The sequence below is a fragment of the Actinia tenebrosa genome, unplaced genomic scaffold (assembly GCF_029948245.1).
Source record: "Actinia tenebrosa isolate PJP-AT-01 unplaced genomic scaffold, QUT_ActTen_1.0 PGA_scaffold7__59_contigs__length_16204524, whole genome shotgun sequence".
In the NCBI taxonomy this organism is placed as follows: domain Eukaryota; kingdom Metazoa; phylum Cnidaria; class Anthozoa; order Actiniaria; family Actiniidae; genus Actinia; species Actinia tenebrosa.
The window spans coordinates 5,765,887-5,837,769 of record NW_028292584.1 but is presented as its reverse complement, the minus strand read 5'-3'; the positions used below and the strand labels follow the sequence as shown (position 1 = coordinate 5,837,769).

Here is a 71,883-nt window from a genome sequence, read left to right as displayed (position 1 = left end):
TTTCGAGTAGGGTATGTGAAGGTGATGTTTTCGAATTCTACTTGTCCTTTGACATCAGACATGGGAAGTATTTTGCCTCCGGTGACTGGGATGGTCGGTTTAATGGCCATGTACTCAAAGACTCTGGCACCAGCACTCATTCCACGAATAATCTGACCAAATAGAACAGAGATACTACCAAGGGACCTATGTATGAAATAGCAAAACTGGAAATTCATGCCCCTATTTTAATAAGGTGCCACTCGGTTAGCTCAGTGAAAAAAAATTAAACCTTATTTAACGTGGAAAGTACAGCTAGTTTACAGTGTAGTATACAAATTAATAAACTGAAATAAAGAAATAATCAAAGAAACATAAAGTGGTTTAAGAATCCCAACTGGCAAGGAGGCAAACCAGTTGGCTATTTACAAGCATGGTCGAGAAACTGAATTTGAACTACTCAGAAATCAGGAGAAGAGAGACTGATGCTATGACCACTCGACCATGCTGCCTCAATGTAAGTAAGAGTGTTGATCTGTTGTTTGGGAGGTAGTGATTCAATCCTTGGCCAGACCTGCACACAGGGTCTTAAATAACTGAGAAGGTGCTTCCTTTGTTATTACATCTGCAAAATGGTAAGACCTTCACGTGGCTCCTATGACTGTGTTAATAGCAGTCCCATCCCTAATTAACTAAAGACGTTAAAGGTATTGCCAAATGGCAATAAAAATGATATCAAGCTCTTGATGTGTGATAATCTCAATATATTCTGTAGATACCTACCTTTGTATTGTCTGTGTAGCTACTAAAAAGCTCATGAGATCCCCAGGCCTGAGTTCCCTAACAGCCAGCATTGATCCACCGGCATATAACACAACCAGTGCGAGACCATTGATAGCTAAGTTAGCACCTCCTTGAAAAGCACCAATACCAAAACCTAGCAGCTCATTTAACATCTTTGATTTGCCCACCTCTTTTGAGTATAAACTAAAATACAACATGGGACATGTCAATTAACCTCCTATATGCAGACAAGTCTATTCTCTACTTTCACATCCCCGTAATGCAATAATTATCAGTTTATTTCAAGTTATTTTTGTGTGTACAGATCATCAAGAGTTTTGGGTTACAGAAAATGTATTGACTTACGAAAAAGTTTTTAAAATTTACCTTAAACGTCTTCAAGCTTCTATCCTTTTCTGCTTTTTTTATTTTTTCATTTTATTTTTGGATACCAAAGGTATTGTCAACATTGTCTGATCAGCCTTCTCAGCAAAATAAGTGGGTCTTTACCCTCTGGTCACCCCCCAAAGAGGCAAAGTTTTATGAAGATGTGAAAGTAGAGAATTTGGGATTCTGTTGGTTATAATTGGGATTCCTGTGGTGAGATAGGCTCATTTGATCCACAGGGCCCCAAATGTTTTAACCCCCTTCCCCCCCCCCTCCCCCCTCCAAATATATAGTACTTTGTCGTAAAGGTTTTTGTAGGTTGGATTCATATTATGAAACTTAAATTGACTCATCAACCTTTAAAAATAATTTTACATTTTCCTTAGCTTTCAACCGACACGGTCATCCTCAGAGGAACTAAAATATAAAATTATTTTTAATGGTTGATGAGTCAATTTAAGTTTCATCGTATAGTACTTTGTTCATGTAGTAGAGGCTCTAGAGGCACAAAGAAACAAATAAATAACTTACTCTGTTTCTTTCTCTTCCATTGCAAATGCTCTCACAGTTCTCACGTTACCAAGTGCCTCGTCAGCCACAGCTGTTGCCTTGGCAACCTGTTCTTGTGCCCTCCTTGACAAACGCCGCAGCAAGGAGCCAAATAATGTCCCAAATATTATGACGGTAGGGAGGACTATTGCTATAACACCAGTTAACTTGGGTGAGATGTAATACATTGTAGCCATGCAGCCAATCACTTGGGTCGTACTCTTAAGACCCTGGGATATGCACTGCTTGAATGAACTCTTGAAATCTTGAACGTCAGCTGTCAACCTGGCAATGAACAACAACCAGATTATAATTGATATATTAATTTTTACACTTTTTTATTAAATGATAAACAATAAACACTGATTTTATCAAACTCTGAAACAATATGAAAACACAGCTAACTAACAGATCAACGTGTTGTGAACATGTTGTGTAGAGAGAGTCTTACACGAAACAAACCGTTGAAGGTCTCCAGTAACCTTAAGTAAACACATGTTTGTCTGTAGTCATAATACTGATAAAAACCTCAAGATTACCTGTTGATTAATTCCCCAGTTTTGTGCACATCAAAAAAAGAAATATCCTGTCGTATAAGTGATGCAAACAATGCTGTCCTCATTCTCTCAGCCAGTCGTTCTCCCAAACATGACAACATTGAAATATACACAAAAGTTAAGCCTGCCTGTGCCATATAAAGTCCAAACAATTGTGCAACAGGCATTTTTAGCACTTCGAAATAATCCCTTGCATGGTCCTCTGATGCTAAATTTGACACAACGTTCACAAGGTTGCCTAGCAATAGAGGAAGGTGTATGTTCGTCATGGCAACAGCAAAGGCACTCAGGCTTGCTAATATTAAAAGCCAAATATCAGGAAGAATGATTTTGAAGAACAGTTTGAAATCAAAGCTAGGTGGAGTTTTAGCTTCCTCAGTTATCTCAGTATCTTTTGCTTTTGAAAGAGCCACATTTTTATGGCTTAATTTCAAGCCACAATGAGCAACTGGAAAAAGTCCTTTAGTCTTTATCGCAGCTGCAACACCAATAGCACTGAATAAAATCTGCTGGTGACTCTTATTTTCAAGCTTTGCAAATGATTTGAGTTTGTTGAGGCTGAGTGTTTTTCTGATAAAATTGGTGAAGGTAGATGTCAAAGGCTTGTAGGAACTGCAAAAGAAAAGACCAAAAAAAGAAATTAACATATGAACAGAGATCAAAATAATGCAGAAACAATGAATGTTTATGCAAGATACCACAAAATGCATTTGTCCCAGGACCCACTTCACTCGTTACAAGGGCGTCCTAAATATTCATTGGCAACCCACAACACAATGCTTGAGACCCAAAAATGTCCCAGGACTTACTTCACTATATCTAATACTAAGTGTCTACAAGGGCTTAATCCTAAAATTAGGAGTGGTCTGGACAAGCAGCATTTTGCATCTATTATTGGTATTGATTTGTCCAAGGCATTTGACAGCTTGCCACATGACTTACTTCTAGCTAAACTTGCTGCTTATGGTTTATCCTTTAATAGTTGTTCACTTATAGGGAATTATCTTACAGATCGTTTTCAGAGAGTTAAATTGGGTGACCAGTTTTCTGATTGGAGCCCACTTATCAGAGGAATTCCTCAAGGGTCTGTATTAGGCCCTCTCCTCTTCAATATTTTCCTCAATGATTTGTTATTATCTGAGCTTCAGTCTAAGGTTAGTTCATATGCTGATGATACCCAGATCTTTGATGTTAGTAATGATGTTTCTCTACTACATAGGCATCTGCAGTCTGATCTTCTCACTGCTCATTCGTGGTTCTGCTCCAACGGCCTCATGATGAATCCTGATAAATGTACTACCATGTGGCTAGGCAAGAGCAAGGGCATAAACACACCTTGTTTTTCCATTGGTAGTGAGGTGGTCAGTCTTGCAGATGATGTCAAGTTACTAGGTGTAACTATCGATAGAGATTTAAAATTCAGCAAACACATTACAGAGATAGCACGGAAGGTTGGCAAGCAAATTCAAGTCTTACAAAGACATAAGAAACTAATTAATACTGATGCCAAAGTCAAATTATATAATGCCTATTTTTTACCTCATTTAGATTATTGTTCTATTGTATGGCATCATTGCGGGAGAGGTAATTCAACCAAATTAGAAAAACTTAATGAACGCGCTTTGCGTTTTATTTATAATGATCATAAAAGCACATATGAGGAATTATTGTTGCGTATTAATCATCCTACTTTGTATAATAGGAGAATGCACAATATTTTAATATTAGTATTTAAGGCTCTGCACGGACTGGTTCCTGAATATATTTCTAAGTTATTTACACTACGTAATTGTAGCATTAATTTACGGGGTGATAACATTCTTATAGTACCTAGAGTAAACACCACTAGTTATGGTCTTCATTCCTTGGCTTATCAGGGTAGTAAGTTATGGAATTCTCTTCCAAACAACATGAGATTGTTGCACGAATTAAGTAAATTTAAATCGGAAATTTCCAAAGTCAAATTTGATATTGACTGTTGTACCTTTTGTAGAGGATAATTCTATTTTAATTTTATTTTACATATATACATATATTTATTTCATTGTTTACATCCATATTTTTATATTAGCATCATGTAATTTTAATTTTTAGTTTAGGTTATTTATAACTTGGAGATATTAGCATGTACTTGCTATCTTGTAATTCAAGTATAAATAAAGTTATTGTATTGTATTGTATTGTATGGTCACCCACGCACAGCACAATGTTTGTGGCCAAATCGCCAAATGCGTCCAAGAGTCACGTACAAAACTTTTGCCTGGGATCTCAATTCTTTGAGAATAAGTTTAACAACCAAAACAAAACGTTCCGATACAACGTAAGCTTATTTATATCATCCTCTGGTGTGTAATTAAATCGTTATGTGCTTACTTACCGTGTAGAAAACGAAGCTGCATTTAAATAACAACCACGGATACTTGCTCTCGCTGTATTTCTACACAACGAAGAAGCAATAAATAATGCCATTACTAGCTTAAAGTCATCTAAAGCTACGAAAAATGAGATGATTGAAGGTGTTTTGAACTAAGTTTTCATGAAGCAATTAATCCGCCATCTTGAAACTAAGTAACCAAGCCTGGTTACAGGACTTGGGGGCATGGTAATGAACATAGCTTTCAACTTCGTTATTTGCAATATTCGCATTTCTTTATTCCATTCAACATATCATTTCCCTTTGTTTAACGTTTGCGTATGAGAAACATGAATATAGATACAACTTAACAATAAATTGTCGTCTAAAATGGGTAATTATTTGATTTAGGTATATTTTTATTTATTTTCTTTTTTTTATGAGAAAATAACATTATTTTTGTTGGGTTGGCCATAATAGCAAAGAGGACTCAATATATCTGCGAACAGTGGACTGTAAACGAGTATTTAGTGAAGTCAGAAACAGTGAAAAGACAACCAAACAAACAACAAGACAAAAAAGTAATGATAAAAAGGTCCTCTTTTACTCCGACGGACTAGCATCCGAAACGTCAGAAAGTTTTTTCATCTTTTCACGGTGTATAATTTACCTTTTTATCATTACTGTTTCATTAGAAACACCGACGCAGCTCACACTAGTTTTTAGCTAGTTATATCTTCAACAAGACAAAACAGGTGTTTCAAATTCTTTTTTTATTATCATTATTAATTTTTGATCGAAGTCATCTTCAGTTACAGTTCGAAAATATAAGCTAATATTAACATTATAAATATTGTTATTTATATTTCAACTTGTAAAACCAAATTACTGAGATATATAATTTTTTAAATCCAAAGCTCATTGAAGTGCGCGAGTAGAAATAACTGTGAACGATGTTTTGACCCAAACAAATGAGGTTTGAAAAACTGCTTGAGGTTGGTTTTAAACGCTAAGATTCCTTGTCGCAACTTGTCTCGCGCAAAACAAAAACTTGAAAGTTTAACGAAGGTATAAGGTATGGTTTAACAAAAGAAAATAGATGATAAAAATTGCACTGAATAACTTACATGCACAAAAGGCTGCGCAATCTTTTCGAGAGACAAGTTGTACTGGAAATGTTCACGTGTCAAAACGCTGAACTCGCGCGTTTTGATTTTATAAATAGACAAAGTTCCGCATAAATAAGTATAGCAAAAATCTAACATCAAAACCAGAATTAAAGTAATTAAGGAAGCCCACGTAGATAAAAATAATATTGTGAAATAAAAGCGACGCAAGATGTCGTTTGCTAACTGAACCATTTTTCGATTGGTTGAAATTTATTAGTTTTTTCTAAAGTGGGCTTCCTGTGGTTTACTTATACTCGAAAACTTCGTTCTAGTTTTCCCGATAAAACATATTGTCGTAACCATGGTGACGTAATTGTATGTCTTCATATAGAGAGCAGCTGTTTGTCGGCACCCAGTTTGTACCATAGAGGTTTCCACAGACGTCTTGTTGGTCAGAAAACCAGGTTTGAGGAACGTTAGTACAGGTCTGATGTTCCTGTTTGAGGCACTGGGGTTGAGGTGCCTCGAAGTGGAAACTAGTGTTGATCGGTGGAAGACAAGTTCGCTGTGACGTCATGGAGGCCTGAGGTGGCTCCCAGAGGATAGGATCGTTCATTAGAGGAATAAATCTGAAAGAAAATCAAATAAAACGGAAATGAGAAAAAGGAAGCTTAGCTGATAAGCATTTCTGTGTTACCCAATCAAATTAGAGGCTTTTACAATCACCCAAACAATATTGCTAGGACATGTCCACTAATATATAAATATAGTGTATGCAAAAACGTATCCGAAAAATCGAGTTAACTTTGACGTTTGAGAAGCCACGTGACAGGGCCCCACAAATACCGTCGACATACAACGAATTATCTTTCAGACAAGTAAAATATGGAACACATAAAATATATATTTTATAAAAATTACAAATTTCTCGCGCGCTGATTGTTTTTTTTTGTTATCATCAAAAGGACAGGCAGATAAAGCTGACGTCAACAAGCGCGCGCTCTTTCCCTTAATCGTTTTGATGAGTAAAAATATGAGAAACTTTTATCGTTTTTGATATAGTACGTCTCGTGGATCCACACTACTTTGATAATGTGATAACACAACTTATCGTCAATAAGAGGACAGACACATAAAAAACTAATGTCCATATGTTAATTCGTATATTTACCTCGATTGTTGGTTAACCATCGTTTCTCTTGAAGGATATGACTGACAGTACAAATTCATAGGTGGGAGAGGGGGTGGTGGGGGTGTTGGGATTGACGGAACAGTTTCCGGGAAATGACCAAGAGGTGGTGGGTGAAGTCTGGTCACGGGTGGCGGTGATGAGATCTGTAAGCGCGGACGCTTTGTCGACTTGGTAGAGTTACACGACCTATTCTGCTTTTCCGTGTCCTCATCTTGGTTCATTGACCTTCAAAAATAATATTGGTTGTGTTAGCGTAACTTATATAACGAGCTGTGAAAAACCTTCAGTGTAATCAGAGTTACTAGAAACGTTTATACTTGAATGTAAAGACGTCTGTGGCTTTCCGAGTTCGATAAACAGCAGGATGCATTGTGGTCTAGCTTCAGTACAAACAACAGCATATAAGGCATGATGGACAAAAGATGTTTGTACCCAATCTAGACCACAATGCACCATAATCGCTATCTCAGAAAAGGTCTATGGCTGTTGCGTGAGTAAGGCTCAAACCTCGAACTAAAAATGAGTCAAACCTCTTTGGTGTAAATAAACCAAACGTCTACAAATTGATGTTTTTACCCAAGCTAGACCACAATGCACCGTGTTCGCTATCTTAAAAGAGTCCTTGTGCAGCTTATTATTAGCAAGGTTTTAGTTTAGTTTCTCTTGATTTACCTTTTTCCTTGTCTGAATGCTTTGGCAAATGGATTATGTTCGATCTTTAGTCTTGTGATGGTAGGGTTCTGGTAGCACGTGACTGCGATGAAGGCCGTTTCAGGGAAATCGAAGATCCACCTCTCGCAGTGAGGAAGGTCTAGTCTAGTGACTATCAACTGGGCTTTGTACTTCTGTAACGATGATAATATAATCTGGGAAAGAAAAAAAGAAAATTACCTCTTGATTATCATAAATATTTTATAATGCAATGCAGGAAAAGAACGCTAATAAAGGTAACTCATCAATCCATTTCTTCTGTCCGCAAAACCTAGCATCCTAAATTCCAAAGCGATCTGTGAGCGAGTCGTTTCCTGATTTAGATCAGCCAAGAGGTTGCTTCAGAGTAAGTCGATAAAATCGATAAAATCGGTTTTGTGGCATTTCATATTGCATTAAATACAGCTTTTACGAAAGAAAGAAAAAAGGAAAAAAAAAAGACTGAAGGGGCACAAAGCGGACAGCGAATGGTCGGATAGGTGATTGGAGATCACACGACCGAAAATAATTGTGGGCACACATCTAAACACGAATAATCGAGTGTTTTGAATGGTTTGTTCGACTACAAACAACACTAAATATCGCAACAATACCCTATGTGTTACTGATCGACGAGAATAATAATAAGAAACATTAATTATCAGTGAGTTGGTGTATTATGTGCCAAGAAACGAAAATTAACACGAAAAGTTAGGTTGCTAGATCACTCTTCACCATGAGCGAGCAAAAAAACGCCATAAAAAAGCGTTCCTAAAAACAAGCCCAATGTTGCAACGCGTTCTACAACTCCAGAAGCTATATTAATACCTGGCAATACTCACATAGTCACAGTATGGTTTGACATTGTTCGACAGCTTTAACTTGTCGAATTTCGCTCCCTCTTTCATCCATACTCTTCCAAGTGTTGATCCATGGGGGTGTAGGCAACGAGAGTGTTGGACGTCAAGCTTCACCGCTGACCCAGTCACGACCCACTTGTCATTGGTCAAGTCATAACGGTAATGATGATTGTCTATGCTAACGATCTGCACCATGCAGCTGTAGTACTGGTTTGCTTCCATTCCTGATAGACGAAAATCAAGGATGGGGAACATACGTCTGGAAAAAATGGAAAACAAAGTGTTTGTTAGTAAAAGATATCTTAGTGTTAAAGAAGAAAAGTGAAGTTCAAGATAATGTACGGAGAAAAATAAATGAATGCAATAAAAATTTTATCAACAAAAAAAAAAAAAAAAAAAAAAAAAAAAAAAAAAAAAAAAAAAAAAAAAAGAAAGAAAGAAAAATAAAAGAATAAAACATAAATAAATAAACAAACAAACAAATAAACAAACAAAAAAAACAAAGAAATAAATGATTTTAAAAATTAGTCAAAAAATTAAAATAACTGTAAGGAAAGAATAGAATGTATAGAAAAAAATTAATGGATAAAGGTATGAATGTATATGGAAAAATAAAGAAAGGATGAAAAATACAGTAAAGAAGTAAGTATAAATAAGTACAGGAAAAATGAAACGAACGAAAGCGAAAAAACAAATGGATAAAAAAAATGAAATGAGAATGAAAAATGAGAATGAAAAAGAAAACAGAGGTAAATGAAAAGTTAGACTAAATAAAAGTTTCATAAAAATCAAAATGAAATTAAAACAAACGAACGAATAAAAATGGGAAAATAAAAGAGACGAATGCAAAGCAAGTTTATGTAAAACACGTAGAATACAATCAATGTGCTTGGAAATCATCTATATTGAACTTTCGTTTATAATGATTATTTGCAACCTATCTACAGTTATACTTATTAAATATAAAGTTGATCTAGTGATAATGATATTTAGTTGACTAATAGACAAGTAGGTAGGTGAATTACAGTTGATCCGCCCGAACTTAAAGTCGATGCGCCCGAGTATAAAAAGAATTAAAACAATCAAGTCTAAATCGCCGCTTTACTCTATTATTGCTTTCTGTCTCTTTTCGTTTTTACAGTATCATAATTTCAAGTGATTTGATATTGAGTCAGGATCGAACCGAACCGATCGAACGATTCAAGAGCCGAAATTGTTCGCTAAACTGGGGAGAAGGTAGGTATCTCAAAATTGCAAAAAAATAACTACGCGAAATGATTTGTTTATAAAAAGCGGATACGTTCTGCATGCACGAGTCAACAGCTCAATTTTCCAACTAATGAGCTACAAATAATAACCAAAAATAATGAAAAAAATTAATTATTAACAATTATAAATGTTTTTTTCTCGCACGGCTACAAAACAACAAGAAGCCATTTCAGATTGCTATGGATTTCCTGGGAATTATTCCATGTTTTAAAGAAAAATAAATCGAGAAAACTATTTGAATCAACTGCGCAAACATGATTGTCTTATAGAACGAAATTCGTTTCAAAGCAGTTCGTGCACATACCATGCGAGGTACGAGGTAATTACAAGCGCAGAAGATTTGCAATACAATGAGACAAATGAAAAATTTCAACTATAGATTAATCTTCGTGAATCATGCTTCATAAAACCTGCGTTATTTATTGTATTTTCATTGATGACTAAGCGCTTTTTACATTTTTTCCGGCTCTTCTTGAATTTATATTTGCATTTCTTAGTAACGTAAGAAAATGTGCGCAGAAGAGAAAAACTTTCACGAAAAAAAATATTAGCGCTTAGTCTACTTCTTAGCTTGAGTGTTTATCTACGAAGCAGTGTTCTTATTATGTGCACTAGTAATGGATAACGACAAAACAGAGTAATTTATTTGACGTTGTTGGAAGTCGTACTCGCTACGCACCGAATTGAATTCTGAAGGTACAGGCAAGACTATCAAAGGCGAACGTTATCTTTAAAGAACTCATGAGTGCGCAAATAAAATTTTGGAATAATCATATAACAGTCTAAAATCTTTGGCCCTCAGGAACAGTAGAGTAGGTTCAATTTTTACTACAGAGTTGTAATTCGCGTGATGCAAGAAGCTAACTCCACTGACATACGTACCTTCCGGCTCGAGTAATAATCATCTCCGTTTCATTCTCTCTGAAGACGTTCCACAACTCATCGTTCTTCAGCTCGGCTTTTATCTTGTTTTTGGGTCCAGCCATTACGGATAAAGTCATTTCTTCACACGTACTTGTTGCTGTTGAAGTAGTTTTCCCTAACGAGTAGCCGAGTGAAGATTGGATACCATTTTGGGGATATAAACACGGTCCACGTGATTCACACTCGCTCCAGTTCGTCGCGTTCGTCTTCTGGGAAAGAGGTGCAGGATAGTAGCACTCGGAGAAGTTACTTCCATAGTTATCCATAGTTCTTGCTAGATATTGCACGTTAGATGAGACTGCTCGCGAGACGGTTCACAGAGAAAATGAATAAGCTTACGCGAAGACCTGTTTATGTATCAGCACTAAACAATGAAATATAACAATGAGGATACAGCTATGGAGCGTGTGTATCCTTCTATTGCTTGTTCTATTGTTTGCGTTTCGCACCTTGCCATGGATCATTGATTTTAATACAGAGCAGACTATTATAATTCAAGCTTTTAAAAACTATCGGTTTTTTTCCTTGTTTTCTTTTTTTTTTAAGATGGTAATTTGAATACCACACTAATCAAATGAATGAAATGCTAGTAACTGACTTCAGGGCGTTGGTTAATCTTATTTGAACTGAGAGGAAAGGCATCACTTGATTGTTTGTTCCTATTGATGCAACTGCAGTTATTGATTCGTAACAAGATTAAACAGACAAAGATTCTAATTATAATAGCTTTCGCATTGTCAAAACAATTTTGAGAACTTCTAGGCAAAATCATAGTCTCCCTCGCATCCGTTTTTAGTGTTGGTTGACTGTAGGTGAAATACTGTTCCTTCGAACTAATTCATATCTTTCTTGTTCTCTCAGGTAACTTTTTTGAGATAATAACTTTTTTGAGAGAACTGAAAATTTTTATAAGCCAGAATAATAATCTTAAAAAACCCAGCAATTTCATAGCTAGCGCTTGGCAAACGACTTAATATGATCAGAGCATGAAAACCCTTGCGCAATGGAACGTCTCTGATTCCAAGCCAAGGCGCACAGGAACTAAAGGTTTGAAACAAGAGGAACAGTCAGGATTTCATTTTTGTTGCTCCGTTTGAACTTTAAAAAAAAAAAAAAAAAAAAAAAAAAAAAAAAAAAACGAACAAAAACAAAACAATGAGCAAAGATGCGTGCAGTAAGTGAAATGTTGGACGACACTCGAAAGAAAAACAGCAAATTCAGATGCTTGGACATCGTGTAAAGAATTTTACTCGATATTTTTTAATTGGAGCTGAAACTACCATATGAGTTAGGCTCACAAGTACCTCCTTACGATGGGGACTTTACAAACCGAAAACGAATGTTTATTTTAGTATAAGAAACATAAGGATAGTTCGTTCCGAATGAACAAAAATAAACGCTCTAATCGATCGCACTACTTGTTCTTACTTTATAAACGCCAAACTGTTCTAACTTGCAACGCCGTTTATATAAACGCCCAACTTTAACACCTGGGTTCAAACCATTTACTCTTTTAAAACGTTGGATGACGCGACTAATCTGCTCCTCCCAAAAAAAGTTAAAAACCCAACGATAATAAAGAACAATAGACAAACAAAAGGCAGAAACGGTTGATCGAAGGTGTGAAAACCTTTTATAACTCGATGCTGGATGACGCGATGAGAGGACGCGCTTGCGCAGACAACGGGAAAAAAGCGGGAATAACTAAAAAACTTTTAAAAAAAACTTTTACCACTCTTTTCATTGCTACGCGATGATCGAGACAACAGTCGCGACCGAAAAATTGGGAAGTACACTTCAAGCTTTTAACTCGTAAAGAGATGTAATCATTTTGTAGTCGTTATCGTGTACGTAGATTGAAACTTTAGATTGTAAAAAATCGACTACGATTCAGACTTGCACAGGAACAATCTTAAAACTCGAACTCGTACTCGTCGGATCTAAAGATCGCTATTCTCTGATTGGCGGCAGAGTATTGCCCTATTTTCCTGTTACGGCTGTTGTCTCGATTAGCGCGTGAATGAAAAGAGTGGTAATGGGTCTAGATCTCTTCAAAGTTATTCTTAATATTTTAGGTAACATAGGAAACTTCATATTCTATCTGGCTTTCCAAGTGATAAACTCATATCGATAATATTAGCGGTTAGTTTTAACCAATGATTAATTTTGTGTCACCTTGAGGAAACAGTTTAAACTCCAGAATTGGTCACCATCCTTGATTCAGCGTCTAAAACGTGATTTGTTAATTTGAATCAAAAGTTGTTTGGGACTGCGTGGGCGGTGTTGACTCTGATACAACAAGTGAATAAGAAGAAAACTGATGCACATTGTTAAGAATAAAGACGTTGAGTTAGTCGTCCTTCGTTGGAGAACAAAAAGGTCGAGCCATGAAAAAAGCAGTTTAAGACAAAAATAATCCGAGGAGACAAAAAGTCAATCATCTAAAGAATCTTGTTAATTTTTCTAAAATTCTTACAGATTTTCCCGATCGATAGCAAGGCCTTTTTGTGTTTTCACTGGCAGTGTTTTCCCCGAGTGAGAGAAAGGAGGAAAAGGTAAAAGGAGATCGATTCTGCTCGAAGATTATTATTCTACCCGTTAATATATGCAAATGTAACAAATTTTCTCGATTGCGCAAGTAATCAAATTCATTATAAATCGATTGCACACTTAATTAAAAACTAGTTATATCGTAGTTAGTGGTTATCATAGGGCTTCGGCTCCATTATGCCAGGATGCGCATTACACAATTAATCTAACCTCAGTTCCGGTTAGTCATCATTACAGATTAAATTAAATCTAAATGTGGCACTTTTATGATACAGGAAATGAGGGTGTCGCGCCCCCTTAACTAAGATAATCCTGAGCACGATCAGTCGATGCATTTCACGCTTGAAGTCAAGTCTCGTGTATTTTTTAGGGACGCACCATTAGATTTAAGGGGGGTGGGGGTGGGCAAAACCAAAAAAAATTGCGCACAGCTTTAACGAGTGAAAAAAAAAAAAAAAAGATCGTGCACAAGAAAGTGCCAGAAAAAAAATCCAAATTGTGTCCAAAAAAAATCCTTCACAGCCAAGAGGGGTAAAAAAAATTCCTGCACAAAATAAATTGCCTAACCCCTCCCCCTCAAAAATCTAATGGTCCGTCCCTTAGGCTCAATAATATGGTGACCAGGAACGAACAGGCGAGGTTTCCATGGAAACTGACATTTCCAAACCAATCGCGGAATTTTCGAGAGAGCGAGTAGGGTAGATAGTAAATATTTAATCGGGGTTCCTTTTTACTAAAACTGAAGTATTTCCGGTTCCAGAATGTTCACTAGTCACGATCAAATCGGTCTTGGATGGATTGATTTCCGGCACTGATACCTAAAGGTCAGTCCTTAATGGTAAAACGTTCCCCATATGTTTCTCATTAAATTTCTGATGTCCTTGAAAGATTCTTAGGGGAGGGGTGGCAGGGGGGCAGGGGCGAAATTTAAATTAGGTCGTCATTAAAAGATGGGGAGAGGGCAAAAAATTTAAAGTCGCACCGCACTTTTAAGATAAGCAGAATGAAAATAAGGTAGGGACTATTCTTTATGCAATAATGGAGACGGGGGGAGGGGGGTCAGATTTCAGGTGTGAGTCAGCAAGCAAATCCCACTAACACACCCCCCTTCCTATATAACCTGAACAGTCCCTTGCTTGGTACCACTGCAAAAAACGTAAGTGCGCATCATCATAAAGGTAGTTCAGGTTTAGTAGGTGGCCACTAAGAGAATTGGTTTGGAATTTTTAGCACTCCCCTCCTTACCTAGAGCACTGGCATCAAAATCGTTCTCAGTTATTCACCTCTCTCCTTTCGGGATTGTTATTTCCAATCGAACCTTAGCAGTGGCCCCACTCCCCTGGATTGTTCGCCTAACCCATCCTCTCCAAGATTGAATCACTTTGGGATAGCCTTTTTCTCTCCAGGATATTTATTTCAACCATTATTGTCTAAACAATCGTTTCATCACCCTGTAAGACTCATTATTATTAATTTCTACCTGACCCCTGGTATTTTTCTCCAGTTATTCTATTACGTAACGTAGCACCTCCATTTCTATCACATGATTATTGAGGGGGCATAAATCCTCAAAAAATATCGAGCAAGCACTTAGCGTACGAAAGAAAATTATCGCGCAACCTCTTTTCAAAAAAGAAATATGGAATGATGTAACAAAATTGCGTGACTAAGGAATGTTACATGAAAATAATTAGCGCGCACACTTCGAAAGCATAAAAATATATAATGCAAACGTGTAACATAGCAACCTCCCCATCAATTATTTAATGCTCCATCCCTTATCTCTATACCCACCCCCACCCCCACCCCCCAAGCATCATATTTCGATGCCTTCCGAATCAGAATCAGGAAGTGAACGTAGGTCCGTTGTTCTTTTGTAATGCACCGAAAAAAACGAGATTCATCCTGACTTTGCTCATCCTCGGGAACCCAGGGGTAAAATTCTGTTCGTTCGTATCTCGCTTAACATCTCAGGATTACACTAAAGACTATTCTGCCAAATTTCATGACAATCTTCGAGTTCAATTTAAATCTGAAAATCACCTTTTATCCTGGGATTACTAAATACATTCTGGCAACTTGTTTGCCAATCTTTAAGTTTTAAATATATAAAAATCACTATTATCCCGGGATTACCAAGGCATTCTGGCAAATTTCTTGACAGTCTTTGAGTTTTAGATTTGAAAATATTTTTTATCCAAGGATTATCAAGGAATGTTGTGACTTTAATCAGATTCAGACATGAAATCGTCTTATTTAATAAACTGAAAATTCTAATGCCACTTTATTAATGAATGCACATACGACATGCCCTCATGAAATGACATATCGACTGGAGCGATCGATACCCTTAATCTTTTTGCACTTGAAGTTCTAGGTTTCATTGTAAATGTTTTAAATAAAATGTATTTTTAGATATATATGAATAAGTTTTCTTAACACGTGATCCTTATTTCGCGCTTGGGAGGGAATTGAACGCTACCTTGACACTTTCAAGTGGCTTTGATATTCAAGCTATTATCAAGATATTAACTAGCTTTGATTGACTGGTATAACTGTAATGACAGAGTGGGACAATCACGAACGGAACCGTCAGATCCATGCTAGGTGAAAGCCCAAGATCGAATTGGAATTTAGAAGTTGATTTTTGCGGAGGGAGGAAAGCCGGAGAACCCGGAGAAAAACCTTCGAAGCACAAGAGGGAACCAACAAACTATTCTACTCACATACGACACCGAGCACGGCTGGAACTCGGGTCGCATTGGTGAGAGACGACGCATAAGAAGCGCACGCCACCCGTGCTTCCCGAAAAATATTATGCGGGTGAGGTGCATTTATCTGTGCGCGCTTTTTCCAATGTAGATTCGACGATAATGGAACGTCACAGCACACGGCATGGTTAGCATACGAATTAAAGACATTTTTGAACCAATCATAGTACGCGAGATTACTAGCGCTCATCCAATTAGAGAGATGGCACTTGAAATGGCATTTTCGCGGTCACGGCACGGCACGTTCCTACTTGATGACTTTTTCATAGTCCTTTTATAAACAATGGTTTATGCAAACGTGCAAAGGGGCTCAATTAAATGCGTCACCTTATACACTATCGGTTATCATGTTCGAATTCTTGCAGGGCAAAATAATTTAAAGCGAAATGAACGGGTCGCATTGCGCGTCATAGGCTTTTTGCAGACGTTTGAGTTTACGTTCAAACTGATATGCTGTGATATCCTCCTTTGTTAAGCAAAAAGTAAATAAAATAAAATAAAATAAAATAAAATAAAATAAACGTGCTTTCCGCTTTTCCTCAGAAAGCGTTATCTATTCATCTCGTCCGGTCTAACTGTACTAACGTTACACACAGACAGAACAATTTTCCAGACGCTTGAATTCACGTAAAGATATAAATATTCTGTGATTTCCTCTTCATCTTGAATCAACAAAATAGGTCAAACAGCAAAGCGTACGGACTCTTCCTTGAAGAGCGTTATCTATTCTACGTAAAAAGGCATAGTTTTCCAGAAAGCCAAACGGACACACACAAAAAAAAACTTGACCTGCCTTATAAACTATATCCAAAACCGGTTCTTTCTGTTTTTATTCTATTTATTCTATTTTTGCTTTAACTGGTATTCCCTCAAGAGAACAGTAGAATTAGTGCTAATGAACTAAACGAAAGAAAGAGCGCAAGGTATTTTGGTAGCTGCATTAAATGAAGCTATAGAAAAATGGCCTATTGATTTTTTTAGATGGCCTATTTTTGTTTGTTTATCAATGTGATACGTACCACAAGAGATTTATTACCCGAATATATATTTCAGCCTCAGTAATGTGCGGATTAGGAAACGACAATAACTGATTCCACTTGACCTTATCCACGTCAAACTGACTGATATCATTAATATACGTAATGTTTTCTTCATTTCTAAACATTGCTATCTTTAATTGAAATATTTTCAAGTTTCTTGATAAAGAAATGGTATTAAGAATCAACAGACGCTAACTTCCTGATAAAATGCACCAATTTCTTCCAGCACAGGACAACAACGGATCTATTTCTATGATTTCAAAAGGCTAATCGTCATTGAGAGGCCAGTGATCGAGCAACGAGGTCATTAAGCACAGATTGTTTGTCTGGTTTGACAATCCAAGCGTAGACACTGAAGCCAGTTGATCATAGAGGATGTGCGGTCACTGCCTGGCCGGTCTAGTATAAAACGCACGACTTCTCCAGAAGGACACAACTTGGAATCAGGACTCAAAGAGCAACGATGGGGTTGGTGTTTTTATTAGTCGCGTTTACGCTGTGTTTTGGCTGTGCGCACTGTAGCTACAGCGTCCCTAACACTTGTCAGCCTATCAGGGTGTCGATATGCAAGTCTCTTCCATACAACATGACGCGATTGCCAAACCTACTCTATCACTACACTCAGGAAAGTGTCGCTGCATCTGTCGACAACGTGGAGATTAGAACCCTCATAAACACTAGTTGTTCCGATGCACTGGTTTTTCTACTGTGCGTCTACCATCTTCCAATATGTACAAGTGGGTTTGATATTCCTATACCTCCGTGTCGATCAGTCTGCAACAAAGTCAAACGCGAATGTACGCCATCCCTTCAGCTGTTCGGGCGCAAATGGCCCAGCGACGTCAACTGCGAAAACATGCCTACATACGAAAAAGGAGTCTGCGTCAAACCGGAATCTTTCGTGAGCCATCCTCCAAGACCTGGTAAGTAATACGCAGATGATGTGCGCTTGTGATTATGATTCAGTAGGTTTAGATAATTCATCGGTGGAAGCTAGAGACCAAACGCATGTGAGAGATTGGGATTCGATCACTTTATCTCAGTTCGCCGGACTGATGACTGACTCCTTAATGATGGGAAATATCGGTCTTCAGATCCACTTAAAGGGAGAAGAGTAGAGTTAATGTAAGCAATCAATCAGTCATTAGTCATTCTTCAAATACGAAGCAGGCAGGGAATCTCGATGTATCCAGTTTTTGCCACATTATGGAGCATCAAACTCCGCACTTGATGATTTGAGATGCAAATATCTGTCGATGTTTTGAAGCAGGGTAGAGAATGATACTGCAAGTCAGAAAACATCGAGTTACAAGATAAAGGTTAAGAAATGGCGAAGACATGCTAAAAAAACCCAGAACAGACAATAAATCTTGCCATACTACTACACGTATATTTTGACATTATTTGGCCGAGCTTATAGAACTTGCAAGAGCCAAATATTTGTTTTTGGTCAAATTCACAAAAATAGGTAAGAAATGATCTATGAGTAACGATGCCATACTAATATCAGTAATGAAGGCACTGATTATATTTTGAGAAAATCATTAAAAAAGAAAACTACTAATTAGCAAAATAATAAAAAGAAAAAGAGAAAACTTATTAAGAAACAAAAAGAAATGAAGAACCGAAACACCAAAAAGAGGAAAAAGGATTTGAAGCAAACTAAGGGAAAAAATTGAAGACATTTTTTACATCCCTAATGATAAAACTCATAGATTTCCATTTGTTTTCCCAATGCGGAAGGGAGCTAGCTTCCCTAGTAATAAAGCATTGTGTTTCTAGATCTTATTTCTTTTTCCTTTGTTAGTCTTACTCGTCTTATTCAACTAGTACACTAAAATCTCTAACACTGAGGATCATTTTTCGTTGGATGTAGGCGGCTTTTTTTTTGTTGTTGTTGTTGTTGTTTTTGTTTTCGTTTTTGTTCAAGAAAATAGTGTTTGTTGTATCCAAGAAATATCGTACAGCAGCAGGAAGAATAGAACATGCCTTGAATAATTTAGCCGCGCTTCCAGACGCTTGATGAGCAATTTTATCAACAAGAGGACCGACCCCATGTGGGAGACCCCAGTGAAGGTCGTCCTTTGATCGTCACTCTATTTATATAAAAGGAAATGATCTGTCTTAAAACTGCCGCAAAGGTCAGCCCTATAGTCTACATCAGTGACAAAATGCACCTAGTCACTTATCACCAAGTAGAATTCTATCTATGATTAAGGCCTGGATTTCATTTTGTGCCAAAAAAAATTTTGTAGGATTTGTTGGCTTTTTACTTTCTTCATTTTGGGTTGTTTGATTTAAGTCGTTAGTTAGATCACTTGGGGTATATTTAAGAGCAACGTTTATCGCAGTCATTTGGTTAATTAATTGGATAAGAAGTAATTACTAACGGCAGATCAGGCACTGAATTAAAAATCTCCCCTGAAGCACCAATTTTGTCATTCTTATTTGATTTTAAAATCTTTTGGATTTAAGACATTTTAATTTTACAGACTCGGTTATAAAGTGGGATTTCCTGTGACCAAAGAAAAAATGTTTTATAATATCACTAAACAAAGGTTAATTTTATTAACGCGAATGGAATTTATCAAGGCAACTTTATTGAATTGAATTTTGCGTCGCCCCTAAGAGTATAGTTATTTTCACGTGCGGTTATTCTTCGTGGTCAGTAAGCGAGTTTCGCGTGAAAATATGGCGGGAAGTGTGACGTCATTTCTGTTTAAAGTCGCTTCCGGGTTTGTCAAAAGCAACGCTGCTGTGATAAGAAATATGGCACAACGACGGTACAGAAGCGCACACGCATTTACGCTGACCCAGGATCGGTACTGCATCAGGGTGTACAGCATTTTCTAGCAGTTAGTATTTTACAGTTATACGAAATCCGACCTAGAAGCGATTACTTGCGTCATCAAATTAACTGAACATATTTACGAACCTTAAAGCTTTATCGCTACTCTGTCTCTGGACTGATCTAAGTCAGGGCACAGCTATAACTCATTTGATTTTAGCTTTTTGCGGAGGGATGAAAAATGGAGAACTTAGAGACGGCTCGAATCGAGAGAGAGATCTAACGAAGCCATGCAAGTTTCCGATTCTTTCATGTTTTTGGAAAACTTTTCTTAAAAAAAGAAAAACGCGACATCTTTACAGCTGACTCCGACACTAGACAACTAACATGTAGTGTATTCGTCAGTCGATTCCACTGTCGACTCTAGTTAATCGTAGTTCATGCAATCATCCCATTAAATAAACAAGGGCTATATTTGCGTGTATTTGTTTAACTATTCTTAGAACATGTCTTAGTTCCCACACTCAGCCATACCGCACGCGAGGGTGAGCTGAAACCTATCGCGTGGGAAACAAAAACGATCATTGTAATTTCATTTCAAGTCCATACCTACAACCGGATCATTCATCTGAGGCAATCAATCGAAGAATTAATTTTTGCCCTTGGGGTGAGCGCTTCATTTGAATTTACCGTGAGAGGACAACCTGGAAAAACTATCTGAACTAATCCGATTACGTTGGCGAGTAAATGAGATCTCTTTAGTAATAACTGTCGTTTTGGAAAAGGCGCATTTCCTGCGAAAGTTTATCGTACTGATTTTAGAGGACTCTAAGTACAGGAGGGGTCAATGGGTGGTCGTGACGTCTGTTTTGGTAAAAAGTGGTCCTTATCATATTAATTAAATATGACAAACGACGGAACCATTGATCAGCTCGAGTCGATGACGATTACATGGCAATAGGATATGTCACAATAGAAGGGACAAATTATCTGTGTGAAGAGGAGTGGAGAACGCCAGTACTATCAAGTGATGCACTTGGATTTGATTGCGCTGCAGTCTAAAGCCTACTTGTCCTACTTTTTTTATGGAACGGTTTGATGCGCGCGTAATACATATATAAACTGTGCCTGAGATTGTATAACACTTTGACTTTGACATTGGCTTGCACACTATTTGACAAAATCAGTTGACACGCAGTTGCGGCGCCTTTTGATATTCATTTGATCGATTAATAACCATCTAACCCTAAATGATCCTGATTGCATTGTTCTTGGTTTAAATATAGTTTGCAAGTGCAACAAGGACACGTCTATTAACCAGAGGAAGTTCACGGCCAAGGGATTTAAGTTCGGTGAGTATAGATGGGTTACTTCATGGAAAAACCTCCTCCTCCTCCTCCTCCTCCTCCTCCTGCTGCCTCTCCTGCTACTGCTACTGCTACTGCTACTGCTACTGCTACATATATATACTGCTACATAAATACCCCGGGGGGGGGGGGGGGTACTCCCCTATATTCGCTATACGGGGTACGTGCCGCCAAACAGGGTATATGGTTTTCAGCGATTCTACTCTGGAACAGTGTATATAAAATCGCGCTTGCTCTGGAACAGGATATATGAAATCACGCTCTCTCCTCTCTGGAACAGGGTTTTCAGCAATCTTGCTCTGGAACAGGGTCCAGCGATTTTTACTCTGGAACAGGCTCAGCGGCACATCCCTACCCTAAACGGGCAAGAGTAAATCCCCCCATCCCCGGGAAAAATATACTGCTACTGCTGCTGCTCTTACTGCTGCTGTTGCTGCTGCTGCTGTAGCTGCTGCTGCTGTAGCTGCTGCTGCTGCCAGTCAATACTAGTGCTAGTGTATGAAATGAGGGGATGCATGTGGGAGTCGAAATTTAGGGGGGATCTGGTCGAAAACGATTATTTGCGTCTAATGGGTGCACCTCTATTTTTTTTCATTGAATGAGCCTTGGGGGGGAGGGGGGGCACCTATAATTTTATATAGTATTGAGACGCTCTGGCATAAATGATAATTATTGCAGCCTAACAGAGATTTTTGTGTCCAATGCTATTAGTGGTAATCGCAGAAGTCAATAGCATCACCGAGACACCCAGCGAAAGAAAGATCCTCTTCGCGCACAAGAAAACAATTCATAAGAGTCTGGTAAAGCTTGGCAAACGAAAACTAACGATGTATACTAACTCGTCGTGTCCGTGTCCTGTACTACAGACCAATCAAACATACCTGCTGATGGGACATGAAGACACGACGAATGGGAAACTGATACTGGGGCCAGAGAGCTTTGTTTATCCATGGCCTACAAACGGGAAAAAAGAAAGGAAATATAGACAGATAAAGGTAAGATTCTCCTCTGTAAATATAAACTGCCACACCCTCCCCCCTCCCCCTAATAATTTTGGCAGAGCAGGGAGAAATATACCTCTTTACCTTGGGCGTAATGTTTTCCTATTTCAGACCACATGTCATTCCCTAGAGTATCATTTCTTTGTTTAACAGTTGCAAATCAGAAGACAGAGTAATAGACCTCTTTACCTTGGGCGTAATGTTTTCCTATTTCAGACTACGTGTCATTCTCTTGAGAGAAGATTCTTTTTGCTAACGACTGAGCAGCGTCAATTTCTCGTGCAACTCCACCCTCTCCTCCCTGCCAAAAAAATCGTTGGGCATACGATGTACGAGACTATGCTGCATTCGTTGTAACTTGTCTTGCGCAATGGTTACTTTTTAAATGAATTTCAATAATAGGAATTATTTTCTTTCCCTGTGAGAAGAAGAAATAGAAAACAAAAACGGAATAACATTAAAGTCGTACTACTTCATACTCGCGCGCGTAAGCTGCAAACCGCATTTCCCATTACTTAACATATAGACATCAGTTTTTTATGTGTCTGCCCTCTTATTGACGATAAATTGCGCCATCACATTGTCAAAGTAGCGTGAATCCACATACTACTTTGACAATGTGACGACGCAATTTATCGTCAATAAGAGGGCAGACACATAAAAAACTGATGTCTATTTGTTAATTTAACAATAACAAAAACGATAAAAACGTCTCATTTTTAGCGATCAAAAGGACTAACGGAAAGAGCGCGCGCTCGTAAATAACCAATCAGCCCGCGAGAAATTTGTAAGTTATTGTAAAAAAACCCACATCTTGTCAAGTCATCGTATCACTTTTTTTCCAGAAAACCCTCCGAGCCCCTTTGCGCAATCTTCTGCAAAAGCTGGAACAAGAACTCAAGAAAAAAAGGGCAAAGAATAACTTGACAAAGCTGAACAAAAGAAAAGCCAACAGCACTTGAAAAAATACCTTCCTTTGGTACTGCTTTGCCAGTCTCATTGTTCGACCACTTTAATCCATAAAAACTACTTTCGAACCTTTTTAGAGTGCACGCACTAAACCCGTGAAGCTAATACTAATTTTTAGCACTAAATAGTGATAACAAAACAATATAAAACAAAGGATTCTGTATAAAATAGTACTAATTAGAGCTAATTATTGTGCACGGGTTTAGACTAGTGCTTGCACTCTAATGTGTTTTGAAGATAATTTTTGTGGCTTGGTAAAAAAAAGAAGACGCTAGCTTGGAATATATTAGGATAGTCTGCCTTTTTAGTGTGCTTTCCCTAGTTAACTGATGCCAAAATATCGAGAAGCTGTGAGAAATTATCTGGTTAAAGTGCACATGAACCATTGACAATACTTTCACTACCGATAATACTTAAGAGGGCATGTCAGTAAAAATCGAACAAGAAGCGGCCACGGTTGAAAAATCGATTTTTGCTCAAATTTTGTCCAGATGTGCTTTATTATATCACAAAATGCACTGCATAGTTTTTTAAGGAAAAAATATTTTTATTTTTGAGAAAATGCCGTTTTAAAAAGTCCTCCCGAAATCGCCATTTTAGCGGCCAAAATTTGCGTTGAGTTTACCGAGCGAGTTCAGTACAAAAATCGATTCTAATCAACTTAAAACCCCTAAAACCGTGTTCTATGCTATCTAAATTTCCGGTTACGTGACTTACAGGAAATTTGAGTTACTTTTTGCGACATAAATAATCTTAGCTTTAAGAGTCGTGATTCTAGGTGATTGACGATATCCCCCAAACAAAATCGATTGTCACCATGCGATAAAGCTCCAAATCCAACAAGCTTCCGAGGGTTAGTTCTTTAAGAAACAAGCTTTCAATTGATGTAAACATTTCTTTGGGCAAACAAATATTTGTTACGCGACGGGTCATTCAAATCTTCAATTTTTGACCTTTCGAAGTCATACGCCATAACTTCCCATCACTCACAAAATCAAAGAATCACGCCTGGCTAATCTCTTATTCTTACTATTTTACCTTTACAGGCCAAAAAATACACTTGTTATAGCATTTCTTACCTTCTTAAGGTGAAAATGTGGTCTATTAACCTCGGTATTCGTTATAATGGTATCACAAGTCTTGACCATTATCTGTCAGTTGATAACTTCCGTTTACTATCCAATATGTCAACGGTCCAGCGCTTACTAAACGGCGTTTAAAACCCTTGTCAAACAGTCAAGATTGTTTTCTTTTTTTATCTGAAGTTCTACGATATCATAATATATCAATATGATTTCAAAATTTATGGTACAGCTGAATTTCCGTATCGAATTCAGAGTACGTAAATAACTTTTAGTAAAGCGCTGGGATGTCAGAGAAAGGCAAATGGGATTTACCGTCCCTACCCTAGAAAGTCGTAGTCTACCTGATTAGCATATAATCGCAGGCCATTTGTTTACGTACTCTGAATTCGATACGGAAATTCAGCTGTACCATAAATTTTGAAATCATATTGATATATTATGATATCGTAGAACTTCAGATAAAAAAAGAAAACAATCTTGACTGTTTGACAAGGGTTTTAAACGCCGTTTAGTAAGCGCTGGACCGTTGACATATTGGATAGTAAACGGAAGTTATCAACTGACAGATAATGGTCAAGACTTGTGATACCATTATAACGAATACCGAGGTTAATAGACCACATTTTCACCTTAAGAAGGTAAGAAATGCTATAACAAGTGTATTTTTTGGCCTGTAAAGGTAAAATAGTAAGAATAAGAGATTAGCCAGGCGTGATTCTTTGATTTTGTGAGTGATGGGAAGTTATGGCGTATGACTTCGAAAGGTCAAAAATTGAAGATTTGAATGACCCGTCGCGTAACAAATATTTGTTTGCCCAAAGAAATGTTTACATCAATTGAAAGCTTGTTTCTTAAAGAACTAACCCTCGGAAGCTTGTTGGATTTGGAGCTTTATCGCATGGTGACAATCGATTTTGTTTGGGGGATATCGTCAATCACCTAGAATCACGACTCTTAAAGCTAAGATTATTTATGTCGCAAAAAGTAACTCAAATTTCCTGTAAGTCACGTAACCGGAAATTTAGATAGCATAGAACACGGTTTTAGGGGTTTTAAGTTGATTAGAATCTATTTTTGTACTGAACTCGCTCTGTAAACTCAACGCAAATTTTGGCCGCTAAAATGGCGATTTCGGGAGGACTTTTTAAAACGGCATTTTCTCAAAAATAAAAATATTTTTTCCTTAAAAAACTATGCAGTGCATTTTGTGATATAATAAAGCACATCTGGACAAAATTTGAGCAAAAATCGATTTTTCAACCGTGGCCGCTTCTTGTTCGATTTTTACTGACATGCCCTCTTAAGTATTATCGGTAGTGAAAGTATTGTCAATGGTTCATGTGCACTTTAACCAGATAATTTCTCACAGCTTCTCGATATTTTGGCATCAGTTAACTAGGGAAAGCACACTAAAAAGGCAGACTATCCTAATATATTCCAAGCTAGCGTCTTCTTTTTTTTACCAAGCCACAAAAATTATCTTCAAAACACATTAGAGTGCAAGCACTAGTCTAAACCCGTGCACAATAATTAGCTCTAATTAGTACTATTTTATACAGAATCCTTTGTTTTATATTGTTTTGTTATCACTATTTAGTGCTAAAAATTAGTATTAGCTTCACGGGTTTAGTGCGTGCACTCTAAAAAGGTTCGAAAGTAGTTTTTATGGATTAAAGTGGTCGAACAATGAGACTGGCAAAGCAGTACCAAAGGAAGGTATTTTTTCAAGTGCTGTTGGCTTTTCTTTTGTTCAGCTTTGTCAAGTTATTCTTTGCCCTTTTTTTCTTGAGTTCTTGTTCCAGCTTTTGCAGAAGATTGCGCAAAGGGGCTCGGAGGGTTTTCTGGAAAAAAAGTGATACGATGACTTGACAAGATGTGGGTTTTTTTACAATAACTTACAAATTTCTCGCGGGCTGATTGGTTATTTACGAGCGCGCGCTCTTTCCGTTAGTCCTTTTGATCGCTAAAAATGAGACGTTTTTATCGTTTTTGTTATTGTTAAATTAACAAATAGACATCAGTTTTTTATGTGTCTGCCCTCTTATTGACGATAAATTGCGCCATCACATTGTCAAAGTAGCGTGAATCCACATACTACTTTGACAATGTGACGACGCAATTTATCGTCAATAAGAGGGCAGACACATAAAAAACTGATGTCTATTTGTTAATTTAACAATAACAAAAACGATAAAAACGTCTCATTTTTAGCGATCAAAAGGACTAACGGAAAGAGCGCGCGCTCGTAAATAACCAATCAGCCCGCGAGAAATTTGTAAGTTATTGTAAAAAAACCCACATCTTGTCAAGTCATCGTATCACTTTTTTTCCAGAAAACCCTCCGAGCCCCTTTGCGCAATCTTCTGCAAAAGCTGGAACAAGAACTCAAGAAAAAAAGGGCAAAGAATAACTTGACAAAGCTGAACAAAAGAAAAGCCAACAGCACTTGAAAAAATACCTTCCTTTGGTACTGCTTTGCCAGTCTCATTGTTCGACCACTTTGATCCATAAAAACTACTTTCGAACCTTTTTAGAGTGCACGCACTAAACCCGTGAAGCTAATACTAATTTTTAGCACTAAATAGTGATAACAAAACAATATAAAACAAAGGATTCTGTATAAAATAGTACTAATTAGAGCTAATTATTGTGCACGGGTTTAGACTAGTGCTTGCACTCTAATGTGTTTTGAAGATAATTTTTGTGGCTTGGTAAAAAAAAGAAGACGCTAGCTTGGAATATATTAGGATAGTCTGCCTTTTTAGTGTGCTTTCCCTAGTTAACTGATGCCAAAATATCGAGAAGCTGTGAGAAATTATCTGGTTAAAGTGCACATGAACCATTGACAATACTTTCACTACCGATAATACTTAAGAGGGCATGTCAGTAAAAATCGAACAAGAAGCGGCCACGGTTGAAAAATCGATTTTTGCTCAAATTTTGTCCAGATGTGCTTTATTATATCACAAAATGCACTGCATAGTTTTTTAAGGAAAAAATATTTTTATTTTTGAGAAAATGCCGTTTTAAAAAGTCCTCCCGAAATCGCCATTTTAGCGGCCAAAATTTGCGTTGAGTTTACCGAGCGAGTTCAGTACAAAAATCGATTCTAATCAACTTAAAACCCCTAAAACCGTGTTCTATGCTATCTAAATTTCCGGTTACGTGACTTACAGGAAATTTGAGTTACTTTTTGCGACATAAATAATCTTAGCTTTAAGAGTCGTGATTCTAGGTGATTGACGATATCCCCCAAACAAAATCGATTGTCACCATGCGATAAAGCTCCAAATCCAACAAGCTTCCGAGGGTTAGTTCTTTAAGAAACAAGCTTTCAATTGATGTAAACATTTCTTTGGGCAAACAAATATTTGTTACGCGACGGGTCATTCAAATCTTCAATTTTTGACCTTTCGAAGTCATACGCCATAACTTCCCATCACTCACAAAATCAAAGAATCACGCCTGGCTAATCTCTTATTCTTACTATTTTACCTTTACAGGCCAAAAAATACACTTGTTATAGCATTTCTTACCTTCTTAAGGTGAAAATGTGGTCTATTAACCTCGGTATTCGTTATAATGGTATCACAAGTCTTGACCATTATCTGTCAGTTGATAACTTCCGTTTACTATCCAATATGTCAACGGTCCAGCGCTTACTAAACGGCGTTTAAAACCCTTGTCAAACAGTCAAGATTGTTTTCTTTTTTTATCTGAAGTTCTACGATATCATAATATATCAATATGATTTCAAAATTTATGGTACAGCTGAATTTCCGTATCGAATTCAGAGTACGTAAACAAATGGCCTGCGATTATATGCTAATCAGGTAGACTACGACTTTCTAGGGTAGGGACGGTAAATCCCATTTGCCTTTCTCTGACATCCCAGCGCTTTACTAAAAGTTATTTACGTACTCTGAATTCGATACGGAAATTCAGCTGTACCATAAATTTTGAAATCATATTGATATATTATGATATCGTAGAACTTCAGATAAAAAAAGAAAACAATCTTGACTGTTTGACAAGGGTTTTAAACGCCGTTTAGTAAGCGCTGGACCGTTGACATATTGGATAGTAAACGGAAGTTATCAACTGACAGATAATGGTCAAGACTTGTGATACCATTATAACGAATACCGAGGTTAATAGACCACATTTTCACCTTAAGAAGGTAAGAAATGCTATAACAAGTGTATTTTTTGGCCTGTAAAGGTAAAATAGTAAGAATAAGAGATTAGCCAGGCGTGATTCTTTGATTTTGTGAGTGATGGGAAGTTATGGCGTATGACTTCGAAAGGTCAAAAATTGAAGATTTGAATGACCCGTCGCGTAACAAATATTTGTTTGCCCAAAGAAATGTTTACATCAATTGAAAGCTTGTTTCTTAAAGAACTAACCCTCGGAAGCTTGTTGGATTTGGAGCTTTATCGCATGGTGACAATCGATTTTGTTTGGGGGATATCGTCAATCACCTAGAATCACGACTCTTAAAGCTAAGATTATTTATGTCGCAAAAAGTAACTCAAATTTCCTGTAAGTCACGTAACCGGAAATTTAGATAGCATAGAACACGGTTTTAGGGGTTTTAAGTTGATTAGAATCGATTTTTGTACTGAACTCGCTCGGTAAACTCAACGCAAATTTTGGCCGCTAAAATGGCGATTTCGGGAGGACTTTTTAAAACGGCATTTTCTCAAAAATAAAAATATTTTTTCCTTAAAAAACTATGCAGTGCATTTTGTGATATAATAAAGCACATCTGGACAAAATTTGAGCAAAATCGATTTTTCAACCGTGGCCGCGAAATATCGAATTTGTTTGATTTTTGCTGACATGAACTCTTAAAGTAAATACTTAGATGTTAAATTATTTTAAGATATTTTATTTTTAATAATATTTTTAGAACTGTTATTAATACTTAGGGATTTAGGGATCTTTAAACTTAGTCCCCCCCCCCCCCCTACCCCTCCCTTCCTTAAAGTTTTGGCCTTGCTATGGGCCTCGCATCCCAATAAGCTGTCAACAAGAAAAAGTGATTAGCAGCTTGAAAAAAGAGCAATAGTTATAGCCTAATGGATATCAATAGCTATTATGTACAGAGTGGTTTTACTTAATTGACCTGGTAAATTATTACTAGTCTAATTATACAGCTTCTCATTAATCCCCTATAGGTAACTGTCCAATTGTTTTCTTAATTGGACAGGTCTTGTTGATATGGGATTAATTAGGCAGCTACATAATAAATAGGTAATGGGATTTCATGCTCTTCAATCAAGAAATAATTAGAGTCGAAAAATTCCTCTGACTGCCAAATTGGACTCGGCCTATGGTTTCATCCAATTTTGGAAGTCCTCGAAATTTTCCTCGTCCAATTATTTCTTAATTGTACAGCATGGAGTCCTATTACATATACTAATAGGGCTAGTAAATCTTAAATCTCCTTTTGTGTCTATTGGACTATCACTAGCCCTCCTCACATCCAGACTGGTTCACAGGCTAAGTGAAACTACTCTAACAAACTGCTCGTTTCTTGTTACTAAAAAAATAAAACCACTAGTACTATAATGATATCCAGATTGTAGGATTGAGTTTGGCTATTGTATAATGCTTAATTAGATCAGTGTTGTAAATAGATTGCTTCTTAGAAACATGAGAAATTCAAAATATATTCCTTTAACTGTTCTTGTTGCATAATTTATCATTTATTATGTAATTCTAAAATTCACAGGGCAGGAGAATAATTACAATAGCTGGAATGTGCAAGTTTAAATTAGTAAGAATTAAGTTTGAAGGAAGTAAGTTCAAAACTCACAAAGATATGAATTTTTTATATGTATATAATTTTCTTTGGGACCCCATAGTGGAGCTACTCTGTGGGGTTTCCCTGCCACTAATTAGTTTATAAAATAAAATAAAATGAAATAGAATAAAATGAAATAGAATAAAATGAAATAGAATAAAATGAAATGAAATAGAATTAAATGAAATAGAATAAAATGAAATGAAATGAAATGAAATGGAATGAAATGAAATAGAATAAAATGAAATAGAATAAAATGAAATAGAATGGAATGAAATGGAATGAAATAGAATGAAATGAAATAGAATAAAATGAAATGAAATGAAATAAGTTAAAATAAAATAAGATAAAATCTAACTTTCACATTAACACATTTGTTAAAAACTTCAGCAAGAGTTTTCTTACAAGATTCTCACATTTACAAAAATCATTTCTTTGTTAAAAAGTTTAAAAATTATTTCCTTCAAACTTCACAGTTAATATTATTATTAAAACTATTAATATTAAATGCTTATTATATTAAAATGCTCTTTCCAGTTATGGGCTAACTATTTTTCTGTTTTACTTTAATTTTGAATTGATACCGTGTCTTTCTTGTTGTAACAAGCTTTATCTTATTTCTGTTACGTGGTTATTTTGTTTTGAAGGGTTTAATTTGTTTGTCGTCAAGCTCCAAATTCATTATCCTTGGTTGTTGTTTCATTGCCTTCATGCCTCAGGTGCCTTGCAATGCCAAAACAGAGCCTAAATATCCATAACAAGCCCATTATTACTCAAACAACATTGTTCTAGGAGAAGGTGGTTCATCTTCATCAGATTCAAACTCTGCATTTTCATCTTTTTCCCATTTCCCATCCGTCCCAAGAATCCACCCTATTTGTCTTAGTTTAGATAAATACTGTGCTTTTGAATTTGCATCAAGATGGTTGAGAGTAGAGTGTTGACCATGAGAAAAAAAAGTTGATGGATTTGCTTTGTTAGAGATTGTCAGATCATTGGTTTGACTCGTACTAAATGTAGTTGTGTTACTTAAATGATTTAACTCAGTATCTTCCATATTTCTACCATTATTGCAAACTGGATTAAACTCAATTCCTTGTGGATTATTTTGCTTTGTCAATGGGTTCACACTGAGAAACCTCTCTCTTTTTGGGTTTGCTTTCTTTGATACATCAGGAGCGTTGTACTTCAAACCAGATGCTTTCCTGTTCACACAACTACTTGTTGAACTGCTTGAAGATTTTTCCAAACCAAAGCTTGTTGATTTACCAAAAAATGGCTTACTAGTATTTGTATCTTGATTGCACATTAAATCTCTCCCTACTCCACTAGCACTCTCATTTAATGAGGGATTTTTCAATGAAGATTCATTCAGTGCTTGCTCTTTTTTCATCTGTGTGAGTCCAAGGAGAGGGTTTTCGGCAAGATCTTGCCTTGTTTTTAAGAAACTTTCCTGTTCTCTTTTTTGTCTGATTTCAGCATCTTCTCTTGCTCTTTCTAACTTGATAAGGGAATCTAAATAGTAAAGTGGTTGTAGTATTCAATTAATAGATATTTTCAAACAGCAGCAGAAGAGCAAGAACAATAACAATGACAGCAGCAACTATGACAAACAGAGATTTTTAAATCTTGCTGTCTGGGTAAATGACTAAGTTTATAACTTTCACTGGTGAACCCAAAAAAATATTCAAGGGAAATGGATATTGTGCATGGCCTGAAATTGGAAAATACGATTTCTTTCTTTCTTTCTCTTTCTTTTCCTTTCTCTCTTTATTTTTCTTTGTTTTTTGGTATTCTTGTCCAGATTATTTTTCCTTAATTTTCTTTTTAAATAGTGGTTTGTTTTGGTTGATGAACCTGCCATTAAAAATCAAAACATATCAATTTGACAGATGCACCTTTGTACCTTTGGCATACAGTTTTCCCATTTGTGTCATTCTCTTGAGTATCATTACTTTGTTTTACAATTGCATATGAAAAGACAAATCAATATGAATACAATTCAAACAAATAATCTTATTCTTAATAGAATGATATGTGGTCTAAATATAAAAAATGGGAAAACACTACAGCCAAACAAGCAAATGAGGTTTATTGGATCAAAATAACTTACTAGCAAGGTGCTTTTTCCCATTGCGATGAATACTCAGCATAGCAGTAGTATCAAATATTGGTCTGTGGCTGCATACAAGACATGCTAATCTAACAATTACACACAATGATAAAGAAATAGTTAAAAAAAATCAAACAAACTTCATGGGCTTCCTGTGTGCTCTCAAAGTAGAATTACCCCAGAAACAAGATTTCAATCTGAAATGAGTTAGAATCAATGAAAATATGATAAAAATATATAATTAATGAAACAAATATAAAAAGTAATGCTTGCTACTAGCTTTAAAAGTATTCATACTTTCCATTTTTCATTAAAATCGCTTCATCAGAAGGAATGGACTCCAAGAGCAAATCATTTACTCGACGTTTCTAAGACAAAAACCACACAAATTGACGTAAATTTAAACACTTGGACTACTAAAAGGAAAGAATGTTAACTCAATGTTCTATATATTAAATTTAACGAACTTTTTGAAGCTTAAAATCATCAAAGTCATCAGCTACTCTCTTGAACGACATCTTGGTTTTACAAAATACACAGGGTGACCAAATGACACCATTCTGAATAGCCGTTTGGAGACTGGGCAATGCATTGGAAGCAGGTTGTGCAGACAAGATTATATAACGAAGTCAGTTTTTAAAGGGAAACAGGCGACGTCATTTTGAAATATATCTTAGCTTTTTCGATTTGATTAAAGACAAGAAGACCCAACGGAGGGGCAAATCAAACGTATTCTTTTAATTAAAGTAATGTCAAAGCTTTATTGCATTAAAGTCTTTTAATAATAAACTCATAACAGAAAATAAATGTTTGGCTTAAAACATAGTGGTGTGGGGGAGGGGGGTTATAACCCCAACTCCTACCCCCCCCCCCCCCCCCTGCCTCTAGCCTGCGTTGCCTGTCAAGCCTTATGATCCTATGCCATGGCTTACCCATGTTGTTTTCAATAGTATCCTATATTATCATTGAACAATGGAATGGATAAGAGAGCAAACTATCTTGGATCAGTGAAGCAGGATATTACTATATACATACAGGACATGCATTTTTTTTTTTTTTTTGACAATGTTTAACACATCAAAAATGAAAAGTAAATGCAAATTATTACCACGTATATCCAGTAATGTTTTGAGTATCTTTTTTTTTCTTGTTCGAATTCTTTTAAAGAGAGACTGTTCTCACTCACTGAACCAAGTAGACTTGAAATCGGAGAAACAAGAAAGTACTGCTTGTCTTATTTCTGCGTTTTTTTGACAATAAATAACAGGGTTACAAAGCGAACTGATCGTAAATAAAACGTTTGAAAATCCTAACGCTTCCTTTGACTGCACCGAAAAGTTGAGAGCGACCGCAACGACTCCAGCGAAGACAATTGGCAGATAACATAGTAGGGATACTCCAACAACATAGGCCATCATCATGGCTAGTTTTCGCTGTCTAGCAGTGTTATTTGTGATGCCAATAGACTGTGCTTGTATTTGATTTCGGTGGCGTTTGACCAACCTGAAGATCTTACAGTACACTGCAATGATGACGATTAGTCCAGGGATCAGGAGAATGACTGTTATCAGAATAGCTTCTTTAAAATAACTCGCCATATTTAGGGCGGCCACTGCAATTGATACTAACCAGGCTAGTATCCCGGTCAAAGTTACTTTCAAAGGTGTCACTATTGAATTGTATTTAAGGTGTAAAAATAACGCCATGTATCGTTCTACGCTTACTGCGACCATTCCAAGAAACGAGGCCCCACAACCGATCCATCCAACGGAAAACAGCAACCCTTGGAAGAGGCAGGATTTATGGAGTGAATAGTTTAATAGCCATCCCAAAAACATGGAAAGGAAGAGAAATCCAATAAAGAAGTCAGCCGTCGCGAGAACACAAATTAATATGTTGGTCGGAGTTCGAAGCCATTTTTTTCTCAACAAGGCAATGATAACCAAACCGTTACCTACGACTATGGCAGGTGATAAAAACCCGGCCAAAACGGTAGCAACTATCGCCAGAATCCGAAATCGTTCGCCGTAGAAGTCAACGTTGTCTTGATTGTGCTGGCTCTTATAAATACAAGTTTGGAGAGCGGTTGTTGGTGAAATTTGTAGCGTGTTGTTCATGGTTGCTTGTAATGAGGAAGAAAAATAAGAATAACAGATGATGATGCTCGCGCGCACGAAAAGTGACGACTTCTCCAGTGCGTAGATCGTTTTCAGAACTTTCAAAATGATTAATGTGATCTCAGGCAAAAAATTTGCCAGCGAAAAATAGTATTTTTTTCGACTAGGATTTTCCCTGGATGTCAACTAAAATATATAGAGTTCAACGAATTAAGTTCGGCTAATGATCAGATCAATATAAACCGGAAAGTGGCAAAAACTAACGAAAGCCTTGACATTCAATGAAAGTGCGTAATTGATTTTGACGCACCAGGAAGAAGAAGCACTCGACAATGAATATGGAATAAAAAAATCTATTATTTGTAAATGACAATGACTCTGAGGACTACACTATATTCTGGGACTAGAACAGGTGCATCTCAACTCAGTCAAGTCGAAATACAATCTAGGACAATTTGATTCAATCTGTCAAGCAAATCTCGCACGCAAAACGTATGGAACACAGAAAACGATCCTTCTAGCTGTCGATTCGGACAAATTTTGGTAACGGCTCGAGATTAGCTCTTTCAATAGAGCTTTTTACCAACGAGCACTATAGTCTAAGAGATAATATATGATGCCGAGGGGGCAACTACTGGAAAATTCATTGACAGTGCGCTGTGCAGCTGTCAGGATCAGTCTTTAGTTTTTCAATGTTAAGCACTTGTTAAAAGCAAATGAATTTGCTCAGCGGTAGTTGGAACAATATGTGAAACACAGACTTCAAATTATTCGTAAATTACAACATGACCCCGCCACTCTATGCTCTATGATTGCCGTCCGCTTGACATCCCATAATTCAAGATGGCCGCCGCGGCATCAGTAAAAAGGTCTATTACGACGCAATGTTAGATTTATTGCACCAAAAACAAAACAAAACAAAACAAAACAAAAACAACAACAACAACAAAAAAAAACAACAACAACAACAAAAGAAACAAAAAAAAACCCAAAAAACAGCGTTTATATCGTTCCCATTATACGAATGCGCACTTATCAAAACGTTATCAAAATTTTGTTGACTTTTCTATTGGATTTGGCGATTTTATCCCCCACATAAACAAGCAGTGACATCATAGTGAAATAGGGCAATTGTTCACAGTTGGAGAGTCCTCAATGTAAGTACAGTTGACATAAATTTTTCTGTTTTTTGTTTTGCTTTGTTTCTTTCTCTCTTAACGCTAACCTAGGTACGCTAATAAATGGTCCTTTGATTAGGAATGCAGTACTCTATAGAAAGATCGATAGGGGAGCCATGGCATTTGAGTAAAAACGTTAAGAGACTTAAAGGATATTGCAGTGTATAGCATGTCTTGCAAAAACTGTCGCAACTTTCAGTCTTACAACAACAAACTAAGGCAAACTGATTGAATTAACCTTTTTCTGTAGTAGCAGCTTATATCAGGGGAAAATTAATATCCATTAGCCAGAATGCCGCATCTTTTTCGCCAATTTATGAATAGTATGATCATTCCAAGTAAGGCTAGCAATCTGATGGACCATCGAAATAGATCGAGTTAGACTCCCCTAGTAATTTTATCCTTTTTGTTTTACATATAGAACGCAGGAGTGATTTAACTTGACGCGTCGGAACCAAAGCTGCAAATCCAAACAACCTGGGTTGCCGTCTGCAGGTTCACTATACTAGAGAGTTTTAGATTCTCGTTTACGGCAAACGTGAAACGTCAGTTGACCATTGAAAAAAATATTTAAAATTAGTGAAAAGGAATCGAAAAAATCTCCAAGTAGTAGATAAACAAAAGAATACTTGTCTTTGTCGAGAAGGTTTGCAAAAGGTAAAAGAAAATGTAGGGAAACGATGAAAACATGGTCACGTTTGCCGTACGTTTGCGGGAAGGAAAAACGTGAATCTTAATCTGCCTACTATTTACAAAACAACCTCTTTGAAAACAACCGGCTAAAAGCATGATTCCACATCACGGAAATTATGTCACTAGAGGAAGTGCACTGACGTATAACATCGCTCATTCAAGTGATTTATCAACATCAATTATTTACGACTTCAACCCCAGAGCTTGTTTTCGTCTTTGGCTTTTCTGTGACTTCAGTCATGATTCTTAATATAGCTATAAAAATACTTGCTTTAAGGATTTCTATTACCCTGAACGGTTGCAGCTTTATATTGCTATTTTTATTCAGGGATGGCGAGCTAGCATTTTTTAAAGGGGAGGGGGGGGGATAAGGTGCATTATTGTAAAGGATGGGTCTTCTGACTAATATATATGTTATTTTGATAAGGAAGAACTCAAACCAAGAGAAAACAGTTAATTGCCATTCTCGTAAAAAGCGTTATTTTTTTAATTTCATTTTATTCTTTTAAGCTGTTTTCTTTTTCTTATTTCTTGAATGTGCACATCTGTAGTCACAAAATTTCGCCTCTTCTTCAACTTCTATAGGTAATACAGTCTAGTTTTATTTGTTTTATTTCATTTGCTTTGCCGAAGTACAAAACTAATTACATTATTGGCTATACACAGACGACTTAGCAATGAGAAAACAATGCAAGGCAGGAAAGGACACGTAACAGTAGCAGCCTCATATATTATCACTAAAGCATGGAAAATAGACCCTTTGCCAAAATAGCGGCCGCGATTTTGAGTGAGTTAAAATTAAACTGAGAGAAAAAAACAAATACCAGCACTGTAAAGAGCACCTTTTCTTTAGTAACTCCAAGAAGATTCATTATGTCAGTGCTGTATTGATATTTAAATTAATTTAGCGCATTTCGATTTTCGGCCGCCATTTTGGCAAGCGGTCTATGACGTAATCGATCAATAACAGCAGTGCAGCACTAGAAGGTCTTCGTTCTCTGGACTGTTGTTTATATCCTGCTGTCGAGTTTGGTTGTTCAGTACAGATAAAAAAGACTTATTTGTGACTTTACTATTTATTTCGCCTCTAAATTCTTAACTTAGATAAATATAGATTAAATACAATATTCTTCTAAATGCTAAATCCTTCTCCTTAAGGGCTTCTTAGCCTTACTAAAGAATTTTAAATCAGTTAAAATACACTTAACCTAATCTAAATTATTAAATTTCTTCTAAGATATACACCTACTCGCAGAACAACGTTGTCATACAAAAATAGAACATTAGTGATTTAGTGGGATAGGAATTATATTAAAAGACAAAAGAAGATCACTGAAGCTGAACTTTTTCTTTCATGTCTTTTAATGCATTCCTTTCTCACTAAATTACTAATGTTCTATTTTCGTATGACAACGTTCATGCGAGTAGGTGTACTCAACTTAACTTAAGTTAAATTAAACTAAATAACTCACTCTCTCTTCTCTAGTGTACTATTAAACCGGCAGTCTCTCAGTGTTTTCTCACTTTACCAGCACCAGTAATGCGTCTATTTGTCGTTCCTCTGGTTTCTTGTTGAATCATGTAACGGCAACAACTCTCATGGAAATTTCCCCACATATTCTTCGGCCTATGCTGACTTGTTTCTTGCTGCATGTAATACAGCTACTGCTTGGCCACTCATCTTGTCGTAATCAAGGGCTTATCTGGGGGGATCAATTATTAGCTACCCCTAAAATTTTGGCTGGATCCGCCCTTGATAATTCACTGAGCTTTGAGCGTTCCTTACAATCTGGCCCAAACTATAGTCACTGTCATCGTTACTTTAGTGTAGTTATTTCACCTTCAGTTTCGTAGCTCCTCAGTTAACTTGAAACTCTTGGAATTATACCACACAAACGTCTTGACCAGTAACTGGTTCACACCACTACCTCAAACTACACACCCACTCGCTTAAATACTAATGAATATGAATAGAGTGCAAATAATAGAGTGCAAATAATAGAGTGACTATAGTAAATCCGTGAAACTTTAGTAATACTAAATAGCCCAATTTCATGCCAATTCCGTTGTTTTCTATTGTTTAATTAGCACTATTTTGTACTATTTAGTAATTAGATTTACTGCACCGCAACAAAATGCGCAAAATCGTGTTTACGTCAGCGTATTCGAAAATTTGCGGTTACGGCCGTCCACACGTATCCGTATTCGGAGGCGTATTCGAAAATTTCCACTCTGGAGACCGTTTTTTGAAAATGTCCGGATACGGATACAAAAATTTTCGGACATGTGTGGACGCAACCCGTATCCGCAAACAAAATTGCGGATACAAAAATTTCCGGATACGTGTGGACGGGGCCTAAAGTTTCACGGTTATATTGTTTGCCGTCTATCTATCTATTTCACGGGTATATTAGAGTGCTCACACTAAATCCGTGAAACAAATTCTAATTTTTAGCACTAAATAGTGATAATTAAACAATAGAAAACAAAGGATTCTGTATGAAATAATACTAATTGGTACTATTTAATGTTCACGGTTTTAGTGCGTGCACTCTATTAAAACACCTTCCCACATTTACACACATTCCCACGAGCCCGTGAATTCGCGCGTGTAACACCCGCACTCCTAAGGGTTTCCATTTCTGTCACGGGTTCATGGACAAAACTTCTCATAGAATTCGATCCACCACTTCGTCGTCGTAGTCCAAGTATTTTCAAGATCGAGTGCCGAAATCTGAAAAATGAGAACAAGTTTTGAGTCAGTCATTTCCTATACTTATTGCTTTAAGGCCCCGTCCACACGTATCCGGAATTTTTTGCGGATACGGGTTGCGTCCACATGTGCCCACAAATTTTTGTGTCCGTATCCGCAAATTTTACGAAAACGGAGACGTGTGGACGGTGAAAACGATTCGAATACGCTGCGTGTGGACGCAAACATTTTCGTATCCGTAAAAAAAAAATTCCCGGATACAAAAATCTCCGGATACGTGTGGACGGGGCCTTAATTTGCCACATATATACAGTCAATGTCATTAACGTTGTCCACCGAAAAAAGACATTTACACATTTACACATTTACACATTTACACATTTACACATTTACACATTTACACATTTACACATTTACACATTTACACATTTAGACTAAAGTGAGCCTAAACTTTAAATGTAAAATTCAACTCGTGAATCGAAAATCCAGAATGCCCCGACCATTTAGTGGGGATTTAAGATGGAGAATTGTATTTCAGCGCTAGCGTTTGTTTTATGACAGAACGTTCGAGGAAACACGTGATATTTCTTTTAGTCTAAATGTGTAAATGCGTAAAATATGTGTAAATGTCTAAATGTCTAAATGTGTAAATGTCTTTTTTCGGTGGACAACGTTAATGACATTGACTGTATATGGCTTATAAATACAGTAGAAAGGCAAGTCAGAGGACAAGAGGTCTGTTAGCCAGAGAAGTAATATAACCTAAATGAATTTATTACATGGCAAGGTAATTCCACGGGCCTTCAATTCCCATCTTGCAGTCCATAACTTAAGGTACGGACCACAAACCCAACTTTTTTGTTCTCCTTGCCATATTATAACACATCTTATTAACCTTCCCCTTGCTCGGTCTGTACGTAACTTATAAATCCTGGTTTCTCCCACTTTTTCAAGGCCCGTGAGCTTTGCGCAATTGTACCATCATGTAGTGGGAAAAACTCGGTCCATAACTTACGGCACGGACCTCGCGCTCGGTTAATAAGACTTATTAATTTATTTAACTTGGACCACGCAGGGAGTGATTGGCTCGGGGTTGAATGGGCTACTTCGACGATACGGCGGCCATGTTATATCGCAAGGTATTATATTATGGGACGTCAAACAAGGAGCGCAAACAAGAAAATAACATGAAATCAGTACTAGACCTATACACCTGAGTCCAAAATGGCGCACGGCCGAGAGTGTTACATGAAAACAAGGCATGCAGGGCCAAATGCAAAGAAATAATATGGTGTCAATGCAAGTCGCTTGTTCTGCCTTTCTTTTTCTTCTTGCATTCAAGAACACAACAATTTTGCAGCTTCAAATTATAAGAAAATACTGTAAATTTGTAAATTGGGCCGTGGATGCCTCGTTTTCCACCGGCCGTGCGCCATTTTGGATTTAGGTGTATATCTACTTTGGTAGAACGACGGCATAAATGAATGGGTTGACAACCACACTTGATTTTGCAGTTAAGGCGGGCACCAACGTAGCTTCCACACCAAAATCCTCTTTTCCTGATATAACAGATATAAAGACATACAGTCCATAAGGTAACCAAGCAATAGCAAAGAAGGATACAGCAAACGCGGACATCCTGTAAATGTTCTTCAAGTTCCCAAGTTTTAAGTTCATGAAGCGGTCATTCATCAAGTTGATGTGCAACGAAATAATGAGGCGAGTTTTCCAGAGATACACAAAGGACACGGATACGGGTAAAACATATGCCACGAGTGTAAGTCCTACGATGTAGATTTTATCAGGAACGCGTTTGGGAGCCCAGTCTGGAACACAGTTAGTTTTAGCCGCCTCTAGCACCATGTTGGTGAGTCCGACAACTGGGGGCATAATAGCAATAATAGAGTAGACCCAGATTGCAATCAGGATTTTCATATAGGGTCGACCACATTGCACTGGCGTCTCTGCATTAATCACAAGGTATTGGTTCTTGGCAATTAAATATATTTTGATTGTGATATAAGTCATAGTAGCAATCATTGCTGTAAATCCAATGCCAGTAAGCAAGCCATCGAGACGACAAACAGCATCGCCGAAGTACCATCCGTTGTTCAAAGATGATAGGAATGTCGTTGGGAAACTCCCAAGAATGATTATAGCGTTAGAGGCCACGATGTTAAGGAGATAAGGTGTGAGGTGTTTGTTGCGGTTATCTTTAACAAGAAGGACTTTGATGGTGATGATTTGACTTATTACTCCCGCGACAAGTAAGATTCCTAGGTAGCACGTCACGAAGGCGTAACCGGTTGGAGACAAGGGCTTGGAGTTCATTCCTGCTCTGTGGTATACGAAAAAGAGGCGAATAGGATATTTGAATTATATATGGCATCACGACTACAACTACCAGAATTCCTTGCACACTTTCTCTTGCTACAATTCCTACGAGGAAATACAAATTTTATGGCATCACGACTACAACTACCAGAATTCCTTGCACACTTTCTTTTGCTACAATTCCTATAAGGAAATACAAATTTTATGGCATCACAACTACAACAACCAGAATTCCTTGAACACTTTCTTTTGCTACAGTTCTTATGAGGAAATACAAAGGAATCTCGCGAAGCATTTTGGTAGTGGTAGTGAAATGACGCATGCAAATTGCCTATAAAGACAAACGTAATAACTAGGGATTTTTTTCCAATTAGTACTCAGTGCCTTCACAATTATGCTTCTCAATAGGCCATCTGCAGGAAATAATCTCATGACTCTTACTGGATGGCAAAACATTCGGACTTCATTTCAATAACTTTTTCCCGAAAGACAAAGCAATTTTTGTTTGCCGTCCTTACCCAAGAGACCTTTGGCTGAAATGATTCGTTATATACGACTGTTTGTTGCAAATGGCCTTACCCGCGAAATCGTACTGAATTTACCGACGCACGTACTTAATACGGATTTATTATTTGGTAGACGTCAATCAAAGTACCTTTTTCATAAAAATGTGGCAAAACACAAAGTTTTCAAGGGCTTGTCTATAGAATGCCATAGAAATGCTTTGATTGACGTACACAAAAACCTGATCTCGTCGCGACGGGGATTTATTTAGCGCTTTCTATTCAGAAGCTAGCTTGCACTCAACAAAAAGTAGCTTACATGAAAAACAACTAGTGAATCAAAGTAGAGTATGCATGCGGGGGGGGGGAATGCAGCAACCATGCAACGTCAGTCTAACAGCAATTAGTCCTCGAGCAAAAATGGGCTTTAATAGCCCATGAGACCAAACATTAGTGATAGACCACTCCGGTTGGATTGGGTTGACTAATAGCAATTAACGATGATTGCCAAATGGCAACAGGGTGCCTTGGATATTAAGCATTTCATCATTACGAGTCAGACCAACTGACAGCCAAGATGGCGTCTGCAGTTATTGGCTTCCTTCAATCAAAACGTTACTCACTCATATTGGAAATTTGATCGACTGAATCCAAAAACCAAAAGATATGAAATTGAAAAAGCTTAACATGACATCCTTATAAACTAAGGAATTAAAATCCCGCAGCTTGACTGGCTTTTAAAACGATACTTGATTTTAATTTCTCCGTGGAGGGGTAGAAATAGGAGATACTACAGAACCTATTTTGATTTTATAGCGAAAAAAGGAAAAAGATAAGCATCTTTGCAAAGAAATGTATATGGACATAAAAGGCATAGCATCTATTATCGATGTGAGAAATTGGATAGTAAAATTCTTTTCCGATAAATCGAATACGTTATCGATAATCATCACACAAGCGTCGCACGCAAGAATTTTATAGGAATATGGACTCTACAAAACATCAAGACAAACTTGAATTTATTTTGATTGAAATAAGGCTATTGTTTGCTTTTAATGACACGCCATCGGGCTACCACTGAGCATTCAACTTTTACTTTAAAAATCTATTAAGCCTCTTGGCTGTTAATTCGTATCTCAGCGTGGGAAGCAGACTCTGACTAATGTAAAAGACCGAGGTCGAATTACAATTTCGAAAACGGAGAAATCCGAAGAATAAGTTCCAAAGGTTTGCGTCTTGGTAGGAGAGTCTCTATAACACGTCTATTGGGAGTTTGATTATTGTTTTCTAGACGTGACCTTTAAGAACCAAAATATTTAATTTATCGCTTCCAAAAATAAATTAAGAAAGAAACAAACAATAACAAAGTAAAACTGATGCTAATGTTATTTTTCTAAAATCAAACTCCTGCCGACGCGACACCCAAAATGGCCACTCGTCTGCATTTATATGTTAAAGGACTACCTTCAATATTGACAATTGCATTGAGGAATCGTCCTAGGGAACAAAACAATAGGCCGTCTTTTCTTATCAAAAAAGAAAAAAAGAAAATAAAGAAAAAAACACTGTTTTTTGCCCCGGCCAGAACTATTCCTCTTGGTTCTATGCTTACGGTAATTTGATAATTGTCAAGAGATCTTACATTCACAATGTTGCAGACCTAAAACTACTGGTACCTAAATGTCGTACAGCCATTGGACAGAATTCTTTATGCCATATGAAATCTAATCATTTTTGGAACTCGTTGCCTAGCGACATTAGGAACTTAAATGAATCTAATAGTAGTCTTTTTAGATCGAGTATTTAGATATTCCGCACATATCATTGTATATTATTATAGTAGCTAATACGTCTCATTTCTTTTTCCTCGTTCAAACATTTATTTTATCATCTGAGAATATCATTACAGTGCGACTACTCTAACCAACGCACCTCAGTCAAATTTTCATACAAATTAGCCAATCACGATTGAGTATTTAAAAATTAGAATCTATAGAATTTTTACCCTTTAGAATCATATATATTTCTTTATACGTGTGTGTTTATGATCAGGAGTGAACAAGAAACAGTTTAAAATCCAGAATTCATCAATAAATATCATTGGTTATGCAGCCTAACGGCGATTTGTAAATATGGTTTCAAATTTGTTTGGATGGCCTTGGTTAATAAAGTCGCACTGTGAGATTATTTTATTGTAGATTGCAATGTTTCTGAAAATCCCGTTCTAAAGAATCATGAACATAAAGGTTATTTGTATTTGTGTTTAAAAAAGTCGGAAATTACAACTGAAAAGTTCTGACCAACCTGTTACTTGAAAAACAACGAGGCCAATATGCACGAAGACACTGAAATACGTTTGGTTGGCTCTTATGGGTAGAAAAGCCAAGAAAGCGACGTCCTAGTCACTTGCATGTAAGGAACGACGTGGTTATGCTAATAATGTGGTCAGTAGACTCTGACGTTTCTTACCTAAACTATTTTTTTTCATATAGCCAAAGGTTGAAAAATATTGAGAGCCACTGAAGATATATCACCACCTTTAGCCTGCGTGGTTGGCTTGCTTTATAGATGCTGAAAATTCTCCTGGTCACTGTTAGACTAAATCTTAGATTTTGTTATTATATAGAGCTGCGTGTAGCTTGATCTACCAGCTGATCTGAAATAGTGACGTCACTGTAAAACTAAGGTGTCGTGATTCTGAAAAATTTGACCAGTTAAAGGAAAAAAACATGCCCGTTATAAGCAATAAAAATTAAAAAAACTTATTGATGATTATTGTTTCGCCGTTATTATCAAGCACTTTTAGAAATAGAAATGCTATATATTCTTATTTGGTGGCCTGGAAATTTATGGCTGGATAATAATAATAATAATAATAATAATAATAATAATAATAATAATTTATTACTTATATAGCCCTATTACAATAATAGATAAATAGCACTTTACAACAAGAAAGTTAAATAATTGGTATCTAAATAAAAGAGGCTGAACTAAAGTGACACTTCAGTATTGCCAATTATCTGAAATTTGATTGCCTAACATTTATTTCTCATATCAGTTGGTTGTTCGTGCTGTAATTTAACAGTGCTCATTAACCATTCCGAGGAAGAGGAAAAGCTGGGTCGAGTTGACATTGCAGTGCATTGTTGGGGGACTGTTTTAGATGACAAAATAGACGCCATCTTGGAAGACCTAGGAAACAGTCACTGAATACACTGCAATGCAGCCGTGAGCTCGTATATATTCTTACAGGTACGAGTTCAGACTAGGTAGCTTTACCAGTCTCTATTCTAGTCTAGTTTACGCTTTTGTCTTGCTAAATTGATGGCTCCCCCCAAACTGTATGATGACTGACTAGACTATTAGCTAACCGGTCTTATTATATACTCTCGCACAAACCCGTAAGTAGTAACTTACATTATACAATACAATATGCGTGTTTGATGCTCCCAAGCGGGCTTTTTAGATCAAATTTATACTAACAATTTACAAGAATATGAAAATTAAGCTAATAGCAAAACTAGTCATGCTTATCAGTAATGGGATCGAGACCTATTGTTCGTTCTTATTAAAAGAGAATCTGAATGTGCCAAGGAAGTAATAAAGTAGAGAAAGGGAGAGTTTTAAAAGCTAGTGAGGAAATGCATTCAGAGTTAATTGATCATTTAGATTTTTTCTTATAAGCGCAACAGCCAATTTGTCGCGTTGCATGACATCATTGGAGAGCGTAGTCCAAGTTAGGCCTAGGGTAAACGTCGAACTTTCCATGCACCGAACTCATTAAAAACAATGGATATCAGGTGATAAAGAGGAGGCATTCTTTGATGTAATTAAGTTCGGTGCATGGAAAGTTCGACGTTTGCCCTAGGCCTTATTAACCAATAAGAGATAGCTGTTCCCATGCCTAAAAAACAGCACGGGCCTTAAAAACGAGACTAACTTCGTTTGAAGATACATTTACACGAAAACCGGTTTAACAGATTCTTCAAAACCAGTACCAAAACAATGCACACCAGCTTTTATGGAGTGTACTCTAAGAAAACCTGTTTAGATCTAGAACAAAATAAATGACGCACTTCCGTAACAAACAAAAAACTCCTCTATGTCTGGTTTATCTGTTTGTTTTCGTTTGTTTTTTTTGTTTTTTGTTTTTGTTTTTTTTTAAATGCAAATGACTCGTAAACTGGTTTATCTGGTTTCATGGCACAGCGCGAAAAGCAGGTTGGAGGACTACAGTTTTTTATGCAAATGAGCCAAATGATAGCATATATAGACCCACAAATACGGAGTATCCGTGAGTCAAAAATGACCTTTGAGCAGTGGCGGTCCTGCATTTAACTAAGTGTATATCATCCTTGTGCCTAGTATTGCGCGAGTGTATATCAGAACGTTTTATGTATTTAGTACTTAAATAAGGCAAAGCAAGGGCGTTAAGGCATTCAAATACCATAACCAGATATTCCCTGCTAGCAGAGCCTATTTTCCTTTTGTTTTGGTGGAGTGAAAAAAATAGGCTCTGCCGATGTAGGACGTTATACTTGTCGCACTGTTATGAGAGAGAGAAAATGATCATTACTACAGACTAATAACTAAGCAAGACATCAGCTTTCAAATTATGATTGCTTATCTTATGAAAACAAGATAAAGAATGATCAATTAGCTATATAAAAGTATCGATATAAAATTTCAGCAAGGCTAACATCACGCACAAGCTTAGATAATGGTATGCTTTGAATTCACAAGTAAACCCCTTGGAAAAGATCTATTCGAAGAGGTTTACTTGTGAACTCTAGAATAGAAACTTTATTTTCAGCTCAGTTCTTTATTTAACGCTCAGTTCTAATATGCGGTAAAATGTAAGGGATGCCCCCTATCTCTTAAACAGCCTAGTTTTCCTAAGCGGTAATAAATCACTCAAAGGACTTTCTGAAGCAACAACAATTTTCCAGAGTTGCATATCAGAATCATGTAAAAGATTTTGTGCCGGAGTGACATGTTTTATATGTCATTATAAATCTATCAGTAAGACTCGTATATTTGTGATAACTCGCTGAACCCCATACTGAGATACCATATCTAAAAAAAGACATGATCAAAACATGAAAAAGATGATGAAGATGATCTAAAGAATAACCGTAACTTTTGCAGATACGCAAAATGTACATTCATTTACCAGCCTTGGTTAATAGATAATCAAATTGGGAATCCCAGTTTGTAGGGTCACCATGGAAATAAAGGCCAAACAACTTAATACATTTAACTTGTTCAATCATCATAAATATGCCAAATATGCAAAGATGTCTCTACCTTGCCCTTAGCGGTAATATTTATTTACTTAATATTGCGCAGTCTATCTTCATATGATTATTATTTGCCCATTCCAAAATATTATTAACTCCCTGACAAGAATGGTCATGCTCCTGGTTAACTAAAGTACTCGGCAAAATCATCGGCATACTCCACAGGTATAGAATAACTAGGATGATCAATAGGCTTAATAACGTTAACTATTACTGAGAACAATACAGGCCCTAAGATCGTACCTTGTGGTACTCCCCTATTCTTAGCTCCTCCCATTAGCATTTGTACCTCTGGTTACGCCCTACACATTTTTTTACCCTATAACTTAGTTATTTTAGCATTATTCTTTTGAATCGTATGATAGAAATATTCCTCGTAGCCTTTCCTATACATATACAACATATTCATATAATAACTTTAGTTTAAGCTATGTTTAATTCCAAGATTTTCACTCGTATTACTCTTTATTAAGATATCACGCTCAGGAATTTACTTATTCCTTTGGCCAATCATGATTCAACGATATTATCACATTGATTATAGAATGACACCTGTCATAGAATTATAATAAATATAGCTCATGTAATTAGTTCAAAACAGAGAGTAGAATAAAGATCCTGAAGCTCATACCGAGAGCGGTCGGTGAAAATAAAATTAAATAAAAACTACCTAATTTGGTATCACAAAATTTAAAGGTATTATATAAGTTTATTTACAGTCAAACCAGCTTATGCGTTCCTATCGAGGTTCAAACATTTAATTAGTCTATCATTCGAAGTTTCATTTCCATCTTGCTTTGAAACGTACTTGCATTACACCTATTTGAAAACTCGTGGCTTGTGCAGTTGGCAAAGTATAAGTATTATTTCTTGTGTTTTGGCTGCCGTCAATCAAACTTCGGACGATTTGTTTCCATTCAAAACAGATGATCTTAAAGTTTCAACCGTTTGAATATTACTTGACAAGAAAGACAAGTTTGCTTCGTTTCAGAATTACCGTAAAGCAAGGATTTTGCAAGAGCAAGCCGTTTTCATATTTGATTGATCGCGTAATTTTGAAAATAGGTGTAAAGAAACGAACGTTGTACATTTGAAATTTGGGATCGGACTAAAACTGAGTTTAATTGAGTTCTTCACAGATTCGTGAACTATGTTCGTACAATGTCAATATTTTTTCTAAAGTTGTAGCCACCATTTTAAACTGATCTGTGTGGTGTGCACGTTTTCAAGTGTTCAAAAAGTCCTTTCACAAATGAACATTTTGATGTTTTGAGGTAAAGGCCGGGACTGAAATTTACAACGTTCGTTTTCATTAACGCAAGCTTCAAAGCGAGATGAAAGTTAAACTTAGAATAATAAAATGAATCTTTGAACCTCGATAGGAACGCATGAGCTGGTTTGACTGTAATAAGTTAAAGTTTATAAAATTAAAAGTATTCTCTTTCAGAGTTATACTTTAAGCTTAATTTACTCTGAAAATGCATCAATAATAACCCGTTCACTAGTGGAAATTCACACTGTTAAGCCGGAATTGGAGTTTCTTGTTTGGCCGTCGTTTTCTCATTTTGTATATTATTTATTTTTGCAAGACAATACTTAGCTTATTAACCCCCAAGGCTATGGATAAAGCTCAAGAGAGAATTCTAGATCTTTTCGTATTCAAGCAGTGAGCGCTAAAAACTATTTTATTGAAGAAAGGCTGTTGTACAAGACTAAAATCTTGTTATACAGAAAGTTTAACTTGTTTGGAAGTGGAGATGACCGATGCAAGTGGAATCAAAGTGTTAACCCAAAGCAAAAATTTTAGTCCAAAATGAAGTTTAGGCCTTCATTTGCTCGGCTTATTTCCCATATATTTTCTATAAAAAGAGCCTGACAAAGCAACATTCTAACCCAAATGCAACAAAACATCTTCGTACAATTGAAAATACCGCTTCAAACAGGCATTCTATCATAGTACATCAGTTTCTAAATGTTTGAAAAAGGTTTTGAGTTTTGACCCAAAACGAAAATTCTGATCAAAACTCATACGAATGTCTAGTTTTTGGCGCTTTTTGCCATTATTGCTCATTATACTGAAAACAATTTCCTCTTAATTAATTAGGCCTTCATACTTCTTCACTTACCTTTATTTCAGCGCCGCTCCCGCTATATCAAACCGAACTAAAGATATTGACTTCTAGTCCGATGAAGCCTAATGTTTAGTTGTTCATGCTTTTATAACAGCTTGCACCACTATACTTACATAATCTGACGTCAATTGGGATTTTACTTCTTGAACGTACTACTAAACCTGCTTACTTAAATTGGCGTATTGGGATTTTACTTTTTACGTGCCTTTCGACTGACTTAATAAGCACCATTTGATGATGTCATTAACCAATAAGTAAGACGTAATCATAGTGATAAAAGGGTAAATTGTACACCGTGACGTTTCGGACGCTAGTCTTTCGTCGGAGTAAAAGAGAAAGAGGTGGTAGAAAGGAGTGTTTATATAATGAGAATAAGACAAAAGAAACCAAAGAAAAACTTATTCTCATCATATATACACAAGTTTTATGATGTATAGATAGGAAGATAGGAAGATAGTTCACAATTTATTGTAAACTAGAAAATTTCGACACGTAAATAAAGTTATTATTATCATTATTATTATTCTACCACCTCTTTCTCTTTTACTCCGACGAAGGACTAGCGTCCGAAACGTCAGTAAGTTTTTTTCATATTTTCACGGTGTATAATTTACTTTTTCATCATTACAGTTTCATTAGAAACACCGACGTAGCTCACACTAGTTTTTAGCAAGTTATCTCTTCAATAAGAAAGATGGTTATGTCGTGGGGGAGGATAGAAATAGAACACAGTCTCTTAAATGTTTGGTGACGCGCGAATAAGACGGATCATAAAGTCTTGAAAAACTTTTACGTCGTCTTATATTTCTTTGCTCAATGAAAGCTTAAAAACAGATTTTCCGTGATCATGGAAGTTTGCACCTGAACATGTTAAATATTGAAAATCATACCTGTTATTTTACATCTGAAAACATGTTTCCTATAATAATGTTATTTGTTTTTTAATCATCCAATAAGAATAAAGATCGGTGTTAGCCTCTTATGAGTTTATCGCGGGGGAGGCCACATATGCATCGATTCACAGTCATTATTTTTTCCTTTAAAAGCCACGTTCGAAATATCAAATTTCAAATACTGAGTTTCCAGGCTCAGTCCTCAGAGTCTACTTGTTCAATCAGGTTGTAAAAGTAACCAGGGCCGTAACCAGGGGGGAGCACAGGGTGCAAGTGCATTCCCCATAAAAGCTTGAGGTCCGCTCATCTATCTCCTTTTGCTTTAAAATTGCATGTCAATGCTTTTTGATTAAATGAAGATTCCTTGCCATCTGCATATCTTAGAATTTTTAAGATACACTCACCCATTATTCCTTTTTTTCTTTTCTTTTCTTTTTCTTTTTGGTTCTTCCTTTTTTATTTTGGTTACCTTTTTTTACCTTCTTTTTTTATTTTTTATTTTATTTTTTATCTATTTATTTATTTATTTATTGGTTCTGGGTTTTTTTGGTTACCTTTTTTTTCTTTTTGGTTCTGCAAATCATTGCCTGTGCACCTCCCCTGCAAGATCCCTGGTTACGTCACTGAAAGTTAGTTTACCCTTTATTACATCTATCAAACTCATAAAAGGGGCTATAATACGGCTGTTAGAAGACTACTTTGACGTCGCTGACGTGCGAGGGATCGTCCTGCTTTACTCATTGCAATTATTGCCAGCTAACTATAAAAAATCGGATCACTTTTAAATGATACTTATTCATTTGTTTCATGATTGAGGGTCATTTTTAGAAGCAAGGGCGGATCCAGGGGGGGGGGGGGGCAGCAGAAAAAAAACGATGCCTTTTTATATTGTTTTGCGTTGTGTTGACGAAAGAAACTCAATTAGCCCCCCCCCCCCCCCCTCCTAAAAATTTTGGCTAGATCCGCCCTTGAGAAGACCGTGACGTTTCGACTGCAAACTGCTAGTCTTCATCAGGCGATGGTGTATACTGGATGGTGCGTCTCTTAAGCCTGGTTTCCATATAATCGAAAACGATAGAAAATTTTTTTTCCATCGAATCGTTTTCGATTATATGGAAACAAAGTTTTTCGATCGTACGAACCGGGTTCTAATTTTGCGATCCGTCTCGATCCGTTTCGATCGCTTGCAATCCTATGGAGACACTTTTTCGATCGTACGATCGAAATGTATACCATAATATATCATTTTTCACAAGATGCAATGCTTTTTAAAGTAATGCCATAATGTCAACGGTTTGCTTGTTTACAAACTATCAGCCGTCTCAAGCCGAAATAAAATTCCTGAACGTCCGAACAGCGTATTGACGCTTCTTGAAACGAAGGAAAAATCTTCCATCAGGTTCTGGCAAGGATGCTGTGCAACGCACACTCGCCTTGCATGACCTTTTTCGATCATATGGAAACAGTCGTTTTTCGATAGTTTGTGATCGTACGCTACAGTGCAAGCTCTAAGATCCTGCGATCGTTCTCGATCGTTTTCGATCATATACTGTCAATTAAAAAAATGTTGTCGTAGACCAACTCAAGCCTACGCGACTGGACCATAAGGAACTCTGGGTAGCAATCATTGAAGCCGAATTGACTCCACAATTTTATCTGACTAGTTATGCCTGGTTCACAGCACGGACCTTCGTAGGCGAGCGGGAAGTGTTGAAGGAGACGTTTTTTAATGCCTCCATATTTTTGAAATTGTGAACTGAATCATAACTACTTTCTTTTTCTTTCCCTAAACCCAAAGACATGCATTTGATGGATTATTTCTCGGCATTATTATCTTATTACTAGCGGGAACACCCATATTCCTTTCGGTCCAGTCGCGTAGGCTTGAGCCGGTCGACGACAACGCTTTTGGAATTGACTGTATGGAAACCAGGCTTTTTATACCGCTCGTCGGACTATTAGCATCGTGATTGCATGGTCGCGGTTAACGCGGGACTTTTCGGTGAGGAGTCCTTTTTGCTCGGCTTCTAAATCAAACGGCTTCTAACTTAGTTTTGGTATTTTTTTTTATAATGGCCATCTTGGAACCAAACATTCATTACCCTAAATATGATATCAAAACATTTAATTTGCATCTGTAAATATTGCCTTACACGTTTCAACTCCCCTAAGTTTCTTTCTATGTCCTCTCTTCCCTCCGAGACTGTTGAAAAGCTCGATACTTGAAGTCCGGAGGTGAATTGCCTTCCGCGAAATTTGATTTCTCGTTCGTCGACTAGCTGTTCAACGACCGTCAATCAATTTAAAAGAGTTTCAATGAAAACAACCCAATAGCTTGAGGGAGATTTTTTTAAACTGAATTAAAGATTTTAATCCTCTAGCCCCCTAAAGAACATGCAATGCACTGGCGGATCCAGGAATTAAAGAAAGGTGGTTCCAAAGTGACCAGAACCACTTTTCTAACCGCTACTGCAACGGCCAAGAAAACACAGATATTATAGTTGTCAACGGTATGGGTCAACTGCACTTGCATTGCATGTATAGATCTATCGGTTTCTCTTGTGACTTGAAAACACACAAACACACACACACACACACACACACACACACACACACACACACACACACACACACACACACACACACACACATGTAAAAGAGGTATTTGATACTCCTAAATCAGGAAAAGGGAAATTATTAAATCAGGCGAAGGGATACTCCTAAATCAGGTAGGGGGTACTCCAAAATCAGGCGAGGGGAAATACTCTTGAATCAGGTTAATACGTACGGAGTACTTCTAAAATCAAGTTAAGGGATACTCCTAGTTCAGGTAAGAGATATTCCTAGTTCAGGTATAAGGGATACTCGCAGTTCAGGTATAAGGGATACTCCTAGTTCAGGTATAAGGGATACTCCTAGTTCAGGTATAAGGGATACTCCTAGTTCAGTTTTAAGGGATACTCCTAGCTCATGATCAGTATAAACTAGATATCTAGTTCAGCTACAGCTTCTCCGATTTCAAGCAAAGGATACCTTGGAAAATTGCGGAATAAATGCCTTTGAGTAATTCGATTCTCGACAAATTCTCTTCGTAAACGATAGCGGATTTTTGTTTATTTTAACGTACCAAAGGAAAAGCATTGTTTAGTAGGCATAACTTTCAGGTCGCCCATCCCAGATACTAACTTCGCTCAACTAGAATTAAATCAGTGTCATTGAAGCGCACAGTTTTTTTTTTTCACTGGACCACGTTTCCAGGTTAATGGGCCTAAAAATAGCCAGAAAGCAATTCACCGGATATACAAGACTGTTTTCAACCGATTCCGTGCGTGGCAGAGAAGCAAGGGATTAGCCGATATGGTCTGGGGGCCGGCTGGTCTCTCCCCTGTAGATTCGTACACCCAAGGGCAGAAGGATTTAATCGCCGTCAGGTCCGAAGTCCATACGACGCCCTAGCTCTGCGGATGTCCCGGGGGTTTGGGAAAGTGGAATCGAGTTTTTTCCCTTTTAAAATGTATGTCGGTTGTTTATAACCCCATTGTATTCAGATACTTTTTAAATAAAAAAAATTAAACTAGTTTAAGATATATTCTAAGTAGAAAGAAGACATTTTCTCCATCGATTTTGCCACGTAGTTAAACCTGGGCATGGTATACTCGACCTCGAATTTGCATTTGGTGACTCCCGGTTAAGAAGACAAGGAGACTAAATGGCCATCAGTTAATCTTTGAAAATCCAGCCAATGTAATAACACAAACCAAACAAATCAAAAAGTGCCAAGCCAAATTTAATGCCATTTTGATATTGAATTGATCGGGCTGGATGTAGAAACGTTTGGAGTATAGAAAAGGTCCTTTCAATAGATGCGAGAAAGTCGCTCCCTCATTGTCTCATCCAGTGAAAGGAACTTTGAAGCTAAGATCACATCCAGTAAAAGGACCTTTGAAGCTAAGATCACATCCAGTGAAAGGACCTTTGAAGATAAGATCATATCCAGTAAAAGCTAAGAACACATCCAGTGAAAGGACCTTTGAAGATAAGATCATATCCAGTAAAAGGACCTTTGAAGCTAAGATCACATCCAGTGAAAGAACCTTTGAAGCTAAGATCAAATCCAGTGAAATGACTTTTGAAGCTACTAAGATCACATCCAGTGAAAGGATCTTTGAAGCTAAGATCACATCCAGTGAAAGGACCTTTGAAGCTAAGATCACATCCAGTGAAATGACCTTTGAAGCTAAGATCACATTCAGTGAAAGGACCTTTGAAGCTAAAATCACATGCAGTGAAAGGACCTTTGAAGCTAAGATCACATGCAGTGAAAGGACCTTTGAAGCTAAGATCACATGCAGTGAAAGGACCTTTGAAGTAATATTTCAAAGCCTCCAAATCGGATTGGACGAGATTTCAAGTTTGCGCAATTAGTAAGTCCAGTCCGAGGCGCAGGCGAGGACTGGAACTTATTGCAAGGACTTGAAATCCCGTCCAGTCCGATTTGGAAGCTTTGAAATGACTTCTCATTCTCAGTAATAATTTGGGAAGTTATTTGTTTAGGATTGAAAGACATAAGGGACAGATATGTCAATAAACTGAATTAATTTTGGTCCAGTACAAGGACTTGAACAAAATTAATTCAGTCCTTTCACAGGACTTTACCCCCAGGTTTCAAGTAACATCATGTGACCCAAAAATAGCCCATTGATTGGCTGGTTTCCTAATGAATTATTAATGAGTATGAGAAGCTAAGATCACACCAGTGAGAGGACCTTTGAAGCTAATATCACATCCAGTGGATGTTAACCGTCAATCATTTTGAAGAACTTCGGTTTAAACACAGGGAATTTTTTGACTGAATTAAAGATTTTAATCTTCTAACCCCATAAAGGCCATGCAACTTAGTGACGGATCCAGGAATTGAAAAAGGGGCAGTTCCAAAATGCCCTGAACCACAACTGTATCCGCTACTGCAACGGTAGCCTGCGTCACATCCGGAATTTTACGAAGAAAATTCCGGATGTGACGCAGGCTACTGCAACGGTCAAGAAAACAGAGATATTACAGTTGTCAGCGGTATGGGTCCGTTACGCATGCACTGTATTGATATATCAGTCTCTCTTATGACAAGCTCAACTGTAATGAAACCAGTTCAGACGACCTTTCTGTTATTATTAGGTCTGTATATTTAAGGAATATAAAACGCGCGCGCGTGTCTCTGTGCTGTAGAGCAATAGAGAAGCAACCTTAGGAACACGAGGCGTAGCCAAGTTTTTCTCTAGCTTCTCGAGTGCTCTAGAGCTCCCAGATTGTTTGTATTACAGTACAGAGATATAAGCAGCCGTTTTATAAATATTTTATAAATGTTTTAATGATTTTGCGCGAGCGTTTCTCTCTCCTATGATATAAACACGGTAACCACCAATCAGCGCGCGCGTTAAATCTCAAATATTCTATAAATAGTGAATATATTGTCATTAAGATTACATATAGGTATACATTTATACATTTAAAAGTCCTCCCTGTGAATTCGAATTGTTGCTATCTTGGGCAATACAGTGGACAGCAACATGCATTGCTGCAATTTTCATAAGCATGTGTATGCGAGCTAGGCGCTGAAATATGGTTTTTCGCTGCCGCCAGTTAAAAATATAAAAGGTACCGACTGATTAGGACGACAGTTAAAAAACAAACTTCAGCGTGCAGCTCGCAGACACAGAGTTCGCATGAAAACTGCAGTTATAGGCTTTTCTTAAGACAGAGTTGAAGGCACATTTACCATCATACGTGTACTGAGTATCGTCGTTATGACGATTATCTTATTGGACGATTTCACAATGAAACAAGGAACTAAATTGCTATTCATAATCAATAGATTGTCTTCTGATGATTTATCAGTATCTTTGCGTCCCTCATTGCTTGAATAGACCGATCCTGGTTATACTTGAGTTACTTTACCCAATTAATGTGTGGCTTCTTCCCAATGAAATACAGAATGTCCGACTAAAAAATTCAAATCCATGATATTTTTCTAGCAGTTATGGTTTTTTTTTTTTTTTTCTTTTCTTTTCTTTTTTTTTCTTCTTCTTTTCTAATTATGCCTTTCTAATGAATGCGAAATCTTTGTATAGAGGCTTTTTGGCAGCCATGTTAGATGGCAGGAGCAATACGATTTATCGTTTTACATGAGAAATAATGAAATTCCCGAGAGCAAAGGGATTTTATTGTTATGCCATCTAGCCACAGATAGTCCAAGCTGTATTATAGGCGCCAGCACGTGATGGTGCAAAGCCTCTATTGACTAGTTTCTTATTCTCGGTCGACTTTGAGGGGCACTTTATATATTAACTACGATAGCTTGTTATCCTTCACTACACATGAAAACCATTGAATATATGCAAAATGAGCAAATCTATCGAAATGCTTTATGGGTTGTAAAAAAACCTGGGAAACGCGGCCAAAAGTTTTTACTTTCGCGTACCCATTATGCTTTGCGCCTTGGGGAGCGATCAAATGTAAAACAAAATGGCGTTTCGTAGTGTCAATGACGGGGCGAATTTCAAATTCTCGAAAACTTTCAGAGAAATTTCGGATTTATCTAAACCCAAGCTCAAAAAAATCTTCAAAACATTATCTCGAATCATTTCTAAAAGTCAAAAGTCAAGGCTATTATTAACACCGTATCTAATGCCTTGAAAATGTCCACTTCTTGTCTTTCTGAAATTGAAGCAATAAGAAGCTTATTCGACTTGGTGCACCGGTACCCCAACGATTACGTACCTTTAAAAGCTAAAAGATTGTCATAAAAGTTATGTGTAGTATAAAAGGCTATTGATAAGTAAAATTTAAATTCCTTGAACACTTAACTCACTAACCCAAAGTCGAACGCCGACACTGACACGTGCGGTGCACGTGCGTGGGCATTAGGTAGAACGTGCACAAAGTTGAATATTTTGAATTCAATTGATAAGAATTGTTTGTTGTTATGCGGGTTAAACACTCTCGAACTGGACGCTGAGTAGCTACTGTTTCGAATTCCCAGATTTGTAATTGTAGGTCTCCATCATTATAGCTCACTAACCCAAAGTCGAACGCCGACACTGACACGTGCGGTGCACGTGCGTGGGCATTAGGTAGAACGTGCACAAAGTTGAATATTTTGAATTCAATTGATAAGAATTGTTTGTTGTTATGCGGGTTAAACACTCTCGAACTGGACGCTGAGTAGCTACTGTTTCGAATTCCCAGATTTGTAATTGTAGGTCTCCATCATTATAGCTCACTAACCCAAAGTCGAACGCCGACACTGACACGTGCGGTGCACGTGCGTGGGCATTAGGTAGAACATGCACAAAGTTGAATATCTTGAATTCAATTAATAAGAATTGTTTGTTGTTATGCGGGTTAAACACTCTCGAACTGGACGCGGAGTAGCTACTGTTTCGAATTCCCAGATTCATAATTATGGGTTTCCATCATAATAGCACCATACTGTAGCTTTGAACGGAAAATCTTGATAAGCAAGTCCAATATGGCGGTTGTTTAGACGATCTCATAAAAGCTGAAAGCACTTTCACAAAACATTCTCAACATGAAACATGCAAGTACATCAGAATTCATTTTGCGTGGTTGCACAAATATAACTTTCTTGTCCCTATCGCCGAGAGGTCGATTTTTGATTTCTAAAGAAAAAAGAAAAAAAGAAAACGTCATTGAAGCAAACTTTAGTTTTAAAATTCCTCATAAAATAATTGTTATAAATCTCGCGTTCTGATTGGTTGGATGCACGTGTTTTATGAGAGCACACATCACACGCGCGCCCTTTCAGTTTCGTCATTCCTGTAATTTGTATTTCATGAAGGCAATAAAAAATTTGCTTGCTGTGCTGTGTGGAGCTATAAAGCACTTAGAGATTGGCAGAACACTCGAGAAGTGTCGAGATGCACTCCGCTACGCGTGCTTCATGCAGCTCCTCCTAATACTTCTCTCGGGCTGCCAACCCCCGCGTGCTTTATAACTGCACACAGCACATGCGCGCGTCTTCTATTTCTTCATGAATAGAGCAGTTTTCGTATAAGTGGAAACTATTAGGAATTCGTTGAAATTCGTTAAGTTTAGCTTACAGTGTCCTCGCTACGTGATACTACAGTTCCTCTCAATAGCACGCACGGAATCGAAGCAGTCTTCATGGCATTGCGTTTCATGGTATTTGCATAGGCAGGCGGCGTGTCCTTGGACAATGTTTGCGGCCATGTCTGGAAACGCTTTGATCGGCGTTTATCATAATCCTATTCAGCGTTCGCGATGGTAGACTGTACGTAGTTGCCTCCGTGGTCATGAATCAGTAAGGAAGCGCGGATGATCGCAAAATATGAAGTGCACTGACACGGTATGTCTTGTAGTAATACCAAGAAGGCTTCCTATTTTTTCACGCGCTTCATTCAGTCGCAACGCTACGGTACCGGGCTGCCCTACAACTACACATTTATAGTATAATAAGAAAATCTGCTGTACAATGAGAAACCAATTAACTTGAACGCTGTGTGTGCATGCTGTAAGTCAGTACGGTGACGTTTACCACTCATATACGATAACCATTCTTATGGGAAGCCATTTAACTATTACATCATGTCGAACCGTGTATACGTGCTGCAAGCTAGTTTCTCAAAAATTGATACAAACAAAGCAGTTTACCTATTTAACACATATAGTAAAGGAACAACACTTACGCTATTTACGGACGTGCTGATCCTCCACTTTTGGCAGCTTAGTCCCAGATCCATTCCCGTCATTTACAATCTGAGATCCACGTTTTCCAACCAGACGGTTTGAGTTCAAGTTTGCTTCTACAGCAATGGCATTGTCGTTCTGCGAACCTATGTTACCTTTATTACATAGGAAAAGACGTATGACGGATTGCCGAAATCTGAAAGAAAAGAAATAATTATATTAGTCATGAAGCCCATTATATGGATTCAGAATTTGCAATTGTATTGTGTTGCTCTCTGGTGTTGCTTTTTATCGGTTTGCTTGGATGGCTTTGCCGGTATCCTACTTCTACAACTGTGAGTCTTAAACCGACGTTAGCCTGTCTCACACGAACAGTGCAAATGCAAATAACATACTCATGCTTAGTAATATCAATGAGTATGGTTAGACCAAATCCACTTGGGCTAAATTTCCCATTTCAGACCAAGTGTCACTCCCTTGAGAAAAATATTCTTTGTTTGAGTTTTATCCACTATTCAAGTGTCTTTTCATGTGCAATTGTTAAACAAAGTAATAATCAGCTGGAGGTTTTTTTCAATGTCAACGTACCTTGGAAGCACGAGAGCATAGATGAAAGGGTTAATGATTACGCTAGTCTTAGCTGTCAACGCCGGTATCATTGTTCCTTCAGGACTAAAAATTTTCTTATTCCCCGTGGAAAGAGAAATAACCACGAACAAGCCGTACGGCAGCCAAGCTAACGAAAAGGCGATCACGGCAACTGCTGACATTTTGTAGATGCTCCTCAAGCTGCCAAGTCGAATATTGGCGAACTGTTGGCCCATGTCGTTTATGTGAGATGACAACTTTCTTTGAGTCTTAAAGAGAAAGCAAATCGACAATCCGACAGGAACGACGTAAGCAAAAACAAACATAAATATAATGTAGATCTTATCAGGAAGGCTTTCTGGCGACCAGTCGGGAACGCAGTTCGTTTCTGCTGCCTCTAGTTCCATGTCGGTCCATCCAACAATCGGTGGAAGCATCAGAAGGAAGGAATATATCCATATTGCTGCCAGAACTTTGATATAGGATTTACCTTCGGGTTTGTTAATGATATGATTGACAACTGCATTCTGGTGCTTCACTAGAAAATGCACTTTGACGGTTATACAAGCCATCGTTGCAATCATTGCGATGCATCCCACGCCAGCAATCAATCCACTAAATCGACAAACAGCATCGCTAAAGTACCATCCATTTCTTAAAGATGAGATGAAAGTCGTTGGGAAACTCCCAAGAATGACCAAACTGTTGGACACCACGATGTTAAGAAGATAAGGAATAAGCTGTCGTTTGCCACTGTCTTTGAGAAGAAGAACCCTCGTGGTGATGATCTGGACAACGGTTCCTGCCGAGAGCAGAAACCCCATATAGCATGCTACTGCTGTATAACCGTTCTTGGTCAGCCGTTCAGATGTCATCTTAAATCAAATTAAAGTTTCTGCAAGATCAAAAAAAAATTAAATAAATAGATAGATAAGGTAGAAGCATACTCTTATTTCTCTGTTTGCAACAAAACCTTTAGTTCTACCTTTATAAACAAATTCTTAGTGAGTGCTTTATTGTCTTTAGTTTACAAATAGATAATTATGCTTGAGTGTCCATCCAAACAATGGGTAGTTTTCCCAATGGAATAAGTCCGATCTGACCAACAAACTCGTATTCATAAGATCTTTTAGTAGTTTTCGAATTCTTATTTTAATCTACCTTTGGAATGCATTGATTCTAATACAGACAGTGTCTTTTCCATACTGTATATCAAAAACACATTTTAGCTTGTCCGACGTTAGCAACAGTAACTACGGAGGTAGAATGATGATGGATGCGGGATCAGTGTATTGACCACGCGTCATTCGCGTAATTCCCTTGAGAATAACTTTCTATAATGCATTAATTCATAATAAATGTATCTTCTCAACCATTACATGTAAACAATTGATCACTCCGACAAAGGACAAACGTTCAAAACATAAGATAATTATGAGTTTACTTTAATTTTTTTATCACAAGGTCCCAGTTGTACGAAGCCTGGATAGCGCTATCCGACGGATAAATCTTATCCAGTGGATAAATTTATTGGATAACAGCATCGATTTATCCACTGGATAAGGACGTTATCCGCCGGATAGCGCTATCGAGGCTTCGTACAACCAGGCCAGTCTACGTATTTTTCCTACCAGTATTTATGCTTCATAAACTTACGAAAATAAAAGCGATATGTCTGTGTGTGTGTGTGTGTGTGTGTGTGTGTGTGTGTGTGTCATCGTAACTGCAATTTCATAAAGGAATATAAAAAGTTATGCACAATGTATATTGCGCATATGTATTACACCTTTTGCTGTTCATTAACCGCAAAGGAATATTCATTCAAGCGAAAAAGCATTATCATTAGCGCGAAGAGGCACACAATAACGCGAACGGAGTTTCAAGAGCGCGATGGAACATTCATTAAGGAATTTAGCATAACATTGGACAATCATGAATATGTTTGTGCAGGTTCATTAGCGTTTTCGAAGTTTCATTAGCGCCTTTGTGCAATCAATAGACAAAACCACACATTCAATAACGGTTTTTGGACATTCATTAGCGCAATACATTATTACTTTACTTTTTACACGGGAATTGTAGGATTTTAGCTAGAAGGCAAGGCATTCCACTCGGAGAGCTAAGAAAAAGATTGCTTCTTAGAGCGACTACAAGAAACATAAATGTTATCACGCAACAAAAATGCATGCAGTGGTACAACCACATGCAAACCTATCTTCCCAGATGTATGAATAGAGAAGCAATTCAAGGATAAATACACTTCTTTCTTCAATACCTAACGCCATGTTTTCTTTGTAAAGAACGGTTATATTCATGGGTTGTAAAAAATGTAAAGAAAGCTAAAATCCTACAATTCCCGTGTAAAAAGTAAAGTAATAATGTATTGCGCTAATGAATGTCCAAAAACCGTTATTGAATGTGTGGTTTTGTCCATTGATTGCACAAAGGCGCTAATGAAACTTCGAAAACGCTAATGAACCTGCACAAACATATTCATGATTGTCCAATGTTATGCTAAATTCCTTAATGAATGTTCCATCGCGCTCTTGAAACTCCGTTCGCGTTATTGTGTGCCTCTTCGCGCTAATGATAATGCTTTTTCGCTTGAATGAATATTCCTTTGCGGTTAATGAACAGCAAAAGGTGTACTAGCCTTCTACAAACATAGTAAACTGATATATATATATAAATGGCTGAGACCGAATTAGATATTTATATGACGCGCGTATTCTCTTGTTATAGTGCAATGCAAATAATAGAGTGAAATCACTAGTTTGAATTTATTTGGTTGGTGAAACAACTGACTAACTCATATTGTTTTATAATCCCTCTAAGCCTGTGAAATGGATATTAGACTAATACACATAAGTGGACCCTAATTCCATCAGTTAATTTTCTTTTGTGTCTATCTGACTATATTATTACACAATAACTAGTATTTTCTTTTTTTTTTTTTTTTTTTATTACACCTTTTGCTGTTCATTAAGAGAAAATGTACATTCATTTGTGCCAATAGTTGTATCAATAACGTGTAATGTACTTTCATCAAGTTGCCAATAGTTGCCAATAGTTGTATCAATAACGTGTAATGTACTTTCATCAACACCACAAGTAACATCATTAGCGCGGATCAACTTTCAATAACGATATTTGAATATACGTGTACATTCATAGGCATCAATGTACAATCAATAGCGCGTTTGTACATTCATATGCGCGGATTGTATTTTCTTGTGCGCGAAATTCAACTTCAATAACACCAAATGACAAACAATTGCATTTATGGACAATCATTTACCCAAAAGTGAAAATTCATTAGTGCTATTAGCATAATCATTGACAATCTATAATGCGTTTGGACAATCATGAGGGTCAATGTTATATTCTATAGCGTGGTTCGACAAACATTTGCATGATTCGAATGAACAATAAGAGAAATAAAACAATCATTAGCGATTTTTTATCTATTTTAGCCTTTAATTTCTTCGCCATTTATACATCGTGGCAAATACGTTTGCATATAACTGAACCACTGACCACATTTAGCGATAGTGATAGTTGCCACATTTCTCTGGAGCCCTTCCATTAGCAACTGCGTTCTATAGTGACCTAGAGCAATCCCTTGTCGTCTTGCCTCAGCCCGATCGTTCGTATGTTGTTGGATCTCTGGACGGCTGATGTCGGCTTTGATTGCTGCTTTAAGTGAGCTAATTGCTATTCTCCTACGCAGCCGCTATTATGGAGGCAGTTACCTGAGTTCTTTTTATATGTTTTAAAGTGATAAACAAAAATCGCTAATGATTGTTTTATTTCTCTTATTGTTCATTCGAATCATGCAAATGTTTGTCGAACCACGCTATAGAATATAACATTGACCCTCATGATTGTCCAAACGCATTATAGATTGTCAATGATTATGCTAATAGCACTAATGAATTTTCACTTTTGGGTAAATGATTGTCCATAAATGCAATTGTTTGTCATTTGGTGTTATTGAAGTTGAATTTCGCGCAAAAGAAAATACATTCCGCGCATATGAATGTACAAACGCGCTATTGATTGTCCATTGATGCCTATGAATGTACACGCATATTCAAATATCGTTATTGAAAGTTGATCCGCGCTAATGATGTTACTTGTGGTGTTGATGAAAGTACATTACACGTTATTGATACAACTATTGGCACAAATGAATGTACATTTTCTCTTAATGAACAGCAAAAGGTGTATTATTATTTAGAGTGAGGGCATTTAACCAGTCAAATAGATATTACACTAATTAACAATTAAACTACTTGTTCTCGTTTTCTATGAGTCAATAGATAGTCGATGAGGCACATAGCGCCAAATCAACTATTTGACTCATAGAAAACGAGAACGAGTAGTCTTATTGTTTTAGCATAAACCTACTAGATAATATTATAATATTGAAAACAAAAAATGACACTGAAAACTTTACTGAACAAAACGACGGTCAACCGGCGGCACTGTTTTCATTCATCTTGCCGACTCGACTCGATGTCTAACTGTAACGCGCATATAAGCTTTAACTTGCTCTATTTTTATAGCTTTTTGTCTCTTTTATTACGCTCAAAACTCTCTTTCCAAGATTTTTCCCCTTCTTATCAGGTCTTGGGATTATTTTTCTAATTAATGAGTGATAAACTGAACGGATAAATTTACAAATATTTTGTTGTCAGATCATTCAAAGTCGTGGCACGTTTACAATTCGCTAAGATTCCCATTGTCAGTTAACTTGCGATTTCTTTATTGTTTCGTCTGGCTTTCCGTTTTAAAATTCTTCTAGAATGCATGTGAATAAGTTGTCTTTTGGAATTTTTCTGTTCTTTGAGGAAATCCTTTTTAAATAACATTGTTATCTCAGTAGTCAGTTGTTTTCCAAAACCTCCATTCCTTCCCTTGATTCAGTCTTGTATTTTCTACAATCGATTTTTAAAGATTTTTTAGAGAACAAGCAGAGATTTCAACGAAACTTGAGCATGCATTCGTTTGTTTTTCGCTACTCGCTATCTATCCAGAGATAGTGAGTACATTAGCCAATCAGATTGCAGGATTCGTGATACTATACTAGTAGGTTTTTGCTAATACACATTTAATAGTAGACCCTAATTTCATCGTTTTCTTTTGTGTCTATTTGACTATTACACGTTGACTAGTATTTTTTTATTCCACGGGTTAAATGCCTTCACTCTCTCTGTAAAAGAGAAATTTCTAATTAATACAACATGGTAGAAAAGAGGTTGCTATCAATAGACGACACTTCCGGTAATAGCTGCATTTTCATGCCATAGAAATACTCAAATACCATAGTTTGAAGACTTATTTTGACATGTTTTGACTAGTTGCCCCACAGTCAACTACAAAAGGTCACGTGATTGATCGTAAGCAATCACTAATATTGTTTTATTTTGGAAGATGACGATTAATATTTAGTAAAAATACACAGGTGATTATTGAAAATCTCGCGCACTGATTGCTCGAGAAACTCACGCTATCACACGATAATCACCTCCAGCGATAATCCAAAATGGCGGCCAGCCGCTTTGTTGCTGTTACCGAAAAAAAAAGTCTTTTATCTTCATTTTTTTGTTTTTGTTTTTTTGGAAGAATCACCTATGTATTTATACTAAAACAATTATTTACCTCAGCCTCAGTGAATATCAGACAATATTTACCTCGCCGCTCGAAGACTCGCGTCTCGGTAAATATTCCCCGATAAGGCACTTCGCCTTCGGCGAATAATTGTTAAATATTGGATATATACGTAATATTATGAACTCTTTTTCTTTTTATACGTTCACCATGAATATTAAATGTCATTATATTGTTTTAGTTTAGTTACCGTCTGTCTCAATAAGATGCGACGTCTTAAAGAACCACTGAGAACGTAACAAAACCCTGGCCGTGACCACTCTCAGTGCCAACGATTGAGGGGGCTTGCAGTATAGTGCCAAAGCTACTGGTGAATGAGGCTACAAAAACAACCGGTAAGCCCAATCCTGAATATGCAAGTGCTGCAAATGCAGTTCTCACGTATTAATAATTTATAAGCTCAGCAACTAATGGATGGGCACTTTTCGGATCACGGGGATGGGTTTTGAAACCTAATGAAAAACCATTTTCATCACTAGTATTTGAATTCCTTTTTTTTTTTTTTTTTTTTTTTTTTTTAATCCAGGTTTTGTGAGGGAAAAATTAAATGTTTTTCCAACACAATAAAAACAAGCAAACTTCTTTTCCTGCATAATAAAATATTAACTCATCAGAGTAATTCCAAAAACGATTGCTTCGTTTTTCATTAGGGTTACAAAACACTCGAAAACAATAAAAGCACTCGGCCGTTTCAAATGTTTTCTCGTGTTTGGAAACCCTTAATGAAACACTAGCACTCGTTTTTGTAATATGACTTAAAGCAGAAAGACTTCGTTTCACGGACAAGTAAAACCTATTTGTTTACTATTTTGATTTTGCACTCGTCTAACGTTCAATGTAGTTTTTGTTATTACTTATAGGCCCCGTTTGCACCAAATTAACACCGAACGTAAAGCAGGCCGATCAAAATTGGAATTGAGCGTGTTGGTTTTTGTGGAAGGAAGAGAACCGGAGAACGCCGAGAAATCTCTTAAATCAAGTGAGTAGATAGCAAACTCTACTAGCTTAGATAGAAACTTTATTCACTTGTCAAAAGAATCTAGCCAAGGGAGAAACCCGCTTACTAATAGGGGACACCTAATTAACCTATACAAATTTATAAAAATATACAACATACAAAATAATTTTAAAGCAAAAATTGTTCTAAAACAAAAATTCTAAAATATGATACATATAAGTTAATCAAATAAAATCTTTGATCACTACTTTTAACTATTAGAAAGGAAGCATCTTTGCATCCGTCATCAATTAGTAGCGTTAGATCTTTATTACGGATGCGCCTTTTAAAATCATTTAGAGATTTACATGTTCTGTCCTCCATATTTAATTTACTACACAGAACAGGCCCTAAATATCTAAGGAAATGTTTTCCAAACGTGAGTGTGTTGAATCTAGGTATAAGAAAATCTGAGTGTCTTAAATTCAGGGCTTAAATTGGGAAGAAGAATCGCGTAATTTAAACAAATTAGTTATTACCTCAGAACACATCAGTGTTTTTAACTTTATACATCAAGATACAATTGTCCTGAAGATGTCTATTCAATAGTGTTGGCAAATTGGCCCTCTAGCTTCTGTAACTGATTACAGAATAACTGGACTGTGTCCTTATGTACGGCCCTCAATCCTCTTTCCTGTATTCTCTCCAGCCTACGTTTGTCATTCGCCCTACAGAAGTACCAATAGGTGGCAATATGTCGTGATATGGTAAAATTGCTGTTTTAAAAAGCACTAACTTAGCAGCATTGGGAATTAAATTCCTCAATCTCATAATAGCCCCAACCCTTTGACTAGCCTTCTTAAAGACATTAATATGCCCATCGAAATTTAACTTGCTATCTATAGTGATCCCCAAGAATTTCAACGTATTTGATGTCTTGATGATTCTACCTTTTAAATTCATACTAGTTTTATCTAGAATAGTGCTTGATTGATCGTTCTTGTTGTCATTTTTATTATGAATGTACGTGGTCTAGCATTTTTTCAGGCTTCCCTCCAAAAAATTGCTATCGTACCAGTCTGTTGCAAGGGAAGCACTTTCTTAATTTAAGAAAGTCCAGGGATCGAGCCCGCGCCGAGACCACGGAGGTGAGTGCGTGCGGAGAGAAACTGTGCCGCATTTAGGGTTGTCTCTATGTATTTTAAGAAGAATCCCGGAAATAAACTACTGACAAATAAAAAGGTGAAAATCGGAATATGCTGTCTATTTTAAAAACAGCCGAATTCAACTGCTGTGCGCGGAATTGGGTAAACGTTTTATAATCAGTTTTGAGTAATTAAAAAACTCTTTAAAAAAACAATCGCTTACTTATTAAACTTTTTCCCAATTGCAACCCCCAAAAACATATAATTTCTTATACAAATTGACCCGTCTAGAAAGTTCTACAGCTTTCTACTAAATAACTCTTGGCGTCATAACCGCGATCGCTTGTTCTCTTTGGTCAAATTACCGCAAGGGCTGACGCAGCATAGGAAACTGATGATTTTTTAAGGCGATACAAAAGCAGCTCTATAAGGAAGCTCGCTGGAAAGCAAGACCTGATATTTGTTGTAACTGGTGATGTACTAAGGGTCCGTTCGAAATAATAATAATAATAAAAACAACACTAAGTTTAAGGCTGTAAGTGCATTTGGTTTTAAAATTAGGCTTCCTAGCCAACGTTCAGCCAGTATAATCACTGTCGAAAATGTTTTTCAATTTTTTTTTTTTTTTTTTTTTTTTTTTTCCCCGAGAGAAATTATACCGGCTGAACGCAAGCACCCTAAGGGCTTTCATGACCACTAAAGAAGATAACACTCAACAAGCTCTTGGGATAGTAACAGTATATAGATATAACAGTATATAGATATGTTGTTGGCAAGTGAGGTAACTACAGAAAGGCTTATAATCGAGCAGAACAGCGATGAAAAGAAGGAAGAAAAAAATAGGAGAAAACAAGACTAAAACGATACGTATTCCCCTTGAAAAATCAAGAATCAAGAGCAATGAATCGAGAAAAAGGATTCAGTCTCAAAACTGAGCTACTTACATATGGTGATGAGACGACGAGCTAGTATAGAATTGAAGCGAAGGCCACAGACTTGCGAGACCAGCTAGCCGCACCGGTGCCTTAGCGAAGGCTTTCTAAATGTTTGAATAAAGCCCTCAACATTATAAGGCTGTTATCGTTCCTCAATCCAACACTAAAATAGCTAAATTAATGCGGAACAGCCAATCAATAATTCATCTTCAGAAATTAGATTTAATTCAATGATTAACTTTCACTTTTCTTTCAGGCATCAGGATTATTAGCCAATTTACTATTTTAACAAACAAAGAACATCTGTATGCCATTCCAATCCTAGAGATGTCTGTCAACATAATCGTCAGAAATTGGATTTATCACTTCAATTTTTTTTCAGTTATCGGAATAGCAGATTTGCTACGGGATATCAACATGTCCTTGTTATGACAATATTAGGGAAATCTTTCCACATAAGAATAAGATTAGGATTAACATACCCCTTAGCAAAGGCGTGCCTCACTTTAAAAATTTATATTTTTGCTGCGTGTGTGCTTAAGCCTGGTTCACATATGATCGCAGATCGCAGACGATCGCAGACGATCGCAGAGGATCGCAGAGGATCGCTGGCGATCGAGTGCGATTATATGTGAACAGCTCTACGATCGTCTGCGATCGTCTGAGATCGTCTGCGATCGCGATCGGTTGCGATCGTTTGCGATCGTTTGCGATTATATGTGAACAGAATTCTGCGATCGTGAGATTGGAAGGTGTCCCACAATGCTCAGTTTTCCATAAAACACTTGTATATTTTTGATTTTCACAAGCGAAAAAGCATTTCTTTTTAGTTTTTTTTTCAGATATAACTGGTTTGAAAGTATCAACACACGGTTATATATGCTAATTTACGTTTGTAAGCCATATAGGCAAGCAAACAACTGTCGTTTGGGGGTATATTTTAAGATTGCACGTCCTGTTCTTCATAGTGATGACTCCCCTGATGAAGTATTCACGATCATAAAGTCGAATGTTTCTTTTTTGATGTGCCAGCGATTATTTTCTTAAGTCTATGTTGAATCTGCATCGTACTTTGTTTTACTGCTGAATGATAATTCGCGGACTCAGGTGTCAACAAACCGCCGGCGATCGGCTGCGATCATATGTGAACAGTTCGATTTGAGATCCTCGGTTGAGTGGACTCTGCGATCGAGCGATCGAGAGCGATCGTCTGCGATCGTCTGCGATCATATGTGAACCAGGCTTTAGATTCGATAAAGTAGCCGGTTGTTTATCAATCGTATAATCTTTAATTGCAAAAACTCCTCAATTTAAATCCTCGTTAATTTTGCAATTTTTCATTCCGCTGACATTAGAGTGTAGAAATCCCGTGCAGCATCTAATCAGTTTTACACATTGTTTTGTACTTATGTTTCTAGCAAAACAAAAACAAGTGGAAATTGATAGTCTATATTTCATATATCAAGACCGACAGACTGAGTGATTTTCTCAACGCTAGTCGATTTTCATTATTCAAGATTCCACAAGTATAGAATTATTTTTTTTAAATTTTCGCTCTCCTTAAAGTTTAATTCCTTTTAATTTATTGGTTAAAGACAGCCTTTTTAAAATAAACAGTTTTCCGCTATTATTATTTCTGCTTTTTCCATACTTTTTATTTATTCATAACTTTACGATGAAGACCTTGATGAGCATATAAAACTTTTGTATTTGGATTGGCCGGCGAAGATAGAGGTTTTTTCCGAATTACTTGGTTGATCCGTGCTCCTTCGCTATAATTACTGGATATATATCAGTCCAATCAGAACAAAAGTTTTGCTTTCTATACATATACTCCTAATAGCCGACTAAGTGTTTCGAAACTTATAAGACCAGCATTTAAATTTCAATGCGTCAATGGAACATGAAAATTATCTATTTTTGTCGGTCTCTGCATTTTCCCAGGATACTAATGGATGGGGCCGTGCAACGAGTAGAGCGATCAAACCAGAAAAATATTACTTACAAAAATATTTCGTGAGTCTATATTTACGCCTTGTTTTAAGTTTTGTCAAAGTTGTCAGATGGAGAAAAGCCTGAGAAGCCCAAAATGAAAACTGATAAGTTCTTAGAGTGAGGACAATTGAGCCGTGAACACTTCAATTTTTGAAGCATTGAGTTTAATATGACACCGAGTAACCACAATAAATCTTATTTTCAATCGATCGGCTATGGAAGGGATGATTTCGGGCAATAAGCATTTGTGACAAAGAAAACAACAAAAAAATAACAAAAAATAACAACAAAAACAACAAAAACACACGCACACAAAAAAAACAACAACAACAACAACAAAACAACAACAAAAACGACCTCAACAACAAAACAACAAAAGAACAACGACAAAAACAAAAACAACAACATCATCGTTCAAAAGTTCGATATGTTCATAGACAGGGGCGTATCCAACGGTATGGTTGATCCGGTTTGAACCGCTAATCCCCCACTGTAAAAAAAATAGGTATTACACCATAAATAACAATTTAAAAAAAACGAACAACCTTCTCAAGAGCCTGACCACTATCACCACTATCAAAGTGGTGCCGCTGTGGCCTTGATAGAAAGTAATATTCTATAAATTGTGCTTAACTAGGCAGTCTGTGTAAGGATCAAGCAAAGCTGGAAATCGCCCTACCTCAAACTTTGCCTGAAGAAAGCCTACTATTAGACTACACTCACCTGTTACAAATTATTTTTGGGGAAAAATATTTTCCTTTTTAATTTTTAGAAGCGAAAAACGAATTTAACCATTTAATGGGACGCGACAGTATGAAATTAGTAAATTTCAAAATTCGCTCAAACAAAAACCAAAAGGCCTTTCGTAACCAAACTTTGAACGATTTTTTTTTTTTACAATATTTTTTTACAACATTTATAAGTCTTACTTGAAAACAATACAAATTTATTTTTCTTTACAGAGGGTCGTCTAATTTACAATGCTACTAATTTTTTAATTTATTTATTTAAACTATATTTTAGATATCACTATTTCATCCGTTCGATATTCCAATCAACTTACAAAATCACCCTAATCTTTTCATATTTTTTTGAAAATAATTTAACACTGGAATTTTTTGCTTGCTTCTACACTGATACACAACATATTTCCACAAAACAAACAAAAAATTGACCAAAACATCTTCACTAATTCCTAATAGAATATTTTCAAAATTTAAGACAGGAAGTACCATTGAAGCCCCTTTTAGCCATTCACAACACTTGAAACGATTGAACAAACTTTGAACGATTATTTTTGTGCTTTAGAACTGTTATTTGAAGTATTAAATTATATAATTTGACTAAATTTATAGGGAGATAATCTTCTCCGAATACGGATACTTTGACCAAAGTTCAAACAGCCCAAAACCAAGGTAGTAGCTTGAGAACACTAAAAACATTCATTTTCCCAGAAAGATCACTTAATCTACTAACTTTTTCCGATTGAAATTCCGTGGGCACTTGGTTTGTGTTGCGAAGGAACTTCTTTCTTACTCACCTATTTTCACGTTTTGACGCATCAATGCGCACACTGAATGCATCCACGTAAGAAATACTAAATAAATTATTAAAGTTATTTAAGGCTCTTTAAATTCCTAAGTTTTTGTTAAGTTTCTCGCTACTCTTCTAACTCTGCAACTAATGAGTTATATCGGATACAACTATCCCAGCATCTAGGAACCCTAGGATTGCAGCGCAACCACATGCAATCGATAGATTTTCTTTCACGGTGCGTAACAGCAAACTCGACGCAAAAATACGGGTACGTGCCGCCAAACTGGTTATGGTTTTCAGCAATCTTGCTCTGGAACAGGGTATGAATTTCAGCGATTT

At 36.9% G+C, this 71,883-nt stretch overlaps 6 protein-coding genes across 6 annotated transcripts in view; 1 reads left to right on the top strand and 5 right to left on the bottom strand.

Annotated features, from left to right (window-relative positions):
• The window catches only part of LOC116297311 (mitochondrial potassium channel ATP-binding subunit), a 10,656-nt gene extending 5,844 nt beyond the window's left edge, over positions 1–4,812 (bottom strand). The window contains exons 1-5 of the mRNA XM_031705529.2: positions 4,633–4,812; positions 2,238–2,867; positions 1,681–1,983; positions 763–966; positions 1–186 (exon numbers count right to left, since the gene is read on the bottom strand). The exon at positions 1–186 is cut by the window's left edge and continues 214 nt beyond it. Of these exons, the coding sequence (XP_031561389.2) occupies positions 1–186; positions 763–966; positions 1,681–1,983; positions 2,238–2,867; positions 4,633–4,724 (1,415 nt within the window). The 5' untranslated portion in view covers positions 4,725–4,812. The remainder of the gene's footprint in view (positions 187–762; positions 967–1,680; positions 1,984–2,237; positions 2,868–4,632) is intronic.
• Positions 4,813–5,506: 694 nt separating this feature from the next.
• On the bottom strand, positions 5,507–10,980 carry LOC116297318 (uncharacterized). The gene is made up of 5 exons (XM_031705536.2): positions 10,611–10,980; positions 8,442–8,718; positions 7,582–7,775; positions 6,889–7,134; positions 5,507–6,346 (listed from the first exon to the last, which is right to left on the bottom strand). Exons 1-5 carry the CDS (start codon positions 10,916–10,918, stop codon positions 6,046–6,048), a joined length of 1,326 nt encoding a protein of 441 aa, XP_031561396.1. The 5' UTR covers positions 10,919–10,980; the 3' UTR covers positions 5,507–6,045.
• Positions 10,981–17,167: 6,187 nt separating this feature from the next.
• LOC116297310 (secreted frizzled-related protein 3) lies at positions 17,168–23,619 on the top strand. Its single transcript, XM_031705528.2, has 4 exons — positions 17,168–17,936; positions 21,088–21,153; positions 21,880–22,163; positions 23,015–23,619. The coding sequence occupies exons 1-4, from the start codon at positions 17,477–17,479 to the stop codon at positions 23,129–23,131; spliced, it is 927 nt and encodes a 308-aa protein (XP_031561388.1). The 5' UTR covers positions 17,168–17,476; the 3' UTR covers positions 23,132–23,619.
• A 6,830-nt stretch (positions 23,620–30,449) lies between these two features.
• LOC116297297 (sodium channel modifier 1) lies at positions 30,450–32,676 on the bottom strand. Its single transcript, XM_031705508.2, has 4 exons — positions 32,613–32,676; positions 32,443–32,513; positions 32,146–32,234; positions 30,450–31,547 (listed from the first exon to the last, which is right to left on the bottom strand). Exons 1-4 carry the CDS (start codon positions 32,661–32,663, stop codon positions 30,802–30,804), a joined length of 957 nt encoding a protein of 318 aa, XP_031561368.2. The 5' UTR covers positions 32,664–32,676; the 3' UTR covers positions 30,450–30,801.
• Positions 32,677–37,532: 4,856 nt separating this feature from the next.
• LOC116297331 (rhodopsin-like) lies at positions 37,533–41,177 on the bottom strand. The gene is made up of 2 exons (XM_031705552.2): positions 40,306–41,177; positions 37,533–38,867 (listed from the first exon to the last, which is right to left on the bottom strand). The coding sequence occupies exons 1-2, from the start codon at positions 41,175–41,177 to the stop codon at positions 38,690–38,692; spliced, it is 1,050 nt and encodes a 349-aa protein (XP_031561412.1). The 3' UTR covers positions 37,533–38,689.
• Positions 41,178–59,262: 18,085 nt separating this feature from the next.
• LOC116297309 (melanopsin-like) lies at positions 59,263–60,198 on the bottom strand. The gene has a single exon (XM_031705527.2). It carries the CDS (start codon positions 60,196–60,198, stop codon positions 59,263–59,265), a length of 936 nt encoding a protein of 311 aa, XP_031561387.2.
• Positions 60,199–71,883: the final 11,685 nt, after the last annotated feature.

Excerpts from the sequence above, each read along its gene's own strand:
- LOC116297318 (XM_031705536.2), bottom strand. The coding sequence starts at position 10,918 with ATGGATAACTATGGAAGTAACTTCTCCGAGTGCTACTATCCTGCACCT. Across the intron at positions 8,719-10,610 it reads ATTATTACTCGAGCCGGAAG|ACGTATGTTCCCCATCCTTG; the intron begins GTACGTATGTCA and ends CATTTTTTCCAG. Across the intron at positions 7,135-7,581 it reads GCATTCAGACAAGGAAAAAG|GTCAATGAACCAAGATGAGG; the intron begins GTAAATCAAGAG and ends TTATTTTTGAAG.
- LOC116297310 (XM_031705528.2), top strand. The coding sequence starts at position 17,477 with ATGGGGTTGGTGTTTTTATTAGTCGCGTTTACGCTGTGTTTTGGCTGT. Across the intron at positions 17,937-21,087 it reads GAGCCATCCTCCAAGACCTG|TTTGCAAGTGCAACAAGGAC; the intron begins GTAAGTAATACG and ends GTTTAAATATAG. Across the intron at positions 22,164-23,014 it reads GGAAATATAGACAGATAAAG|AAAACCCTCCGAGCCCCTTT; the intron begins GTAAGATTCTCC and ends CTTTTTTTCCAG.
- LOC116297297 (XM_031705508.2), bottom strand. The coding sequence starts at position 32,663 with ATGTCGTTCAAGAGAGTAGCTGATGACTTTGATGATTTTAAGCTTCAA. Across the intron at positions 32,514-32,612 it reads ATGATTTTAAGCTTCAAAAA|AAACGTCGAGTAAATGATTT; the intron begins GTTCGTTAAATT and ends TTTTTGTCTTAG. Across the intron at positions 32,235-32,442 it reads ATTTTAATGAAAAATGGAAA|ATTAGCATGTCTTGTATGCA; the intron begins GTATGAATACTT and ends TGTAATTGTTAG.
- LOC116297331 (XM_031705552.2), bottom strand. The coding sequence starts at position 41,177 with ATGAACTCCAAGCCCTTGTCTCCAACCGGTTACGCCTTCGTGACGTGC. Across the intron at positions 38,868-40,305 it reads TATGCCGTCGTTCTACCAAA|ATTTCGGCACTCGATCTTGA; the intron begins GTAGATATACAC and ends CTCATTTTTCAG.
- LOC116297309 (XM_031705527.2), bottom strand. The coding sequence starts at position 60,198 with ATGACATCTGAACGGCTGACCAAGAACGGTTATACAGCAGTAGCATGC.